Consider the following 72,089-nt stretch of genomic DNA (forward strand, 5'->3'; position numbering starts at 1 on the left):
ACGCACAATAATATAATAACTGTTCTCTACCCAAGGACCAGTTCCTTTATTAATTTTTCCCAACTGTTTATGTCTTTTTCATGGCTATTTTATGCAGAGCTACTCTTCAATATATATCTAGCTCTAGCCTGTATGTCTAGTTGTAAGAGATTAAGAGCATTTTGAAGTTTGCATAGATTGGGATCAAGTGGCTCCCTTGAACACAAGCACATCTTATTTAGGTGTTTCATTTCTGGTTACTTGAAAGATCACTGTGGAATGTGAAACATCTCTCTTATTTTATGTTTTCACTAAGGTGAGATCTGGTGTGTAGCTATGCCATGTATGAATGAATTCTAGGTGCAGATGATTCTTGACATTATATTGTTTCTTTTCCTCGTAAAACCCATTTTCCTGACCACATCACTACTCTCCCATGTACCTAGTCTGGTTGATGAGAACAGACAGTAGAACTTGGGTTTCTCACATTCCTTGTCCCCTCTGCTTGTTTTTCTTCAGGCTCAAAACCTGTTGGTTTACTTATAGATAGCAGTAGTTATATACTGTGTGCTTTCACTGAAAACCTTCCTAGAGTCAGAAACCCAATCTGAACAGATGCTATAATATGTTCTTGTGGCCATGAAAGGGCTAGTAACAATCTGTGCAATTTATAAACACTATGAGGCAAAAATAAGCTTTTCTGTTACCAGACAGATTTTGATACTGATCGAAGTAATCATGTTTAAATCTCACTGTAGCTGTGTAGTACTGAATCTGTCTGGAATGTGGTATCACATATTTCCATCTCATAGAAAGATGCCCAGAATCAAAGTTTCATCCATAATAATAGTATGTGATAAAATATTCATTTCTGCTTGCCCATAGTAAAACATTAGGCACTTCCAGAAGATGAAGACTTTTCTTTGGATCTGATCTAGTAACTTTTGTTTGAGAGAGAATATAGCACAGTATATCAAATTGAACTCTCACATTTACCAGAGATACATAAAAATAGAAATGTGGGACACCCTGCTCAATCTGAAGTGAACGTGCTGCAAGAGTAGCAAGCAAAAGCCCATTATAAGAAACCGAAACTCTATTTTTCAATATACTTGTGTCACATCATATAATATTTAACCAGAATCTCAAAAGTGAAGGAGGCTTTAATGTAGAATCATAAATCAGATTCTTGCACCTCATAGGGAAGCCTTGTAAAAATTGAATTGAACCACACAGTGGATAGTAACACATTACAGAATAGAAGAAATCAGCTTTGCCTTTTCTTTCCAAGGATGACGTTTTGAGAAGGTTCACAATATCATATTTGATAGGATGGAGAAGATAAAAGTCTGTAATTGCATCCTACATCTCTTAGTGACATAAACTATAAAAGAAGCCAATATAGAGTCTTATCTTCAACACTGATTTTTAACATGAAAAGTCAGACTTACAGACACAATCATGTTGTATTCTGAAGTACAAGTACAAGTGCCAGAACCTTATTCCAGGCAGTGAAGTTGTGTCCACTATGATATCTTTCTAAACTAAGAACTGCTGGTGCCATGTATGATTTTGTATTCTTTTGTAAATTCAAATGAGTTGCATATAGGTTAGAACAGTTATAAGTGAAATAATAAGATTATAATAGTAGCACTACCTACTTTGTATTGTATTTTTGCAAACGCTTTAGAAACAAAGCAAACGTTACTATTCCTACGTTACAAAAAAAAAAAGAGACACAGAGAAGACAATAAACTGTCCTAACCATATCCAGGAGTATACAACAGCAGCTTCAGTGTCGCAGTGTATTCTCTATCAATTTTTGTAGCAAGACAGAAGGTGTCTGGATTGGCGCAGGGATAATAGACTCGATTCTGTAAAGCGCTAAGTGACTTTGAGAGAGAACTGAACCATGCTTCGATCCTATTCTCATGGAATTAGATATAATCTCCTTTGGATAAGAGGAAGCTGAATTAAAAATATGTCAGAAAAGCCAAAAGGTAAAATTCTTAGTAGGGAGGAGCAGTCTTAGATGTTTTAAATATTGCAATTTATGAGAAGTGTATTGTTATAATATTGTTATAAAAGTGAAATTACTGTTGTTGTCTTTCTCTATATGACTATTATTTCTTACTCTGCCTGTATCTGGTAAAGGCTTCCAGCTTGTACATCAGGCTTCAGTCTACACTCTCTCACTTCATCTAACTCCCATTGGAGTACTGCATACAAAAGAGCTGAAAGATAACAGCAGTATATCACACTGTTTCAGAAGTACTTCTGCATCCATCACTTTGAGATTTCTTCTTTATATGAAGAAGATACTGCTATAAATTCTGCTGCAAGAAAATACATAAAGATAGACAGAAATGCAATGAAAAGCTCATCCTGAACTACTAGAGAGCTAAACTTTAAAGTAATAAAGATCAAAAGCTATCCACAAGAACACAATGACTAGTTGCACAGCAAGCAATTAGCAATGATAACGGATAGAAAATAGTTCAAGATAACAATGCTTAAAGTTGATATTTTTTCTTCCTGCAGTTTTTGAAAATGGATATATATTTTTTTCACATCACAATTAATACCAGGAAACAGCAAATTTCTTTAACAATCAAAAATTTTAGATATGCCTTTTTAAAAAAACAATATTTTAAATAGTTCAGGATGATGACATTCCAATTAAAAACAAACAAACAAACAAACAAAAAACAAACAAACAAAAAAACACACTTCTTGAAACCAAGATAAACCCTGATTCTTTCTTCAAGAAACTAATTTTCTTCAAGAAAATGAGAAAACCATTTGAAAACCATACCAATATTTAGCTAAAACCAGTGTCAATCTAAAGTCAATATATAATTGTACACATTTTACAATTTACAATGGATAATGTAAAAATGAATGACACATCTCCTGCAGAAAATGGTGTCCAATGGTTAATGTATAGCAAAGATTATTTCAAAGAGCAAGATCTCCAGGATGGGAGGACCAATGAACAGCAGTTTTTATGTAGGATTCTGCAAGAAAATGTAGCTAAGACAGGCTGGTCACTGTGACAAAATTTAACGTCTACTAAGATCTGTGGGGTAGTTTCAGAACAACTGAGCACTTCATACTACCAGAGATATGCAGATCCAAATCACAAACTTAAAATGTAATGGGGTAAGATTCTTATTTACCAAAGCGACTGCTCGTAACTACTGTAGTTGAAGCTATTTTATATACTTCATTAGATTTTTTTCCTGATTCATGAGTTATCTGACAGAATATTAATTTTTAACTTTCTTATGGGTTCCATAGAAAATCCTGGTCTGTTTCTTCATGAACAAACATTTGCTTTAACTGGTTTATTTGGATTTATCTAAACACTTTCAGAATGAAGTGATTTGCTGGCCTGAATGTTAGTGTTGTATATACTTGAAGCAGAAAATCTGCATTTAGTTCAGCAGTATCAATATGTAGGTACTGAAGCAGAAGGTAGAAGCAGCATGGGCACCCGTGGAGAATAGAGCACTTTTGCAAACAGTGTCACATTTTTTTGAAAAATACATCTGTTTTGCTCAATTGACACTCCATGATACTGCAATTATGAGCCATATGTGAGCGTGGTAATTTGGGAAGATAAATTAACATTTTAAAATCAAGACTTGGTGATGTTTATATCATTTTGAGACAGCTTCCATAAAGATGAAAGGGAATTCCCTTCCTTTTAGGATGGGATCTGTCCTAACTGTCATTAGATACTTTAAAAGAACTGTACTGTGTCTGTTGCTTCAACATAAATCCCCAGAAGGAGTCCTGGCAAATTCAGAGTTCTTGTTCATAGCATGGCTTCTGAGCTGGGTTTGATCATTCTTCTACAGCTATTGCAGCCACAGGTTAGGCACCCTCCTTACTTCTTTTTAAACGTTAAGGTACAGTCTTAGCCCCACATGCCAACAGGACACCTACTGCAAAGTCAAGTTGGACCTGACAAGTCAAATATTAAATGTTTGGAATAAATCGCATCATTAATTTATTTACTTATGTTGCTTCAATAAATATTGCATTTCTATATTAGGAATTTATTAATTCTTTAATAAAATGATGAAATGATCCAAAAGTAGGCTGCAATCAAAATTGTAATATGAAAATATGTAATATGTAATAAGAAAAGTGGAAAAAAGAAAATTTACTGGTGGTACGTTGTAGTCAAAACAAGTAGTTTAAATTTCAGACAAGTGGCAGATAATTGAGAGTATTTGCATGTGTGGATAGATGTTCAAAACTAAACTTTTGAACTCTCAAACAGAAGTCTGGTGCTTGCTAGGTGCAACCAATATGGGCTGGTTGTAAATTTTGGTAACAGCTAAGCAAACAGACTAAACAAAAGTGGCAAGTTCCAAATCTTCCAGCTAATGAAGAAACATAACAAAGAACCACCAATTTGGAGGCTGAGCATGCATTGTGCGTCTGCACATAGACTATTGAAATTGGGCAAAACAAGTTCTTAAGAGCTGGTGACTGAATAAAGAATTCGTGAAGAAAAGAAATCGTCTTAGAAGTTTAAGATCTTGTATGAAGGAAAGATCATGGAGATCGGAGATCTGCATGGATGCAGAGAGTAATGTCAAGGGATGCCCATGGACTTTGTCCGCAACACCTGAGACAGGCAACTCTGAGTAGCTGCACAGCAAAGATTGATGTGACTTTCTGCCTGATCTTGCTGAACTGGCAGTGGCCTCCCTGCTGGGAAGGAAAATTAAGATGTCATGAACGTAATGCTGGGGAGGGAATAGGAAGGGTGTGTGGGATAACCGGGTAGGCCAAAAGCTCTTAGTTATGTTGCTTCTTAAGTAAACCCTGGTATCCAGATCCACTACAGGATATCTTTTACTGTGTGTTTCACACATGACATGCTAACAGGTAACTGAGAAGGACAAGTTAATACTCTAAATACTCATTCCTTCCTGCATAAAAAAACAATTGTCATAACTTTCATGGTGCACTGAAAGTGCTTTGAGACAGTGATGATACAGAAAGTTTGTCAAAAGCTTTCATGATTATATTTAAGAAAATAACGATAACTTTTCATGAAACAGGATGGTTTTATCCAGCTCTACAACAGCCTCAACTGGGTCTAAACAACACAGGATGCAAAGTAATCCACGTAAGGACAGCAATGTTCCCTACAGTGTATAGAAGCTGAGCAGGTGTTTGAGTAGAGCTAGGAATGTAGCTATCCATCTTTGGTTGCTTTTTTATAACTCAATCTCTGTTTCAACTTTTGTAGTTTAAGCCAGGGTAAGTATGTGTTCATTTCAAGATAAATTAAATACATATTCAAAAACGTTTATTATGGGTAAAGGAATTAGAATACAAATTTGTTAAGAATACTGGTTCCTTGTCAGCCACAAACTATACTGTATTAGAGCACCATATAGTTTATTTTTACATGGTGATTGCTGCCTACATTAGTTTGATCTGTGAGATAGAAGTGATAGAAGTAGGTGTCCCCTGGGGCATGAATGGCATAGTCTTTGTCTATATGGAGGAGTGCTAATATGGGTCTGATGGGAATGGGGCCTGGTATATCATCACATGTTGTACTGTGAAAAAACTAAGGATTCAATTAAGAAAGCTTTGTTACTTTGCAAATAACCTTGCACTTTTGAATTCTAAATACAGAATAAATCAGGTGTTCCAATCCTGTTACCATACATGTAGAAGAAAAATAATATACTCTGTGATATAGGTCATCAGCATAGATATTTTTATCCAAGGTTGCATTTTAATTTAAATCCTGTTATTGTATTTAGTGTGGATCTTTCTCACAATAACAAGAAAATAAGTATGCATTATAAAGCAGTCAGAAAGAACATTTAAATTATCCTTAAAATATGTGGGGGATAAAACCATCATTACAGAAAAATGAGAGCAAATACAAACCTACAATTTATCATCAGTCATTTATAAGGATGTCATTATTCATTTTCAAAGAATTGATTGGAGATAATGCCAAAATATCATACGAATCATAGCAGCATCACAGGTTAAATTTACTTAATCAAACATTGTTAAAATGATGAAAAACATCTTAATCCAGGACTGTCTTTGCTACCTTTTCCAACACATTTTTCCAAGCTGGAGCTATCCTCTTGTGAGAGGGTCTTCAGAAAATTATTTCCCACTATAGTTTTCTGTTGCCTGTATAGGCAACATGTTCTGGATGTGACCAGAAGTCAGCTTGCATTCCATCCATTCCCTCACTGAAATACCATCCTCAAGTGCTATATGAATAGCATAATTTAAGCTGAAAGCATTTACAGCTGAGATTTCCTGAGGTTTAGGAATTCACAACCTGCAGCTCAAGAGCACTTGCTGCCTAATCTCTAGATGAAGCTGGAAGCCAAAGGGTCATCTTTCCCTCACAGTAACATAAGTAAGTAAAAGTAGCTGCTTTCTGAAGGAAGGCAAAGCGGAAGGACACGAAAGAGCCTTTCATTTGGAGCTCATTTGAAGGAGGATAATCTAATTTCCACTTTGACAAACTGATCCTGGAAATGATGTGGAAAAGAAAATGGAAAAGTTACACCTTTAAAATCAATATTAATTAATTGGGATAGTATCTAGCTAGCTGTTCGATTTTGTCTGCATAAAAAAGTAACATCACAACAAATATATGAGAACACCAGCACTAGAGTCTAAAAAAATGTTTCATTATTCCATTTGCTCTCTTTCAGATCATATTAGCCAGTAAATACATTCCTACCAGGTGACTATTCACAGTAGAGTAGGAGATTTTTCTTTCTGCTACTCCCCAAAGAGATTATTTGCTGCAATAATAACCTAATAGTTGTTTTGCCTTTTGCAGACATGGGTTAAAACTTCAAGGGGCAAGTGGAAGCTGGCTCCCAGCTGGACATTTCATTTTGATTGGGCTTAGGCCAAATGGGTTAATCTTGTAGTGATAATCAGAAAATACCTTTTGTTTTGTCCATGTTCTAGAGAGCCAACTGGCAGTCCTTCACACATTGAAATTTCAGTGGACTACTGGCAGTTGTTTCTCACTTACCCTTCAAAGGAGTGACAGTGTCTTACAGTGTCTTAGTTTATTTATTGCGTAATGAACAATATTGACAGGTATATTTGCAAATTCTTAAGCGCTGTGGAATCCCACTGACAAAACCTGTAGTTTACCATTTCAGTTTGAAAGACCTTATACAAGATAGTGATTTTATACCTACCAGCCTTAAGATGTAGAATAAGCAATCCAGTTATCTTTGTCATCTCCTTTAAAAAGTCAACATTTACCAGTAACAAGTGAACAGTGACCCTAATCATTCAGACTTCAATCACCACTTCACAAAGGATGATGAATTTTACCTAAATAATCAATAATTGCTTTTCAAATATTTTGATACTGAGTTCAGGAAAAGGATTCAGTGTTTCATGGCTATGGTACACAGTAAATATGAATTTGTTCACATGCTTCATATGGAAAAAATCAGTAATTTACCAACTCTTTTGTTACAAAGTCAAGATATTTGGAGCATCTTTTGACTGTTGAAATATAATAGCATATGTCTGTTCATGTCAGTTCTTCAAGTATGACTATATATATAAAAGAAAGAAATGTAAATGTTTATCAGCATGAACTTGATGTTCAGTCTGTACACACATCAAATATGAGATTTTTCTTTGTCATGTTGTTATGCATGTAAACTCCTTAATTGTGCAGTGGTCTGTGGCATGAACTGGACTGTAGAATTGTGGGTTGTTTCTCGTGGTTGTTTTTTTGTTTGTTTGTTTGTTTGTTTTTGTTTTTGTTTTTTTCACCTCATAGGTGAATACCATTTCATGCAGGCAGGGTTCTGTTGGAAGATAAAGAAAGCAAGTAATATATTTGTCTATTCCCTCACCTATCAAGGCTTCCAATACAGGTTTATTAATATTTCATTGTTTCTTTAGCAGAATTCTTTCCACACTTCTGTGTTCTGTCTTATTTACAACTAAGGAACATGGGCTCTTTCATGTTATTCATTAACAGACATTTATTTGACAAATGCTGTTTTTTGTTTGTTTGTTTGTTTGTTTTTTCAGGCAGAACTTCAGTGCTGCAAAGACTAATCTGGCTACTTGGTTGAAGGGCCTTAATGCAACAGGAGGAATACTTGAAAGAGTCTTCAATCTGCATCCAAGGCAAGTTTTTTAAATCAGAATCACGGTCTACTGAATGTATGCGTTATCTGGATGAAAAGAAGTGACCCTGGTCACAGGGATCTGTTGGTTTAATTATTCAGAGCAGTAGTAAATGCACTATAGGATATCCAAGATGATGTTCAAATAACAAGTGAATTACATAGTATGTATCTTATAGCAACTGAAGGAGCTAATTACTTCTGCAATATGACAATAATGACTTATGTTTGTTTTGTCATTGGCACTGAAAACTCTAAGTATAGCTGGCAGATCTTCACCACACACAAGTTTTGCAATGGAACTACTTCAAGAAAAAAAAAAAACAACTTAGAAAGCCCTCAAGAATCAAGTTTTAAATATTGGTTGGTGGGCATCAGTTGACATTTTTCATCATAGTTACATGCTATTTGCATTGCCTAGCTTTTTTGTTTTGTTTTGTTCAGTTTTACTGGCAACCAATACTTTTAATGGATGTTAACTTCTGTCATAAGGCAATGGTACAAGCCATGAGAATTGCAGAACTGATACATATGATTTTAATTTAATGACTTTTGTATATCAGTTTACATCAGTTTTGTATATGCATTTGGTTACTCTATTAATACCTAAAATAGTAATGTTTTAATGTTGGTGAAGAACATTGTATGCTTTTAAGCAAATCATACCTTCCTTGTGATACAGAGGGATACTCTTGACTCAGTTCTCAGCTCATCCCAATAGTGACCAGAAATAAAAGCTAACCCTAAACAAGCTTACTAATACGTTATAACTCAAAGGGCTGTGAGCTGAATACTCAGGTGAGACATGCAGACAAGCAGTGTGTGTGCTGCAGTGGGAAGCAAATGCCTTCTAGCAAATATTTTCCTAAGTAATCCAGTGATAATTCCATACACATGAGTCTTACTTAATCAAAACAAAACCCCCAACAACTCTGAACTATGTATTTCATAATCAACCAGCAGAACTCTACTGTATGTGTTCATCTTGTCTAAATGCTAAACTAAACGCAAAACTTCTGTTCTCTGACTTCCAGGAGCTAGGCTGAGCAGTGGGGGTTTCAATTAAAAACCACAGGAAAGGAAAGGAATATGTCAATAAAACCACAGACTTGTAAGTACTGCATACTAGTTTGCAAACAAACACAGCAAGCGTTCTCCGAGTATGAGTCTATTACTGTAAATTTAGACTGAATGCATGATGTTGAAGGTGACTGTCCCAGCATGATCTTCCTTCATTTCATGTATAGTGAAATGCTCTCTAGCTTTATGTTCAATAGCTTGATATAGTCAGTCTGTGATGAGACTATTACTAAAGGATGAAAATGCCATGAAGAGGAGAATGGCTTCAGCCAAATTATCAGTGTTTTGTTCTATTTCAAAAGAACATGAGAACTGTAGAGGAGAGAATAGAAAACAAAAAAGAGAAAGTTGTGGACTGATTCTAAGGCAATATCCTGTATGAGATTTGAAATGTAGACTCACTTGAATAGAAATGTAAATGCCATGATTTGCATTATAAAGCTTTGCTAAATAATAACTGTCACTAGAGCAGATTATGTTGATAATTAATTAGTTACAGACTGGGTACAGTCACTTTTGAAAGGGTTTCATTAGGGATCACATGTTCTATAGTGAAGAAATCTTGAGTAAGAGTAGCGAAGGTGAAAAAAATTATACACAATTTAAAATTCATAGAAAAATGTATACTCTAATGCATTTTTTAAAATACAGTGCACCCTATGGTGCTTTTATTACTTTCATATTAAAGAGAAGAACCACTAAGAGAAAAACAATGTAGTTTACCTAATTAAGTGAGCAAAACGCAACTTAAAGAAGGTTAATAACTAACATTAAAAATATTAGCTTCAAGTTATGTTTGAACTGTTAATAAAGTGAACTCACTGACTGTTCAACTATTACAGTTATGTCTCAGCTAATAAAGAAATGGAAAGGGAAGACCTAACAACAGAAAAAGTGCACAAATATTCAGCTGATTTTTATTTCACTTCAACAGTAATTTATTTCTGCAACTCTTTCCTAAACAGTAAAAACCCCACAAAGGATAGAAATGACGTCAGCTTTGAAATTTGATGCTGAGGTTCTTCAGCTATGTAGTCTCAGCTACTGATTTAGTAGAGGTTTTCAAAGGTGCTCAGGACTGACCTAATTCTGCTGCTTTAAAAATATATTGTTGTTTATTACCATTGTTTTCAACTGGAGGAAAGTCACACAAAAGCTGAACACTTTTTAAATGTCTGTGTTTCATCATACTCCCCCAAATGCAAAAGCAAATGGCTAATACTGATGTTACTGATACATGTGAGCCTCCTGTCAGAAAGTTGCAGTGAGGTCATGTTCTAATGACTGTTCACATGCTTTTTTTTTTTTTTTTTTTTTTTTTAATTGTGAGCTGTTCTGTCCAAATCAATGTGAAAGTCTTTGCAGGACATTTGAAATGTCAACACACCACATAAATATAAACAGGTGCCTGACAGTCACTAAAAATTAGAACCCTGCAATGTATGTGTTAAGATTATGTGGGATCAAGAATGTGGTGCCATAATCCAAGGAGTAGTTGCTATTTTATGACTGTGAAGCCTAAGTATTTGAAGAAATGATGCCAGTGATTCTGGGCTAAATCCTATTTAATCTGGGTTCTGAAGATGCTTCATGCCAGTAAAAGAGATCTCAGGCTGTAAGAATGGTAAACAGGAGAGATGGCAGAATATACATCTACACCATTGATAAAAGAAAAGTGCACACTGTACGTAAAGGTAGAGCTATGAATATGTCTCCGTGTGGATATCACAGTGTCAGTTCAGATCTCTGATGTTGAAGTCTGCCGTTAGCTGACTTAGCTGAAAATAGCCAGATCATTTAGTCTAAGATGTCAAAGATAACCACAAATGATGGTAACTGTATCACTCTCCTGTGTGCTCTTAGTTACAGGAAATTAATTTATTCTAAATATGTTAATACAAACAGTCATCCTGATTCAGCGGGAACGTGACAGTAGGAAAGGGTGCTGCAGAGCCTAAATTAACTCCTGTTAGTGACCATCCCCAGCACTTTGCCCTGAGAACTTTCTCTCCACATAACATCCACACAAAATTTATGGCTACTGCTAGTTTATGGCTACTCTTTTTTTTTTTTTTTTTTTTTTTTTTTTCCACTGAGCAAGTATAGAAAGAAGGACTGGAAAAAGGTCTGGAAAGGAGATCAGGAGCAATTTTAAAGGGGAGAGAGCAGGGATGAAAGGAAAAGAGGAAGAGAAAAGTTCTACAACCATAGATATTCTGAAAAATAAATTAGACTAATAGTTACAAGCATGTAAAGTTTATAAAACCTGCTTCATATAGGGAATTGTGACTCAACTATAGTTTAATGATTATTTTGAAGAGCATGGAGTCATATGTTCTTTCATTGTATATTTGTTTTCTACACATGGTAAATGTTTCTGGTATTATATACCATTGTGAAATCCTGGCTTTATACACAGAGGTGTATTAAAATATACTGCTTGCACTTTTAGAACTATCTCATTTGAACTTGTCACCCAGTACGATTAACTGCCAACAGAATCCCTAGCGGAGATGGGTGATGTATGATGGGTAGATTACAGGATAGTGTTTAGAATCTGCATTTGGCTCTGTTACTTGTAAAAGTTTTGGATAGGCAGATGTTTAACTGGCATAATTCTTAAGGGTGTAAAATGTTAATTAAGAGTTTTCCCATTAAACTCAGTGGAAAATCTCCCGTTGACTTAAATGAGAGTAGAATTAGGCCCTTTGAAATAATATGTAAAAATAACTACTTCTGCTCTTCATCATCCACTTTCTCTCTCAACTGGCAAAGGATCTTGGAAGGTATTGAGTATTCTGTGTAATTATTAAGTGTAATCAGCTTTCAATGAGTGCTAAGCTCCTCCAAGAATTTTCCATCTCCCTGCTGGATTAAAACTTAGTTTTGCCTCTTTCTCACCCTGAGAAAGAAGTGACAGAAAATAAAAACAACAGGAATTAACAAAGGAAACATAAAATGAAGGACTTTTACACAGTGGAAGGTAGATAAATTCCTAGTGTAATCAGCAAGATATATGAGAGAGACAAAAAAAGATGTAATATTCTGAACTTTACGTACCTAGTGTAGCATCACTCATTTCTTTTGCAAAGGCAAAAACCTATTTCAGAGACATGAGTATAACCCTGCAGAAGATGACTGGGAAAGATCATGCTAAACAAAGAATACAAGGTCAACTAATTAATTTTAATTTGATCAACTCACTTTTATGGATGCACTTCACTGTGATTATTCAACTGATTTTTGGATGACAGTTATGATGAGTGAATGATAATGAATATGTACCACTTCAGAATCTAAAGGACAAAACATTTTAGTATGTATTCTGCATTAATAACGGGAAAGAAAACCAGCATTCAAGAACTGGGATTCAATATGTCTTAGAGTTCAAAGGACTTTGTTTGTACCAGGCTATCAAATTGCATTTACATCATGTGGCTGTAAACTTGTAGGTCATTGCAGTTCTTACCTTTTCCTTTTCTTCCTTTTCTTCCTTTCATGTTCTCAAGGGACTCTGAAGTTATATACATGAATGAGCAAAATAAAGCATCATATTCCAGAGGGACTATGGACACATACTCAGCATGTGAACTAGCTGTCTGGCTGAAACTGTGTGGTTTATAGCAGTCCAAATTGTGCTAAAATTCACTGTTCTCACAGTTCCAATTGTATTTTGTGGTATTATGAAATGGCTATCCTTGCCTGTCTGGTGGAGTAAAATGAAGGCAAGTGCCACCAGGATTCTATCAGAAGTGCAACTCTCCTTTCATTTATCAGACATCAGTCCTGGTACTCCTTATCTTCTGAGACCCTATTCTGAAGTATGGACTGTCAAATTAAGACTTCCCTGACATACCAGGAGGGTAATCCCAAAGACTTACTGAATTCCAGGTTAGGAATCTAGAGCAAAGCAGACTTTTGTGTTGCATTCAAATGAAGACTCGTTTTGCTCTTTTTTTAACATTGAATCTCTTAAAACTAACATCTATTACCCTTGAAGTCAGGATGAGTAAATTACTCAAAGATTTTTTCTGCAGAATTTCCATGCCCTTTTTCCTGAGTGCAATTACAGTAATGATTAGAACAAATGCAGAGCTGTGGATAAGCAAATGTGTAATTCAAATTAACGTACCTGGTCAGAACTAGGATTTCTTATTCTTTCATTCTTTATAAATGGAACAGAGATTCTATCTTCTTAAGCCTTTTTGCTCTTCATATTTCACAAATGAAACATTTAATTTAAATAATACCAAAATGATGTAAGTTTTGAAAACTTTCATTTGGTATTTTTGGATTAACCTATTCTTTGGATAATTTCTGAGTTTTTTTCTAAATACCATTTACCACTATGTGGTAAAATCTACCTGGCTATATAATTTAGTGTTGTGTTGGTTTGTAAAGTATGTAAAATACTGTGAAGCTGTAAAATGTGAAAGTATGTAAAATTCTGTAAAATGTAATATAAGAGCTCATTGTTGTTCCTTTGTTTTAATTTCAGATCATTTTGCATTGGCTTCCAGTGACTTTGAATACCACTTCACTTTTTTCCCCGCTGTAATCATTCTGCAGAAGCAAAAGTGTGAGTAATAAGAAAAAAAGCAGTGTTTGACACTCTGCAGAGGTATTCCTAGTCCTGCAGACAAGTAAGTAGTAATCATCAGCCCATTTTTTGGATGTACATACAACCCAAACAGCCCTCTCTTATCCTTTTGAGAGGTCTAACTCTTCTAGATTAATCCTAAATTGGAGTGCATGTTAATTATACTGGCTAGTAGCAAGAAACTGTTTTTTTGTTTGTTTGTTTGTTTGTTTGTTTGTTTTTTGTTTGTTTGTTTTTTCTTTTTTTTCTTTTCTTCCAGAAACATTAAATCTATATCCATAATGTACTTTAGTGGTAGTTAATGATACTTGTTGTAATTACTGTAATCGCATTCTGAGATCAGTTAAAAGTATTCTAGGTTCCGAGGCTAAAGTATGAAAGAGTGCCTAATAGCTCTAAAAGTACAAAAAAAAAAGAGGAGGATGAAAATAATGCCTTGCAATGTTATATTTTCTGTGTATATCCATTAAAGTGTGTGGGTTTTTTTTGTTTTGTTTTGTTTTTTTTGTTTTTATGGAAGATTTTGTATGTAACCTGCTTTATCTATCTACCAGAATCACATTTGTTGTATTTTTAATACATGTATATTCCCCTTATTTACAAAAGCTACAGACTTCTTTTAGTCTGTGGAGCTTCATATCTTTAATTTGATGGATACCTTTTAATATTTATTTTTGGACCTAGGAAAGTCTGTAAGCCATTTTTATGTATCTTTTGAATCTCTCTTATTGGTGTTCTGTAGCTAGGAAAGCCAGCATGGAAGTTGTCCTCTCTAGGACCAGTGTCTGTGTTTGAGTGAAAGACAAAACAGTAATTGTGCTGAAAGCAAATCAGGAAAGAGATGTTGTCTGAAATCAGAACTTCAGAGCTATATACATATAAATAGTTTTACGTTCCACTTTAAATTTTAAGGTAAAATCAAGAAAACAAAAGTATTGTATACATTTACATTTTAAATTGTGTAATCATGTTATTATCTGAAACTAATACCATGCTGTTAAAATTTAGATAAAGTGTCCTGCAATGCATACAAAATGTTCATTTGTTGAAGGCCATTAAGTTAATTTCCTGGGAACAAGATTAAATGCAAGGCATTTACATAATCATTAGTTGTGAGGTGTAGAATAGATAATTAAATATTCCACCACATTAATTTATATTTAATTAACTGTGGTTCCATGATCCTTCTGTCTGAATATTAATACTGTGTAAATAAACAATTAGGATGCATCCTCACTTTGCAAAAGCTTTGTTGTAAAAAATGTGATCAAAGAAATTCTATGAAATTTACTTAAATTAATAAACACTTAAAGGTTTTGTAAAGCAGAGCTGTTGATCTTGAAAGTTTTGCTAAATTGCTGCAAGTACTATGGTTTTAACACTTTAATTCTTCAAGTGTTCAGTATATATGAGTTGTCATAACAAACTTTAAATTAGTGATAATATTTCCTATTATACATTCCACAGCTTATCATTTAAATTACTTAATATACTTTAAGCTACATAAAAAGCTAGTAAATAATGCAGAATGAACTCTACATTAAGTTTGGAAAACACAATAAAACAAAAGAAAATTAATGAATATTGTATTTTCTAGTAAAGAAATATAGTTCGAGAGCTCCCATTTTCATATTAAAGGGGCATAACGTGAAAATACTTGTCATACCTGACAACATCAGACAAAATGTTTGTGTTCTTTCCTTTGAAAAAAATACATTCTCACCAGAAGCATTTTCAGCTTTGGAAATAGATGAACAACCTACAGAAGACTGAACTAAAATTCAGAGTATTTTTTGTTTTGTGTAAATATAAGTTACTCATTTCTATTTGCCTATGGATCTTCATCTGATACTGTCTTCTGTTTCTAAGTCAATATCTCTAGGAATTACTGGCACTAGAACACAACTCATATATAGATGTATGAAGTGATGTTTTGATAAATGGCAAAGAAGTATCTTAACATATCTTAACAAGAGATACCTGTGAAAACATACCTGCCTGTACAGGGAACACAGTAAAAAAGGAGACTGTTATAACAGATTCTGGAATTTGGGAAGACAGTGTGTATTAAAGGAGTCTTGTGCAGACCTTTGAGTTTCTGTGGACTGTGCTATGAAACATGGCAAAAAGACTTGTTAGAAATTTTACATCTGAAACTGAAAAATCCTAAATCTTCATTAGTTTTGATTTGCAAGGTACTGGGACATCTGAAAGTGTCAAGCTGAGATGGCTTTATACTTCTGAATATAGGTCTATCCAGAAAGTATCTTTGGTATTCTTCAGAGAAAGGAAGTGGTTTGGTTCAGGTTCCCTCCTTTGTGAGTTTATGAAAAGCTCCAACTCATTATATATAAAAATACATAGTCATATATATAAATATATATAAAAACATAAGATCTATATGTGTGGACACACAGAAATGTCTGAACCAAGTAATTGCAAACCATGCGGTAGCTAGAACTGTCCTAAAGGGTAAGGTGGGATGTATTGATGGGATTGGAAGAGAACCAAGATACCTCTTTGGACAGCTACCTGCATTAGAATGGTTCCAATGCACTGTGAAACTATACCCCAATCTTAAATATTTTTTTTCTGTCTCTGTAAAATGGGATTTCACATTTTCTTCTTCAAGGTTTATTTCTAAGACCAGAAGGTTGTCCTGTTCTTTCAGTAACTAAAACACACTAACACTGCTTTGAAAGTGATTTTTTGCAAGTGCAAATGACATTTAAATATTCTGTCTATCAGATTTTCATTGCACCTTTTGAGGCCTATGATTTCAATTGTGTAAGGTGCCTATATCATCATTTTTCTTTCAAGATTAATTTTAAAATATGTTTGGGATAGACTATAAATCAGAATAACAGTTGGAAGTTTCAAGAATCATGGATAATATTATACAGAGGTTTACTGTGTAACACAAGACAAAATTGTCAGTTATAAAGACTGAAAATGTAGTAAAATGGTGTTTTCTATGTGATGGGAGAAAGAATAAGCATGTATCAAATCATGAAGGCTTAGTATTGCCACTTGAGGTTTTAAACAGTACACTCTCCGAAAATATCAAGTTGAACAGTTTCATGGATATTTGACACCCTTCCTTATTTTCTGCAGTAGCACAAATAGGGTCATGAAGGTCAGGAAGAAAAAGAATAAAGAATATCTCCAAATAAATAGAAAGTAGGCAGCTGACACAGAACAGGTGAAAGCTGCAGTAGAAATGGAGAGCATTGATTAATATAGGTATACCATGACATACATGCTGCTGGCTAGTTGAAATAAAAGTTAGGAAACAGTAGAAATTAGTTAAAACAAAGAGGGATAAAGCTGTGTTTCTAACAACCCATAATCAATCTATCTATCTATCTATCTATCTATCTATCTATCTATCTACATCTATCTATCTATATATATAAAGAAGGTGTAGTGAATATCGAATGTTGTTAATAAAACTAGAAAACCAGAAAAGCAATTAAAAGCTATGCAATTAAAAGAGCTAATGTGAAGGTGCACTAGCAGTTACCATTTGACAGTGTTGTCTAGTATGAGGGAACTAATACAAACAAGCTGGCCAGAGTTGCAGTAATTCAACAAATACCTGTAGGGTTGCCACAGTTGTCTGGAAATTCTAATTGATTTCAGTAAGTACTTGAAAAAGTAGCACTGTGTATTACGAGGATGTAGCTTTTGAGTAGGATCTTTTTGTTTTCATTTAAATGAATACTGGTTAGTATATTGTACTTCTTGGAGAAATTAACTAGTATTCATGCAGAAACTCATTATTAAACTAGGGAAAAAAAAAAAAAAAAAAAAAGGAAAGAAAGAAAGAAAGAAAGAAAGAAGAAGAAGCTTAGCTGTCCTTGGTGTAATTTGAAGTAATTCTTGAATTCTTGATAACTGAATGGATTCTTGATAACCTATAGAGTTAGTAATAAGAACAGCAGCGACTGGTCTATGTTATATTAATTTATCATTTATATTAAGTGATAAATTAATAAGTCTTTGTCTAGAAAAAGGAAGGTTTTGAGTATAATCTTGTATAGCTTAGCATATGGAGTATGTGCTTCTGAGAATATCAAAATGGACAAGGCCCTAGGATCAGAATTGCTAAATTTTAATTCCACCACTACTACTGTGTCATTGACTGTGAGAGTTTAGCACACTGATAAAAGCACTCAAAATCAGTAGGTCTTCTTTAACATCGTACATGAGGCTGTAGTGTTTGTGGGATTTTTTTACTGTGAGTGATTAGTGTTGCATTGCTTGACTGTCCTAATCCACCCATAAAAATGAGAGATCCTCTAGACTTGCCTAAGAATACTGCAGTGAGATTTAGTATTTATTGGAATAGCTTGTGGAATATCAACAAATAGAAACTGCTAATGCAAAGTAATGCTTGTGGAAACTCATCTAAGAGAAGCTTTAATACAAAGTATTATAACCTACAATGAAAGAATTGAAGACTATTTATTTGTAATTAATATACTATCAAAATTTCTGTTCATTCGGGTCCTCTTCACAGAATCACAGAATTTCACAGAATCACAGAATTTTCTAGGTTGGAAGAGACCTCAAGGTCATCGAGTCCAACCTCCAACCTAACGCTAACAGTCCCCACTAAACCATATCCCTAAGCGCTACATCTAAACGTCTTTTGAAGACTTCCAGGGATGGTGACTCCACCACTTCCCTGGGCAGCCTGTTCCAGTGCCTCACAACCCTTTCAGTGAAGAAGTTCTTCCTAACATCTAACCTAAAACTCCCCTGGCTCAACTTAAGCCCATTCCCCCTCGTCCTGTCACCAGGCACGTGGGAGAACAGGCCAACCCCCACCTCGCTACAGCCTCCCTTGAGGTACCTAAAAAGAGCGATAAGGTCACCCCTGAGCCTCCTCTTCTCCAGGCTGAACAAGCCCAGCTCCCTCAGCCGCTCCTCGTAGGACTTGTTCTCCAGGCCCCTCACCAGCTTCGTCGCCCTTCTCTGCACCCGCTCAAGCACCTCGATGTCCTTCTTGTAGCGAGGGGCCCAAAACTGAACACAGTACTCGAGGTGCGGCCTCACCAGAGCTGAGTACAGGGGGACGATCACCTCCCTAGCCCTGCTGGTCACGCTGTTCCTGATACAAGCCAGGATGCTGTTGGCCTTCTTGGCCACCTGAGCACACTGCTGGCTCATATTCAGCCGACTATCCACCATCACTCCCAGGTCCTTCTCTGCCTGGCAGCTCTCCAACCATTCCTCTCCCAGCCTGTAGCTCTGCTTGGGGTTATTGCGCCCCAGGTGCAGGACCCGGCACTTGGCCTTGTTAAACTTCATGCAGTTGACCTCAGCCCATCGGTGCAGCCTATCCAGATCCTCCTGCAGAGCTTTCCTACCCTCAAGCAGATCGACACACGCACCTAACTTGGTGTCATCTGCGAACTTACTGAGGGTGCACTCGATGCCCTCGTCCAGATCATCGATGAAGATATTAAAGAGGACCGGCCCCAGCACCGAGCCCTGGGGGACGCCACTAGTGACTGGCCTCCAACTGGACTTGGCTCCATTCACCACGACTCTTTAGGCCCGGCTATCCAGCCAGTTTCTAACCCAGCGAAGCGTGCGCCAGTCCAAGCCAAGAGCAGCCAGTTTCTTGAGGAGAATGCTGTGGGAGACGGTGTCAAAAGCCTTGCTGAAGTCAAGGTAGACCACATCCACAGCCTTTCCCTCATCCACCCAGCGCGTCACTCTGTCATAGAAGGAGATCAGGTTCGTCAGGCATGACCTGCCTTTCATAAAGCCATGCTGACTGGGCCTGATCGCCTGCTTCCCCTGCAAGTGCTAAACTTGCTCTTTTTAGCAAGTGCTAAACTTGCTCTTTCATAACCATTTTTGACCAGGATATTTTGCAAAGACATAAACAGATTGATTTCCACTTTTTGATAAACAGATTGATTTCCACTCCTATGCTGACAAATATCACATAATTTTGTGTAAGTTTTAAATTGAAGAACTATATGTTACTGCTTCTGAATATGTACCATCTTCTTGGGAGCTACTGATGCCTTGTAATGCAATTATCTTGAGACAATATGATTCTGCAGTGAGATTATGCCCTAAAAAGATTATCTTCAGACACAGTCATCCTCTGACAAGATTATCTGGAGAGATGATGTTGATAATTAGCTAGAGATGTGGAAGACTGATCTAGAAAATGTAACAAGAAGAGTACAAACTAGGCTGAGCATTTTGTTTAACCTCAGCTCTGAGACTATGGAATATATTAATCTGTTTATATCTCAACAAGGCTTCACACTGTCTTTCAAAGGTAGAGGCTGATGGGTAAAAAAAGCATGAGACATTTTTTTGCACATTTTAGAACTGGACATTTCTGCTTTATTTGGTCAATCTAGCATAAATTGTAGGATCTACTTAAAGAAAGGTTTATTAATATATTAAGCTTGAAATACATTGTATACAGCTGGGACATGAAATAATGCTTTACTTTTGTCTGACAATTGCTATTCATCAGTTTCCGGTTGCTGAAGCAATGTCATGTTTGGTGTTTTCTTGTAGGCGTGGGAAAAGACAGATGATGTCAACTTCCCTTATATGTTTGTGTACCAAATACACCGATTCTTGGTAATACATGAGGATTAGTAACATCAGGATCTTAATGCAATATCCTCATAGAGAGCAAAGAGACAAGTATTTTACTGCTTCCAAGGGAAGAAAACTTGAAAACATACTGGTTTATTTTAAGTTCTTGAAGCCTCTGCAAAGTTGAAGTAAACAGTGTTACTGCTGCCAAGAAGCTGTAAGCTTTAGATGAGAGTTAATGTGTTGGAGAGTGTCCAGGTATGAAATGATCAAAAGGATGTAGGTCTGGAGGTTTTAGCTATGCTGATGAGTTGAAGAATAAGAAGTTACAAAGTCAAACTTTGAGTTGACCTTAAATACTCACAGGCAACACTTATGTAAACAAACACCATGTTTTCTTCATGAAAATTATTATTTATTATTATTATTTTTTTTGGGGGGGGGGGCAGGTGTTGTTGTTATGTTTTTGGTTTTGATTGACCTCAGTGTGGATGTTGCACTTGGAGATAAGTTTATTAAAGGGCCATAAAACTGAATATATTTTTGATGACATCTATCGAGGTCACCCCAAATCAGCAGTTAGTCCAAGTATGTAAGCTGTTGCTTATACTATACACATATAAAACTTGTCTTTAGGGAAAGAATTCTCTGCTAGTATTGGCAGTCTTCAGAGTTAGGGAGTTAGGAGGGATGTTAGAATGTGTTGGGAGTGGAAGGTTTATTTTTATCCTTTCATTTTGTATCAGACTATAAACACAGATGATCTTGGTGAGCCAGCTTTGGAGTAGCCAAGCAAAAGGCTTAGAGATTCCCTTGAGCAATGGCATATCAACTGCCTGCTAAATCACAGAGCTATCATATATGTGACAAATATTCTCTCACTGTACAGTCTTCACTCAAAAGAAATCTGGGGTTAAAAGAACAAAAAGCATGAAATACTCTTGAAACAACTCCAGCGGGCTAGCCTGCTAGCTAGGATTGGCCTACAGCTTTCACACATGGAAGAGCACAACTCTTTTGATAGTTCTATTTACAGAATTCTTAGTCTGCCATCCTTCATTTTGTATTACATTCTTCATTTAAATTAAAAAAAAAAAAAAAGAAGAAATATTGTAAGTAATCTATAGACGTTAAATACTTCTTGATCACTCAGCCCTCTGTGAAGAAGACTCAGTAAAACCATCACGATAACATTGTATTCCCCTTTTGTTCCAAGATGAGCTTATGTCTCTGCATTAATTTATTTTCTTCTATTCCACAGATAATTAATAGAAGATACTGGGAAGTACTTAACTTTACTCCAGCCTATTTGAAGTTTATTACCCCTGTGACTCATACATCACAACCACCAAAAATGGATAAATTGTAAAATCTACAATACTAAATCTTCACTTCAAGGACTACTACTCCCAAATCTCCTAGCAGTACATTTTTAGACTGCCCTTTCTAATAACTTAGTTTCCCACTGAGCAAAAAGCTTTTAGTACATTGAAAATGGAGCAGTGTTATTCTTAGCTATTTGATTCTCAAACTTCCAGTTCTGCTATGGTTCAAGTGGCAGATCCTTCACATACTCATTCAGCAAACCATTTTTACGACATTAACATAAAATACTTCTTAGTGCCATGTAATAATCTCCTCAAAATATCATTTAATTGATGCAATAACAATATATTTGGCTACATCTAAATTTCTACATATCTTAAACACTGAATTAGACATTTTGAAAATGGCACTACCTTCAGAAAGCTCAAATTCTTTCCTGCTTCTTTAAGTTTAATAAACTCAGGTAACATAATCCTACATTATAATGCTACAAGTGGTGCTTATAATGCCCACATAGAAATTTTGAAGAAGAAAGAATGTGGAATTTTCCATGAGATTCAAAGGTAGTTAGGTATCTGTCAGAAATTACTGAAAAAATAGAAATACGAATGAATTTTAACATTAAAAACAAAGAATGTAAATAATTCTAAATGAAGGGAAATATATTCATAACACAAGATGAGAAAAACATTGTTTGAATGTGAGAGAGTAAAGAGAGCTTTAGGAATGGCTAAGTGAATTTTAAGTTACAAAGTAGAGAGAAGGTTAACCTGTATATAGCACACTTTTTGTCAATTACTTGTTTAAGGAGAAGAGACAACAGTTCAATCTCATGTCAATGCTTCCTACATAACATATGCAAATTCCCTTATTTGATGGGGAAAATATCTCTCTTAGACATAATTTTTAGGTCTTATTTTTTTATTACCTAATCTTGATTTTTGAATGAAACAAATCCTGGAAGTTCTAAGTAGATAGTAAACAGAACACAGAGAATGTATGTGAAAGCAAAAATATATCTGATATATAAGAAAAATCTGAGTTTACAACCCAGTGTATTTGAATGCTAATTTGATGTTCATACTTCAGTACTGTACGTAGGCTTATAGATAGTCCCTGCAAGTATATATTATATGGACAAATGATCCAAATATTTTCTGTATATCACAGTTCGATATTTCTTACTCCATATTGCATTCACTGCAAACTACACTTACATAGCCAATATATTGCTAAATGTGCTTTAAGTAGTTACAGAAAGGTTCTTCAACAACACTTTCACTTGCATTAGTTTGATTTGAAGGAAGTTTGTGAAATAACTAGAAGCATGATCAAACGATGAGGAAATGAAGAATCCGCAGCTAATTCATCTAATATCTTTCAGAAGCTTTTCTGAGTATAGAATGTAAATTGCAGAAACTTGTGGCAATCTTTGAGTTATGCAGTTTGTTCCATATGAGCAATTATTGTTTCTCACAAGAAAATACAAATACAGTATCCTAGTATAAAGTAAACTACACTCAGAACTGATGACTCTCTTGTGCCTAGCTTACTACTAGCAAAATAACTTGTGAGCAATTGTGACATTGGTATGAAATGAAAAAAAAAAACACTATTTTAACAATACTTTCCTAATAGCTTCCCTATAACATTCACACTTGCATCACTTTTATCCAAAGGGGTATATTGCTTTCAGGTAAAGAGTGAGATAAAAAATATAATATTGTCCAATATCCACAAGTTCCTTCTGGACCGTGTTGCATTAATTCTAGAATTAGATACTTATCCATGGAGTCTATGTCCCACACAGATATATATCCATATATACATATATATAGGTATATAAAGATACATATATATATATAAAAGTATATATATATTTTTTTCATTTTGTAGATTCTTAAGAAAATATATATATAAAAAAAAAGAAATAGTGGCAACAGAAGGTACTGAAGACTTCTAGAGTTCTGAATCACACTGTATTGTTATAGAACATACTTTATTGTACATAGAGAATTCGGGTTGAGTGGTCTTCCACTCAACCTCCCTGTTCTCAATAACACATAATTTATTAGAAATTATTTACACGATGATTTTTTTTTTCTGAGATTATATCAGCCCACAGCCAGACCTCTTTAAAGCAAAGAAATAGTTAAATAAAATGATAAAAGAGGAAGGATTCTGCACAAAATCAATTTGTAATTTTTCTGTAATATTTTTACTGTGAAAGTGAACTTTATTGTTCTTCTCCTCCTTCCATTCCATTAAAGTTATCATTCCAATTTCATTCTAACTCCAAACAGCTTACCAGAAAAACAGCAAGCTAGTTCTGACTGTTGTCCCTGAGGAAGGTAAGTTCGTGAAAGCAGTTTATGTCAAGATTTTACTTTTATAATTATTGAGCCATACCTTGCTGCACTAGTACTTTTGACTGATTTTATTCATGGATCAAAGTACTGCTCAACATGCACAAATGTCCAGGGACTGTTTATATAAAGATCAAAGATGTACATAAGCAGGGCAAACTTATCAAGTGTAATTGTATCAGGGTCCACAGTTTACTAAGACCCAGGAGGCAGATTCTGAAGATCAGGAAAGGCAGCCTCAGCACTAGCTGTCCTGTGTTCCATTGTTTGCACTAGGGCCAGTGCCAGTTGTTCTAAACTATGGCATGTAAACACAACTAAAAACAAAAATCTCAGTCTTTGCAGTATTTCTTCCCTTTGATGCCAGCCTATTAAATTATCTATAGATAATCCCATTATTTCCAGTATGACAGTGTTATATGCTGACAGTCAGAGTGTACATTCCAGTAAATTTTAAAAGTCATTCTCTTAGTATATCTGCAGTACTTAATTTATGCCAAAAGGCCTTCCATTTGAATTTTCTTCATATATTTCCTTTGCAAAATTATTACCATTTTCCTCTAATCGAGTTCATTTGACAAACAGAAATTTCACCTTGAGTTGAAGACATGATGTATGCTGAGAAGTAGTTCTCACTGCATGTATGTACAGGGAAGCAAGTAATCCAGGAAGAGAGCAATATCAGAAACTAGGAGTGCCTAAAACTCCACTGGACTCTGGGAAAACCTTGCTCCTGGGTTCCTGTGAATATGAGTACCAAATAGGAAATTCATTATGTGCTCGTTCTTTTCAAATAGAAGTAACATGCAAGTATCTTTTTCCATTTTTTTTTTTTCCTTAAATTGGAATGTTTTTTGATTCAGGAAGCAATATATCAGAGGAAATGAAATTAGTATTTTCACCCACATCTTTTTTATTATTATTATTTCTTTAATCCTCAACCATTCTTTATCATTTTTAAGCAGTTTTCCACTTTGAAAGTCATCTTTAGTAGACAGATAAACTGTCTACAAAAAAAAATCACTTTTGTCAATCAGTGTCAGGTTTCCAAAAATCTTTGTGTGTTCTCATAGTAAGAGTTGAAAATAAAAATTTGAGTAGGAAAAGGGAATCTTTCCCTGGAGTTAATGAAAAAATGTATTTCCAATAATTGAGCCTGATACTTGTGTATTTAGGCTTCTTCTCACAATGCTGAATGTTTCAGCCAGATGTGGAAGCAAGATACAAGGACAACAAGAAAATCGTTATACCTCTAGGCTTTCCAAGGAAATAAATAGTTCCTGTGTTTCCATTCCAAGTTCTCAGAGCATTTAATCTAGAATGAAATTGAAGAGTGGTGATGAGAAATTCAGAAATTTTTATAATTCAGTCTAGGACCCAGCGAAAGGAGAAAGTATAAATAGAAACAAAAAAGGCTTAGCTAGCTCATTTTGTGAGTTTCCACGTCAAAGTGTTACTCTAACTTAATTTATTGAGCTAAAAGGCAAAAAAGAATGTTATTATTAAAAAAATAAAGAGACAGAAACCTGTGATTTATTGTTCACTGTGAACTCAAGTGTGACATTCTTTTTGAAAAAAAAATATATAGATTATATTATGAAACAATATAAATTAGTTTCTGGAAATAGAATATCTTTTAAATAAAGTACAGGGATGTTTCATATCTTTACCATACTTCATAAAAGAATTTAAGTGTTTGAGAGCAGATCATGAGTTATGAGAAATGACATTTATTTATTTATTTATTTATTTATTTATTTATTTAACCAGTGGAAGCTTTAAGGCAAGTAATGGGAACATGAACAAATGTCTCATGTGGTCACCTATTCATATAGTTCTATCAAATCTTCAAACTAATTTGAATTCTTTCAAGCTTGAATTCATGGTCTGAAACACTGAAATCAATTTAATTTGTATTTATCTGATATCTGAAAAAAGGAAGCCTGATTAGGGTATGTACCCTGTGTACGGGTATGTCTCTGTTTAAAATCACTTGTGGCCATACACTGTGCTTAATATTAATCTGTGCACAAGGTTAATATCTTCATAGATATTAAGATAATAGATATTAAGATAATAAACATGGTGTTGGTATGAAGTGGATTATCCACCCTACAAAATTTCTTTGTAAATTCAAGCAAGTTCCTATTCTGCTTGAAGATAAAACCCAGTTCTATTTAAAAACTTAAGTAGAAATACAGTAGAGAGCAGTTAGATAATCTATAGTTCAGTGTAGTCTTAGCAAGTAAAAGGTTCAAGATTTTGCTATTCCTTATTCTGAGCAACCATTTGGATCCATGGCCATATCCTTTCTTTCCCCAAATGTGATAGAGAAGTCAATTAAAAGCAAGTTTTATAAAAGATTGTGGAATAGGTGGAATAGCAGTGGTGGGTCTTTATGGATTCTATCTTTGCAGTACTCAACCTATGATGAAAAGAAAAATGTTAAGTAGAAAAAGTACATAATGAGAAGTGAGAAGAGAATCGAAGGAAGTAGTGAAAGATAAACTGTGATAGTATGCTTAGCTATGCTATGCTATGTAACTCTCTTTGTGGCAAGAGAAGATGGGTGTGAGTTTCCTGGTTTTCTGTCTTCAGTGTAATATGAAGTGATAGACCTAGAGGCAAAAAACTAAGAACTAATGAACTCCAGAACAAGGAGAAGCCTAAAGCTGGATATAAGCTTTTAGAGAGTGTGTCTGAGTTTTCTGTTAGCCTGAGAGCAGAGAGCCTTTGTGTCATAGAGAAGAGGTCATGGGTGAGGAATTCTCAGCTAGATCAGACCTGATAAGCAGTATGACAGAAACTGAAATTCTTCTGACATACACAATGTAAACTCTGCTTAAAGACAAAACAGGTTCAGAAGGCAATGGCCAAGAAAAAGCTCATTTGTGTAGGCTTTTTGTTCTAAGTGTATTCTTCTAATAATTTCTTTGTGTAAAGGGAGTACAGCAGCTCCTTACCAGAAGCTGTAAATGAAACATAGTAGTTATATTTTCTTAAATGTGACTTTTTTAATCATGCTTTTTTTTAAGCTGAAGATGTATGTATTGAATTAGTGGCATATATAGGTACTCAGATTCCACGTTACTATTCTCTTACCAGTCTCCCTCTACAAGTGAGATTTACATCTCTGCTTTCACTATAAAGCATAATTGTATTCTGTGCTCAGCTCTGACTGAGTTTAAGAACAAATCTGATTTGTTTGTAATCACAGGTGCTTCTGCACTGAATCATGAATCAGCCCTTGAATTTTCAGGAATGTTTGAAATTTGTATTTGTTTTACTGATGAAAAGCTCTATTCCCTCCTACCGTGAATAATACTTTACATTAGCAAAAGAGTTGAAGATTCTGAAGCTTCCTGATTTGTTGTTGTTTGTTTGCTTGTTTGTTTTGTTTTATTTGTTTTGTTTTTTACCTCTTTTGGTGAATCTCATCTAGAACTACATTTAAAAAATCCCTGGTCTATGCTGCTGATGTTTAGATTTCAATCAGTAATCAAGCACATTAAATCAGCTGATTAAGCTTCATGATCCCCTTTAAATACAATTTCAGTATGTAAGTTCAGGGCAACTGCCCCTATTGCTCAATTTAGTAGCAGGATAGGATGAAATGGTGCTGAGGATTCCTTTTCAAAAAGCGTGGGAGAGATAATTCTTTGTATTGGTTTAGTTCTTAATAAAGTTTGAAACTCTGCTGGAAAAGCCTTCATAGTAAAACTAAAATAGTGTATGATAAGTTAGAAATTCAAGTAGTCACATCAGAACTCTGACCTATATTTCATCTGGAAAGAAGAGGTTAGCTAAATGAAGCATCTGGACAACTGAATGTGACTGGGGGCATCTTTATAGGTTTCCCATGCCTCTTGGGAACATCTAAGATAGTAAATTGCCAGTGTAGTAGCTGGATTTAGACACTTTAGAGAACGTTTAGGTGGAAAAAAAGCTTGAGGAAGCAGAAAACTTTCCTATAAAGAAAGAAGAAAGAAAGAGAAGTGTATTGAGAAGATAATTATTAAATCCTATCAGTTTAGATACATATTTAGAGAAAGTGTTTTATTGTATGCATATATAAAGCGTAGTCTAATCTGTCCTAGATATGATTCTAGCATTAAGAAGCCTACTGGTGGATGGAAACTCCTTTTTGTCAGGATAAAGGAGAGAAAAAAAGCAAGAATATTCACTCATATGTTTCAAACTTTCTTTTGAAGATATGTCCCAGATAATACAAAATAAGCTGATATGGCAAGATCTGGGAACCTAACATCTGTATTTGGATCCAAATCTGAATCTTTCAAAGTATAAGGAGAACTATCTGAACTTTTACTTTGTGAATAATGTACAGTGAATACTAAAATAAAGGAGGAGGGATGGAAAGAAAAAGATTATGCCTTTTCTGGGGAGGAGGAAGGTGTATGGAGCTCTTCCTGTATTACTTATTCAAGTTTACAATTACTGAGGTAGTGACAATTTTTTTGTAAGTAATTGTATACACATGTGTATTATGCTTTAATAGTACTATTTTCGAAAGTGTTACATTAGCTTAACAAAAAGTACCATAATATAGCAAACCCAGATCCCTAGACTGGATGTAGGAAGATTTTTTTTTTTTTTAATATCTTTTAAAAAATGTAAAAAAAAAAAAAAAGCAGGATAGCTGTATTATTTGGGAGAAAACATGTTACAGTTTCCCTTGCCTGAATTCAAAGCTAACTACCTCAGGGTTCAGTTTCATGGTCTGCTTAAGCTGATCTGGCTGGAGGGCTGTCACTGAAAAGAGCAATCTTGATCTCCTGGCTACATGTCCTCCCCACCTCCCATGTTTCCACTAGCCTGGGTGAAAGCTAACCCAGTGAGAGGTGGGAGGGAATTCAAGTAGCAGCCCTGCACAGTAATTAGGGCTGAAATAATGATGGCAGCTGAGGTGATTAGAAAGACTTCATTGTCAAGATTCCACAGATGAAAGAACTCTATTTAAACAAGAGTAACTTCCACAAATCTTATGTAGAAGTATCTGTTTGTACAGTATTTAAGGCCATATTATTCCTGTCCTCTTTATGGAATAAAATTAATATAAATTAGACCTTTACTCAGCTGATCTGTTTCCTTCAGTAAATTATCCAAAAGGTTCTATGTATGGAAGTATCTATTCCGAATAAAGCAAAACAGGAGATGTTTCCATCCTGTTTCAATCATAATATCCACAGCCAGGATCTGAATCTCCCAGCTTTCTATCTTTGTGCGTTTTTGCTTGTGGAAACTGTTTAAGTCATTATGAAATCTGTATGACAGTCCTTTGTATGTCAGTGCTTCATATCCAGTTGGAACACAGGTAAATGACTATAGAAATGTGTGTTAGGACAGAACTGCTCTATGTTAAGACAGAATACTAGCCCTTGAGCCAATACATCTCAACAAAAGGTGTCATCATTCTCTTGGGAGCAACACTTTTCATCCAGAGTGACTGGCTTTTACATATCAATTAGCATTAATGCACAAGAAAATACACTTAGAGATATTCAAAGTATTTGTTATCTTAATTCACGTTAGGATTATAATATAGCTTATACAGGCTATATTCTGTTCAATATGTCCTTCACTATATTTAGTAAATCCCTGTTACAGCATGTTTTTTTTTTCTTTTCTTTTTTTTTTTTTTTTACCTTTGCTTATGCCCATCACATGCAATGATAATTCTGTTTAATATACGAGGCTTATTCCTGTTTAATTTCACTGGAAAATCTTCTCCTTCACTGGAGGAGATACAGGCTTCCTTGGTGCATTCCATTTGACCAACAGTTTTTCAGTGATGTCTGGTCAGAGTACAAACTGTGATACTCTTTTCACAAAATGTTGATAGCATTAAAGAGGTTTCATTATATTTGAGAGACTGCAGTTAATAAGTGAAGTTATTCCCACAGTGCAGATAATATAAATTATAAAAGAAGGAAAAAGTCTCCCTGTATTTTAAAAGGGTAACACTTAAATTGTGATGATTCAGTTTTGGTCATGTCTCAGAACCTTAGAATGATGCTGTCTGAAGATGAAAAACTGATTCTTATTGAAGTAGTCTAATGAAAGTGTACTAAAACTGCTATGTTTTTTTATTAATGTTGGAATACAGTGGATTTGTATCTGTATTTATGCAGCATTTTCAAGTATTTAACAGCATGAACAAAATACTATTATTAAGAATTGAGAGGTAAACTCTAGAAAGTAAATGTCTGCCTCCTTTTCAAATGCAGTTAGAAGTCCTGTGCCTTACCTTGATATTTGCTGATTATGGCTAAAATATTTGTCTGATACCATTTGTGTATTTTTGCTATGCAGATTGTAAACTTGGAATCACAGTACTATGACAGCATATATATTACATTAATAAGTAAGAAATTTGGTAAATAGTAGGATGAAGTTTTTCTGTTGAAGCCTACTTTTTCAGTTTCATTTCTGAAAGAAATACAAAATACCTCCCACTTCTACAGTACCAGAGTTAATGGGAGCAGAATGTACGTACTATGTAACAGAAAATATTCTTCTGTATCCCAAGCTATTTTAACTTGCCTTTTAGCTCCGCTTCCTTGTTCTGAAGTTTAAGGCCAGCTACTATTTTCAATTTAGCTTCATGTGCACTCTAGCAATGCAAACTCTTGTTTTGTATTTCATAAAACTAGATCAGGGGAATGCAATACTGTTCCTTTGGAAACAATTATAAGAAAATGAAAAAATGGTGTTTTCATCCAGTGAAGTTACCTCCACCAAAAGTGATGGCTCAGTTGTAATTTAGGCCGCCAGCTTATAGACATGTAGGCTGGTAAGAAATTTAACATACCTGAATACTCCCTTTGAATTAAATCAGATTATTCAGTAGTGTAAAGTGTCTCAACTGCCTGAATGTCTGCAGGATCAGGGCCTCAGACTGCAAACATAAACACCAAAGTAATTTCCCTCTTGCTGTGCTGTTTAGCCCTGCTCTCCCATTCAATGCAATTGAACTAGTGGATGGGCTGTTTTCAACTCCAATGTTCTATTACCAAAGTCTATAGTGGGAGTAAAGGGGTACATAAACACATTTTTTAATTATAAAACATAGTAGTTGAAAACATTTCTATAGCAAGGAAAATCGTAGCATAAAAATAATAATAAGAAGAAAGGCAGCATCAAAGATGAGACTGGGGATTACCTCAGTCCTTATCATTAAATTCCTTCACAATTTCAATGACAAGATTTTTAAAGACATAGTATCACACAGTTTAGGATTGTGTTTAAATTGGTTGGCAAAAATGTTTCTGAACACAAAGACTTCCATTAGTAAAAGAAAATATCCTTGCAAACCAAATGAAATGCTTATCTTTGTTACAATCTTCTTGATAAATTTGTAATAGCAACTGTTTTTTCAGCTGTTAGGAGCTGATTGATAGAGTTTAAGTCCTAGTTACCTTTTTGAGTGTATATTTTGACATTCTAAATATCATCTTAATAAGATTTGCTGAGCCAATGAATTTTATGTCATCAAGACAGTCACAGCAGTAACTTAGACACAGACATATCTATGCTTAAGTTTCAGTTTTTAGCCTTTTTTGTTTGTTTGTTTTGTTGTTTGTTTTTTTTTTTCTACTCAGACAGATCTTGTAGCCCATGCTATTCATTCCACCATGATTAGCCTGAAGTTAGGTCTTTATTACAATAAAGATATATCCTCAGATATGACATAAAGTTTATCACTTTTATTTCATCTTCCTTCTTTCTGTACCAATCAGTAACTAATCTTGTATCTGCCTTGGAAAAATAAGGCTTTAAACTAGAAAACATCCCCTTAGAACTATGTATTCTGAATCTTTTCAGGCTTACTTATTTCTGAAGTTGTATCCCAATATATCTTTGATTACTATTTAGAAGCTTTTTGTCTCTCCTCTAACTACAGTAAAATATGAAAAAAAAAAAAAAAAAAAAAGTCTCACAAATATGGAATTTTCTTAAAAAGAATGATGGGAATATTAATAAGTTTCAGCCAGTTTTCCACTCAGCCTAAAATGGCTTTCAGTGAATGCATGAATTTCCTAAATACGCAAATTGTCTTTTAACACCATGGTATAAAAAAGTCTGTCTTTCTATAGACAAGTTATCGAAGTACATGAAGAAATCCTTCAATGATCTTATATTCAGAAAGAGCTGAAGCTGTGTACAGAGTAGTAATGAAACTGTTACTCATCAGTGTTAGATCTATGGATGGATCTTCACTGTGCATCTGTGTTACATAGAGGAAAACCTATAATGAAATGGGAATTCTGGCAAAACATAAAGATGTATCTGAAGGGTAGGAAGGTGCTTCTGTCCATGCTGACCTTCAGCATATATCTGGCCATGTGGATGCTAGAACAATTATTATGGATAGCGTGTGTAATCATGACACCCTCCTATAGATGACAATCCACTTTTGTGGTGCTCTCTTCAGAGCCCAGACTTGAGCTGGAGATAGGCTGAAACAGCTGAGCTGACTTAAAAGCCTTCTTTTCAGAGAAATAAGAATTCTAGGTCAGGGAGCTGCCGACACCGTTAAAAGGTGTCGAGATTCCAGGTGCACTAGGAGAAAAGTAAATGCAGTGTGGCTCAGGAATGTTCATCACATAAATAAATGCTTATGAGGGACAGAGGAAGAGGACAGAAGACAGTCAAGGGCAGTCAAGGGGTTGTATAGACCCCACTCTCAAAGACAGAGCATACTAAATCTGTAAATATAGATAATAAGCTGCAAAAGCTCTTCTACTTTCTCATTTTTAAACGTGATTAACTATCTTTTCAATTCTTTTTGAACTCTGGAAATTGGTGTGAAAAATTGGAATGGCATTTGTGTCTTTATAGGAACTGAAGCACTTCTAAAATGCAAATCATCAGTAAAGTTAAATTCTTTTATGGAATTTATGAAAAAAAGTCAAAAGTTGATTAAATGTTGAGTCTTGGGTGGTATTTAATTGGTGACCATTGGATTAGGAAATAGACTTACAATACTCTTGTACAGTACAAATGGGATACAGGCTGCAGACAATGAATATTAATAAAGCAACGGGCACTCAATGTATGGGCAATAGCAGTCTGTTTAGGGGAAGAGACAGGAAGCTAAAAGTTAAAAATAACTCTCTCTGTAAGAAATATGATTTCTTGTCTGCCCTTGTGCTGTGATCTGCATGGTACTCCCATGCAAAACTTTGGGTTTTGGTTTGTGCTAGATATAAAAGGGGTCACATTAACCTCCTCAAAACTGAGGTGGGGAAGCTGTATACTCCAGTGAAAGCAGGTGGGACAATACTATGGCCTCAGGTCATGGATAAAAAGTTTTTATAACACTGATGGCAAACTGATTCACAATCTGCTCTGTGTTACTGTAACTGCTTACCTTGCACTCAGTTGTCTTAAAAAAAATAAATCTTTGTGTGATTCTTCCCACAAATAAATCTAAACAAACAAACAAACAAACAAAACTGAATTAAAGAAGCAAGTTTAAAAATCCTACATAAAAAACAGATTACTCTTTAAATGGGAATGGGTTGTTTTTAACCCAGATTGTTTTTTTTTTTTTTTTTTTGTCTTGGTTTAGTTCTCTCTCTCTCTCTTTTTTTTTTTTTTTTTTTTTTTTTTTTTTTTTTTTAATTCTTATGTTCCAGTGATGAGTTCTACCAGGAATTGCAGGAGTGAGGAGTGAGAAGGACAGCATAGACAAGACAATTCATGACAACAACATGGTTTTGTGGAATCCTAGTCTCAGGTGTCTTTGAGCCCCAAGTGAGCATACATTGTAGTGGTCGTTCTTTTCACACATGACAGTGTGTTACTCCAGCTTGTCAGAATTTCAGCTTATGGCCAGAAGGCAAGTCAGTCCTTAGAGTTTCTCAAATCTCATTGCCCTGTAGGTCTGTTAGCTGAAATTACAGCATAATTAGTTCCAGGAAAGGCTCATACTCCATTTGTGCCTATTAAGCAAAATTTCAACCTTGCAAAAGTTGACAGGAATGCTAGCCTTGCTGTTAATGGAAATGAATTTTCATGCATTATATTAAAAAAAGTAGTGGAGAGGGAGTTGAAAACAGCAGTATAGGTAACAATGGTGGTGCAGACTGTCCAGATGAGCATAGGAGAAGCTGCGTGAAAGTTTATGTAGTGAAGGACAGAGGCCTTGACAGAAAAGAAGGGAACATTTCAAGCTGTTGTCTCTTTGTGTTGGAGAATACACTGCTCCTTCAGATCACTTCATTTCTAAAAACATACAGGTTGATGTAGAGCCAGCACTAATCTCAAAGAGAGTAAAATCTCTTTCCTGGGCTACTCTTTCTGCTTGTAGCAGCTCTTGGGCTTCTCATGGCTCAGTGTTAGACGTGAAAATAAGGAGAGATCCAGCTTTTAAAAAGAGGATGGTGAAGGGCAGTAAAGAGAAAAAGGGAGGGAGAAGGAATACATAGTATTTATCTGTTACAGCGACATTTCCAGTCTTTCCCTAGATAATTCATTTTTCTGTTAGTGAAAATGGTTATTCTGACTGGAAGAATAACTATAGACTGCTTTTTTAAGAAGCTCAAAAATAGGAAATGAGGAGGCAACACTTTAATAGAACTGAATCACTTCAAAGTGTACATTCAAAGCCTGCTGACAAATTTCTCGGGAGGCTGACTAAACATGGCAAAAAAAGCACATTTGTGGAGGTGTGGTTTAGTAGACCACTTCTCTGTACTAACTGATGTTTGTATGTTTGACACTTCAAAGGTGATGAATTAGAAATATCAAGCATCATTAAAATCAATGGGAATTTTCTCTTGACCTTACTGAGGCCAGAATTTTACCCATTATCACTGATCTCTTTGTTCTTCTATGTTGTCACTTTGGTCTGCAGCTGTGAAACTTTCACTAGCTTATGTTTTATCTCCTATGTAGAATTGTAATCAGAACAGGATTGGCTTCCAGGGGAGCTATTCTGTACTCACCATATTACTATCAGGCTAAATTACCCTTCATATGCTGACTTTACACTACTTTGAAAAGTCCTGTCACTAAGCATTTTCCCTACTATAGTAAATGTAGATGACAAAATTTCTTGATATACTTCTTACCAATCTTAAAATACAACTTTTGATGCTTCCACATATGTTGTCACCTGCAGATTTGACAAGTCTTCACACGATAGGATCAGTGTAAGCATTAAATAAGAATGTCTAAATGCTTCATTTGTTATAGAGCTGCAAGAATCCTGTGGACAAGGAGCTATTTTCATGGAACTGAAACATAAATGGATGATTTTTTTTAAAGACCTCTTGCATTATTCTGAATGAAATCAAGCTTTCTCTGGAAAGATGTTAGCTCTTGAAAGCGAACAACAACCAAATAAAACAACAACAAAAACACAAACAAACCCTACTGTCATTTCAGTCCAATGAACCTGAATCTCTATAGTTAACAAAGAAAAAACAAAATTCCCATCTCTTTTAGGACACAAAATCCGTTTCCTAAACAGGTCTCTTCCCACAAAGCACTTTCTTTCAGTTCACATTTCCTCTGGAAAACATCAGTAGATGTTCCCGCATCAGATGAACATCTATAGATATTTCCATATTTACTTGTAGCTTTCTTTTGGCCAGGAGGAAAACCATTAATATAGCATATTAGAGATGGAAGACATAATGCATAATTTGTTAATGGGAGAATATATTTTCATTACATGTGAGAAAATTCATTGATTATGTGCAATGATAAAGATGCAGAGTTTTTTAAGTCCTCTTTCTGTCTGTAGTGCTAAGTTCTGATTTAAGTAGGAACTGTAGTAGCTCAAAGTCTTCCCATATTAGCCTCTTAGTGAACCAATGCAATCAAACGTGAAATGGAAAATGAGAAAAGTAATTAATATTACCAATGGCATTTGTTTAAATGTTGCTTTTCAAAAGCACTTTAATTACAATATGCTTTTCATGTTGGTTGAGTTCATTTATATAGGGAATACAATCATTAATTATCATAATTAAGACACCTGAATTCATCCTGACTGGCATTCCTTCCACCCTGAGTTGTATCGTTGTTTTATCTCTGACAGTTAGGTTTTCAATCAGATGTTATCTACTTTCTCCTAATCATTAAGAAATGCTTTACTAATTAGCACATGAAATTCATCCTACATCAGACTGAATTGAATCAAGGTCTATTATCTTGAACAGTAAGACACTTCAGAATTCACAGTAATAGGGTATGAATATGTGATACAGTTCATACACATTTCATGAACCTCCACGTTATCGTTATTTTTTCAAGACTCTGCAATTAGTTATGCCATTTTCAGGTCACTTAATTCTTGCACACTGTGTAACAGTCTGTTAGATTACAATGCTCTAAAATCATGAGTTAATTCTTCCTATATGATTACTGAGATATTTCTGTTTCCAAAAGAAGCTCCATTTCTGAAATATTAATTCGTGCCCTGAGAAACAAGCTGCCATATACAAAACTCCTTCTGTGAATATTAATTTCCTAGAAAAAGAAGGCTTATTTTCAATTATTATACCAATTTTAATTCCTTAAAATGAATAATGAATAGTAGCCACAGTAAACAGAAGTTCTTCCCTTATCCACAGGACATACAGCAATCGTGCTGAAAATTTAGCCATGCTTACTAACCTACCACTGAAGATACTGTCAGCACAGACAGAATGGGAGTTGTTCTGTGTCCATACTCAACAGATGAGCCTTTACTAAGAATAAAAAACAGGTACTTTGCAACATCATGTCTTCTATCTTTATTTTAGCAATTGCACACAGTAGTTCTAGCATTTATTTGCTCTGGAGAAAGTTCGACAGTAACTTTTTCTCTTTTTAACCGGTTAGCAACCAATTTAAACCTGTTGAAGAAGTTCTAATCCTATTGCTAGTCAGCTGTCCTCCATGCAAGGAGGACTTCTCTGTTCTCCACAGCACAGTTCTGTAGTCATGTACAGTTTTATTTTGCCTCAATTAAGTAAATAAAAAGATGTTAGTTTTTATTCATACTGCAAAACTGTCAGAACGGATGGAGTTGTATGTTGTGAAGCCCAGGCTATATTACTGCACAGAGAGGTTAAAATGATACTGTACAATACTAAGACTTCTCATTTATGTAATAAATCTTACAGGATTACAGTCTTTATATTTGTATACTTGTCACAATTAAAAAAAAAAAAACACAAAACTCTTGCATGTGGATTTATTTTAAATACATAAGCTTCTGTCAGCTTGCAAACATACACTTTCGTGGTTCTAAAAAGTGCAAATTTCTCATGTATGCAAAAGAAAAACTGAGAAATTTTTTGATCACTAAAAAGTAGGATGATTTGTTATAAATACTTTATATTAAGACATTCTCACAAGGCCTTGTTTAGATATACAAACTATAACAGCAGCTGGAAACCCTGACCTTGATTGGACTTCTTATGCAACTGCTGAAGCACAATGGATGTAGGAGCCAATTTCTGTTATAGTGAGGGATCCCCACAGATAATTATTGTGGTATTATACTAAGGAAAATACCAAGGGTCCAAGATCTAAACTGTATCCTTTTTAGACAGGAGTGCACTTCTGTTTTGTGCATCTTAAGACTACTCATCTGTACATTATATCAAATAAATTATCTTAAAGTTGTGTTGACATTGGAGCAATGTATTTCTGACTCCTATGGGCTACTGGAGAAAAAAAAACATCTCTTTTTCTATGTAATTTTACTGCAGGTTTATGAATGAAAGGGCTTAAACCTCTGAGTTAAACAGGAAGTAGTTGGTAACAGAACACTACCCCAGGGGAACTCCTAGCTTTAGAAGCCATTTCCCAGCTTGCTGTCTTGGACCCTGAATTTCTTGACCTTAAGGATAAACTGTAATGGGCTTCTGTTTTCCCAGGATAGAACTATCAAGCTTTAGTGCTTCAAGAATTCAGTTAAATTTAAAAGCTGAATAAGTGGCCAGAGTTATATATATGTTGACTCTTTAAAACTTCATTATCTGCAAGATAATTCATCAATGAATTGCTCAGAATATCAGTGTCCCTGTGATTGCCAATATACAGTATGTACCGGCCCTAGTTATATCCTTGATTTTTTAATACATACATATATATATATATATATATATATATATATATATATATATATATATATATTTAAGTTCAGTGAAATGCCTCTCATTAGGTCTTGTTAGCACTGGTAGGATTGTTCCTATGAAGATGAGTTTGCAGAATAATTTCCTTAGCTTTTGTCCTGTAATTTCAGATAAGTAGTTGTTATAGTTGCTTAGAATGTGTTCTTTTGGGTTTTCCTTAAATAAATGGTAGTTCATGCTGTATTTTATATTAAACATTCTGTTAGAAGTGTGTCAACTATCCAGATAAGAAATTACCTCTTCCTTATTTTCTGTTTTTAACACAGAGGGTTTGTGTACCAGCTTATATGAAGCATATTCAGTGAAGAGTAGGCAAAATACCTCGATGAAAATAGCCATACTGCTGAAAATGAATGATTACTCCAGGGGAAAGAATATAGGGAGGGAGAAGAGCCAAATCATACAATTCAATAGAAAATAATGTTAGTAGGGAAGCAGGAGAGTAGCATACGATTTCCTTCAACATCCACACTGAGCAAGTATATTTTTGTAGTTCATCATTTTTCTTTGGTTGGTGTGTTCAGCTACGGCTCATCTCCCTGAGGGATTTTTATTAGTAATGGAGGAGACTTCAACTGAAAATGGAGTAGCCTGAAATTTGACAAGTAAGAAAAATACTTATATTTTTATCTGAATTAAAAAAAAAAAAAAAAAAAAAAAAAGGTAAACATGTATTTCAGCAGTCTCAAAAGCTTACTATTATGCCATTTATGGAAAACAGTGCAATGATGACACATAATTAATTAGTTAATTACAGAGCTATTTATTATTTTCATTTGGGAAATAATACCATAAATAGTCCACGAATGTATTTTTACTGATAGATTCTGAAAGGAGATAAACAATGTTCTTTCAATTCATGATCATATATAGTATGAAAGAAAGCATGGCCATGGTGTTGCACTGCAACTAGAAATCAGGAAATCTGGCTTTTTAAGAGCCTGGTTGTATGCCTTTGTGGCTGAAGACTAATGGCCCTAGAAGTCAAACATAAAATTTATAGGTAATTATGTATGAAGTTGAGACACTAAAATACACTTGATCTTCAACCAAGTACTCTGTGACTCACAAGCACTTTCACACAAAGGCTGTGTATAAAATTCATTCATTCATTTCTGCCATTCAGTATTTCCAAGAGTGTAACTGGTTTTAGAGTTTTCCCAGCAACAAGAATGTTACTAGAGTTGCTAATATTTCTAAAAAGCAAATAGTTGTTGTGTTAGTATGTGCTATTCCTTTTACCATTGCCTATGCACCTTTGTTTCATCTTCCAGTTGCCTGTTATTTGCAGTTAGCCTTTTGCTTTCTGTGATTGGTCTGCCTGCCAGCTCACACCAAAATTCTCATTTTGCAAAAGAGTGTCTTATAAACTTGTGTATTTTGCTTTTAGAGCTGAATGTTGGAAACTAATATATTCCAAATGACAACCAAGTAGAAATATGTCTTCCAGAATACTACAGGTTCCCACACAGGAAGGGAGATAGAAGTGCATTGTGCAATATGCAGCACAAAGAATGTGTTTGACAGTGAAGAATGATAGCATCTGGCTTCTGAACTGCAATACCATGCGCAAAATTGGCATTGTTTCCAAGTCAAAACTTTCTATGGGAGGAGAATTTTTTTTGTGTGTGTGTGTGTTTTTTTTTTTCTTTTCCTGTAATCTTTACTACATAACAACAGCTCTGCCTCGGCAGCACCGAAAATTGGTAACATATGACAAATGGTTTTACAGGGACTAGATAAGCTAGAAAGTGAGAAGAAAGGCAGAGATTACACTATCATTTTCCATAGCATTCTTATATTTCTCTCCTTCCCAGGAGCATATGCAACCCCAGTGTTGATTCAGGGGGATGAACACACCTCATCGTGTCACATCATGTTTCCGTATCTCATGGATGTAGGCTGGGAGAACCATGCACTGTCTGGGGGCCTGTATCTGCCACACATAGTCAGGAAAACAGAGGACTTGCAGCACTGGACTGGTTACATGTGATATTCTTATTACAGCAAAGGGAGTGGGAATTGAAAGTAAAGTGCTGGTTTGACACTCTGCTGAATCCACACTGTGACTTCAACCCCTCTTCAGGGAGCAGCTCAGACAGGAGCTGACCTGGAATAGCAGTTGGAGATTGGCCGTACTATAGGTGGCTTATCTGTGGTCAGTCGTAACTTTTACTATTTCTCCTTGCTAACAATTCCCATAAGACAGATCTTTCAGTTTGTGATCATAACTCAATTCCTGCAGGATAGTCTATCGTGAGTTTCCCCATTGTGATCTTTCCAAGAGAGGATGAAGCATCAGACCACTAGTGTCTTCTACCATTGGAAGCCGATGTCTTAGAACTGTGGCACTGCGTTTGTGCAATCAGTCTATAAGATTGATCTTCGTACTGCCCATCATCTCTTGGTGAATGCATGATTTAATTTTCTGGTCTGTCTTTCAGACTTCATGAGCTAAAGTTCATTTTAAGAGAAGCGAAATACAGAAAAACATTAAATGGCCTTGTCTAGGAACACATAGACCTTTGATATAGAACTTGGAGGATAGATGACTAAAACTTCAAATATAACAGATCCTAAATTAAAGTTACTTTGTTCTACAATCACAAGATGCTTATGTCTGAAAACAGTCTTCCAAGAAGAAGACATGGAAAAAGTAAATTGCTGATGCCCCTGTATTTCACTGGTTTCTTTCTCAGCATTTTTGTTTCCATCGAAGTTTCAAATGTATACTATCTTCATTTTCTTGCAAGTAGTACTTTGTTTTGTTTTTCAAAAATAAATAAATAAATAAAAAGAGGGTTGTATAAAGGGTAATTTTAATGCATTCTCTCTCTCTCTGTCTTTATTTTCCAGCAGTCTGTCTCTCTCAAAATCTCTGCTAGTTGTGTTTATAAAGCAACCCACACATTTTCCAATTTCCACTCTCCAGGATAACATTTTTTTGACCAATACATTGTAATATTAAAGAGTAAGAAAACATCTAAGAATTCATCTTATTTTCACCTTTTGATGTTCTCAACTGCCTTTTTTTTTTTCTGAAATCTGATGGGTTGCAAGACAAGATTTTAAGTATTTACAACCACCTCTAATAAACTGCTTCATGGATATTTATGAGGAGCTGTTTTAGCGGCCTGTATTATAATATTAATCAAAATCAAGGCTGCTGCTTGGAAACACTCCAGGAGTTAGATCTTTACTGAAATCTTTCCAGGTATCTGTATTTTCCCCACTCCTTTTGTTTTTTGTGTGTTTTTTTGTTGTTGTTGTTGTTGTTAATTTCCAGTTAAGTCATTTATCAGATGATATTTGAATACATATGAATGCGGTTTTGACAGAAAGTCAGAGAATCCTAAAATTAATCCTTGTTTTAATGTTTATTCAACACTTTTGTATTTGTTTTCTGTTTATGTTTAAAGGAAAGTAGTAATGTTAGCAGGAAAGGATACAAGGTACCCTGCTGTGCCAGTAAAATTGCATTGTACAAGTTTATGGCTCACAACTAGAAATGTCTAGCATGTTCTGAAGGCTTGTGTATGAAGCTTTGATATAATGTTCCTGTCCATAACTTAGAGGTCTAAGTAAATCCAGGAGGACAACATGTATATTTTCAGGTACCCGCTTTGGGTTGGGGATTGTTTTTTTCTGGATGCTCAACTTGAGATCCTTAAGTCTTAATTTTCAGGAACATGTAAGTTAGGAAGTCAGTGTGCTGAATGATTCAAACCTCCAAGATAGTAAATAAGATTGAGTGGGCATTCTTTATATTTAGTGTTCAACTATTTTATCAAGTTCACGGAGGTAGGGTTTGCAGGCCAAACAGCCATTAAGCACACAAGAAACTGGATGTCCTTGATAACGTATGTATTATTTCTATGCTAAACACATTGCATCCTTCATTTCTGGCATGTTCATTCTGATATGTTCAAACAGGTTGAAGACCAGAGGTGATTTCTATTGCATGTATGTCTGGTTTGGGATTCAGTATTCAGGCAACACATGCCTATCATTTTATATATTTCCAAGAATTATTGCAGAATTGCTGGAGACAAGACTAAACCAATTCTTAGTTCCCCACCTTAATGCTATTATTTGCCACAAAATAATTGTCGTTATTGTATAAACCAACCATAAAAGCTCCATAATAAAATAAAAATAAGCAGTGATGTTGCATGAAAGACCAGTGATGTATGAAATACACAAAACAGATCAAAACAAAGTATACTCAAAGAATAAAAGAAAATTATGAAATATTTCCTTTCAAAATATTATTTCAACTATAGTGATCTGAGATATTACCTGTAGCATGTCATTTGAAACCTATATAATTTTTACTGCTTTTCCCATTGCACTTATACTGCAGTCATTGTGTTAAGTGAAGCTATAGTTAGTAGAGATTATTGAGAGTTAGTGCTAATCATTTCTAATTAAAACATCTCTTGTATGTTTTAATGTTATATAGTATTATTAGTGAGCTTTGTTGTAGCAAAGATACTTTGCTACTCAAGTGTGAAATTCACTGAATTTGTGTGGATGAGTGTAGATTCATAAAATACCAAGATTAAACCTCTATGCATCATGTTAGAACCATCTGCTTGCTCCATCCAATAAGCTGTAACAGCTGATCTATCTGATCACACAGAGACTTCCTCTATTCTTACTGCAATGTTTTCTTAGAATCTAATACCGTAACATTTGGTCAATACCTTTAGGGAATATCATGGCAAATGTATCTGAGGGGAGATGACAAAGTCTGAGAAATAATAAATGTTGATGTTCAGACAGACTTACAAGAGTGTTAGGAGTTGTCATAGTCACTCTCCATCTCTTATAAAGCTTCACTTAGTTCTTCCATATTGAATTTAACTTGAAGGGCCCAATTCTCCATTGCACTGTTTTGATGCCAGCATAATTCCATTGACTCTCATAGAAATACATGTTTCAAATTCATAAAATAAAATGATCATCATGCCTGAACTCATAAGAGCAATGCTTAATCCACCATTGCTCTATTTGTTAGCTATTCTGGAGAGCAGTATCGTTTTGGGAAAAGTCACTTAACAGGCCATCAGTCCCTTCTGCAGCAACATCCTGAAGCTGTGGGCTATAACAGAGCAAGTTGTTAAAAATCAGATATAAGAAGGGGACTCTAAAAGACCAGATAGAGACTGGACGAAAGCTCAGTAGGGAAATAAAACAAAACAAACAAACAACAACAAAACAAATCAAAACAAAAAAACATGTATTTATTCATCAAAACATCAAAGGGTTTTTATTGTTGAAATCAACAGTAACACTGTGGCAGTGTAAAATCAAGTCTGACTCAATCTAGGGGTTGAGGAAGTGGTTATGGAAGTTGCCTTTATGAGACTGTGGAAGCAAACAGGATACACTTCAGTGCAGGAAGGAGGAATGTGCAGGGGCATGTATTTTACATCAGCAGCCTAAGTTCCCAGGAATGTGAGCTTTAGACCATTACACTTACATGGAAACATCAGGCATAGATCTCTTGGACAGTGGTGCTCCATTTTGTGTTCTAGATCATCTGTACTAGAATGACATGATTATTTGAGAGGCAGGCAAAACTGTGGCAGAAATTGTCTGGAAAGGTTTTTAGTTTTGTCCAGTCAAATCCTTCTCTACATATAATGCTTCACCTCTGTGATACTGAAATGGGACAGGCATTCTTGTACAGATCTCTGCAGTGATCTGAATTTCATCCTAATAGAAAGAGTGAATAATTAAACTTTTTATTTTTATTTTTATTTTTCCCCCCTGTGCCTACATTTTCCATGCCACGAGTTTGCAGAGAGAGTGCAAATACAATATTGTAAGGAAGGCTATGTGCAGGAAGGAATCTGCTCTGATTGACTGCGAGAGTATCAGCCTTGATGTATTCTTGCAATATTTTTCAGCAACAGAGAAAAAGAGAAGTATGTATTACATCAGTCAAATTAACAGGGCAAAAAGACAAATACATTAGAAATGTCAGTTCATTCTGCAGACACAATTCTTGCCCTAGTCAAAAGGAGGGAGGCCATTATACCCATTATTGGTTTGCAATACTTGTGCTGTTTTGAGACGGTTTTGCTGTTTTGCTATGCTCAACTGCTGTGTTCAGTTCCAGTGGTATACAGTTCTAGCTGGCGTGCTGTAGGGAGCAAGCAGAGAAAAGGCTGTATGCCTGAATTAAAACAGCAGCCAGTAAAATCTATTGTATTTCATACCTTTAAATAATTCTGATTTGTAATTATGGCATTTCTTTCATCCAGTGTACCAAAGTGCTTTGAGAACAGTTAACACAGCTTTTACCACTTTATGAAGCAACTACAAAGCATAGGTATTACTTATGTAATATGATATTGGATCTTGAAATTTGATATTGGACCTTGAGCTCAGGTACACTTAAGCTGACAGCCTAGCAGTCAATGCCAAAGTGGTACATAGCCTGTGTTCACATTTCCCTGATGCCAAGGAGATGAGGCAGTGCTGGGTGAACTAAGCCCAGCTGCACTTTGAGACTTCTGTGTAAACTTGGTGAGAAATCCCAAGCATAAGCTACATATTCATACTGCTTTCTCTTCTTGCATGTACAAATGATAGAAAGTATCTGATTCCATTCCAGGGATATCCAGATTGATACTCACCTCTTTGTGATAGGATGAGTGGTACTGCAATTTATGTCCCCTGTGGACCTGCCTGCCCTGCAGGATGTAGCCTGGACATCACAAAAAACAGCTAGATTTTTAAGCAGAGACATTGCGATCTCAGGCTGCCTCTCACTAATCACAGCATGAAACACTCTAAAAGCAAAATCCTGGTAAAGTACAGTTCAGGCAACAGGGGGTTGCTTCTTAACCTCCTCCCTGCTCTTCTGACCCAGAAGGATGTTTAATGGGAGAAGGCTTTGGGGGGGATCTCCTGCTGAAGATGAAGCTGCTCATGCACTTCTCAAGCTAATTTACCCTTCACTTTTGACTGAGATACCAGTAGTCTAAAGATTGCACTAACTTGTGTTAATGTGCAGAGCACATTCACCCTACATTCAGAAGCTAGCTGCCATGGCCTATTCTCTCTAGAAGCCATTTGGAAATTCAGTCTTTTTCTTAAACACACTGCAACAATATCAACCTTCTGTGCAGTATTGGCCTGCTGATGCTAAAGGGGTGCTCTTTATCTTTGATGAGCCTTTAAAAACAGGTGCTCACCCCAGGAGTTTAAGATACCCGAAGGGTTAGATTTAAGTCCAACAGAGTTAAGAAACGTCAAAGGAGGATCTGCATCTTTAAAGTAGACCCATTGTGTCTCAACATTGTAGATAAGCTTCAGTCAGTATAAGAACAGGGGAAGTTTCACTCCAGTAATAGCAATACAATTTGAAATGTTGGCAGCCGATAAGTGCAGGTGAGGATAAAGGCATGTCTGCATCATTCACTTGAGTTACATTTTGAATATATTTTTCTTTGTTGGAAAATCCTGCAAATATATGCACCCTTCTGCTTTGCAATCACATTATGTTACTGCTAGCATGCTTAATTATATCCTTTCCATAAAATCCTCAGTTTTAGTATTCTTTAGAAGCATATTTCACCCCTTCTTACAAAAAATAAAATAAAAATAAAATAAAATAAAATAAAATAAAATAAAATAAAATAAAATAAAATCCTAAATATCTGTCCAGACCTCTAGATACCTGTGTACTCTGAAAATGCAAATGAAAATGTTTTCAATGAAGACACCTCCATACACCAAGACTATGCAAAATATTGTCCTTATGTTATGATAACTGTATCTTCTGCTTTCTGAAAAATTGTTCCTACACAATTCAGTCAAGAAGCCTTTCTATAATTCAGTCAAAACAAACGCTGTGGTTGAGAGAGAGATCTACATGAGGAGCAATCTCACACCTTCCTATATACTGTTCATGTCTCAGTCATGCAGGGAGAAAATAATGTGACCAGCTTTCATTTATACAACCTGAGATCCCTTCCAGCCTGCATTATTCTAGGATTAAGTGGCACTATGTGTCTTTAAGGTCAGTTATTTGAACTGAGTTTGGTTTAACTCTTTGATAATGGGTCTCTGTTCAAACACAGCAGTTTTGTCTGTTTTGAGTTTGAAGGTGTAAGTAATATCCAAGTTTCAGTTGAACACATTTGATTACACACTTTCATAAAGCTGGTGTTGTCCTATATTAAAGTCAAATAATTACATTGATTTTCACTAGGCATCTAGGGACTAACTCTTAAGGAATATATGTGGTAATTGATTTGTATGCTAGAGTTGCTGAAGGATTTATTTTCAAAATGAGATTTTGGGGTAGATTATTTTTTGTTAATTAAATGTATTTAAAAGGATTTATTTTATCTTCTTGTTCATATAAACTGAATTTTCAAGGACTTCTATTAAAAAAATATTGTGGATCCTCTGCCATAAACAACCCTTCATGTGAGATTATATAGGATTCTGCTCCCCTTCTTCACAGCATTGCTTGGTCATTGTCGTTTACCACTTCTTGCCCCTTCTGCAGTCCAGGCAGCAAGCTATGGCTAATCGCCCGTTCTGAGAGGTATGTGTGTCAGGTGTAGCTGATTTGTCTGATGACCAGCTGCATCTACCATGTGTACTCCAGAGTTTCAGAAAGGCTGCAGCTGATTGAGTGCTTGTCTTTGCCCAGCTCCATCCTTGCTTTTGGCATGTGTCCCAGTGAGAGGGAAGGGAGGAAGCTCTCTGGGGTCAAGTAGAAATTGCAGATGTGTAACCAAACAGCCTGCTCATTCACAGTAGAGCTGTACTGGGCATCCTTGGGCTGAATGCTAAAATAAAATCTAATCATGGGGGACACGATTTTCAGAGAAATTTGTTTCTAGTTAGTGATCTGTCAGGTGGTTTGGATTTATTTTTAAGTGATGAGGTCATAAAGACTCACAGTGCAAAAAATTACCCTGTTTTTCATGGGCAGGTTTAAGAACCCAAATATGTAAGCCTTGAAAATATTGCAAAGCATCTGAGAAATATAACAGCATCGTAAAATTCTTAATATTGCTCTAATACTTAGTTCTGGTGGATATCAGTTGTGTGTAAATATGGCTATCAGAACTGTAGCTCCATACTTTCTGTGATGGCCTTCCTATACTTATCACATACTTTTGCGGTGGTTTCAGGAGATGACAGCACAGGAAAGGAATGATATCTAATACTGCTTTGTAAACTGGGAAATTGTTTGAAATATCTGAGTTCCTGCCCCTAATTTAGCAGACTGTAAGACTTTGCAGTGGTAATTCAATCTTGAATCTTGTTGAGCTTCTGTCAGTCTCGTACAGTGGAAGCAAACAGCACTTATCTGTCTTGGAGGGTGCTAGGAGGATACATATGAAAAGCAGTAATAGTAAAAGAATAAACCAGGTAATACAAATACATAATGGGGAAAGAAAAAAAGGCACTCACCTGGTTTTGAACTGGATTTGCATGGGGCCAACAAGCACTGACATATTTAGGAATCTCTTCAGGGAGTGACTTTAAAGATTGTCACCTTCAACTGATATACACTAAGTAGGGATGTGTTACAAGGATACTTGACATTTATTGAGACAATTATTTAGTCATCAAAACATCTACATACTTCTGCAAGGTAATCAACCCTTACCTTACTCAGGGGACTGTACAGACATACACATCACTTGCCTCTGGCCTCAAAGAGAATCAGTGACAAATCCCAATTTACAGTCCACAAGAGGGTTCCTGGCCCCCCATGCTGTTTAGACTATTGATGACATCAATCATAGTGAAAGCACAGTGCAGTTGTCAACCCCCCTATGTATTGCTGCTTTTTAAAGATAGCCAGCACCAAGTCACAAGTACTTGAGTTTCTTTGCAGGAAGAAAGAGGTGTAGTCTGTATTCTGTCACTGGTGAAGAAAAATGCAGTGCATTTATCACAGGAAAAAGGTGTAGACTTAAGATTTAGGCTTCCCACCATGTATAAAGAGTTGATGTATGTTATTGGAAACTACTCTTCTAGGCTGTATTTCATTTAAGCTTTTAGAGCCATCTAAATCAACTTCTTTAGCTTTAGGAAGATAAAGATTGTAAAACAAATTATCTGAGCATCAGGAGACCCACCACGTTGATTTATAACTGCTACATACAGTAAGTATATAATTCACTTATAAATCACCATGCTGATGCATATTTTCAGAATTATCTGGGTATTTGATTAGTGTAAGTTCAAATAAAATAATACGAGCATGTGTTTACCTTTTGTAAGGCAGGAAAGAACCACAGGCAAACAAAAGCATTAAAAAATGATTAAAGGTGCTAGGAATGCAAGGCTGTTTTTCTCATGTTGTCAGTGTTTAGAAAGTAAGCATGCGCCTGCTGAAACATTGTTCATAATAATATTACCTGTATAGATCAGGATGTCTTAACTGAGAACTGAATACATTTGCTTTACCTTTATAAGGTTGCGTTTGAGAATCAGATGGTTCTCAAGCTGACTGTAACTGGACATCTGGAATGAATTTCCTGACAACTCATTTTAGATGCATTAACATGCATGAGAAGTGTTTCTTTGGAAATATTCTTCTGGTTATAAGCAGGAGCTATGGAGAGAGATAAAATTACTATTTGCATTGGTTATTTAAATAGAAAAGTTGCCTGAATTTTGGCTTTACTTTAGGTACTATACAGAATCCCTTGCTATGCTAATAAAAGATCAAAGGTCTGTCTCTAGGTGTAGAGGTCAGCTGGGCTAGAAATACCAACTTCTGTAGCCAGCAGAATGGCAGAAGATGATGGTAGAATCACAGCTTGGTTCCCATAACATAAAGACAGCTTTTTACAGCTGATCAGGGGATGTTTCTTGACTTCACTGCTCTGTTTTCAATACTCAGAAGTTTTGGTGATCCTAATCCTCTTAAAAAAAAAAAAAGTAGGGAAAGGAAGAGTTCCTTCTGATTGTATTTAATCTTTCTTTCTAAAATAAATTTGTAGAAGTAGAGGAGAAGAGAGAAAACATATTAATTTTTGACCATGAAGAATTAGGTGATAGACTAAGCTGAAGTTAAATGAAGTTAATGAAGTTGACTCAATAACTACTATTTACATCGTCTGTGGAGCTGTTTGTCGATTTTCTTATAGTTCTCTATTCATAGGGAAATGATGTATATGTGTGATATTTTCATATGGCTGACTGTCATGGTGTTTGCAACGCTCTTGAAATAAGCCCTAACCATTGTCTTCATTACTAAGCTATTGTGCTAGGCGGCTGAAAGAGTAACTGCTGTGCCAAGAGCTCTTCTTTTAAACCAAAATATATATGAACTATCTAATAAAGAAGGGTAAAGCTGTGCTTTAAGAGTTAACATCTGAGTATAGTAGGGTCTTCATATTGCCATGGCAACAGCTTAACATGATCAGTAAGTTGAGTGGACTATTTTGCTATGAGGTATCATTAAAAGAAAAATCATGCTGGGAAACACACATGTATCATAGAATAAAATCTCTTCTCCACAGTTCTGAAAACAGCCAATTTCTTTGTTGTTCCATATTGATACATTGTTTTAAAATTGCCATTACATTAGAAATGGAAACAGTAATTTACATGGCTTTTAATTACAGTTTTTTATGATTGCAGTGATGTAAATTTAAAGAACAGCAACTTTACAAAGGAGGTGATCTGACAGCTGCCACTAAACCTCTTATTTACAATATGTATCACCAAATACACTCATTTTTTTTGCAGTAGTTTTTTGTTGCTGCTGTGTTGCCTAGCTCTCTGTGGTAGTAGGGATGGGCTCAGCTGCCGTTTCAGTCATTTCTATTAAGAATATATTGATAGCAAGTGCACCAGCAGTGTCCAGCCTTTTCTGCCAAATCTATCATTTTTAAAAGGTCAAAGGACTACAATGAATGGGATGGGACAGATTTTCTGTTCCTCTTTGCTCCATATGTGTCACTCATAGAGTGTCATGGGAACATAAGGCATCTATAGTTTTTATTTTTTTATTTATTTTTTTATTTTTCTGGAGGTTCTTCTTAATAATTATTATCTAACTCCTATTGCACATTTTGGAAGCAAGGAGGGGGATTTTCTAGAGTGTGCTAACCTGCAGTTTTTCCTCTTTGGCATGCCACTCATTTGAACATGGCCTGGGTAGAGAGAACATCTGAAAGTTCTGGCCTATGTTCTACTGTCAACTTCTATCCAAGTCCGTCCTGTCAGAGTAGGGGATAAGAGAGGAATATTTACTCTTGGAGATGTTCAGAAATTGACTGTACAAGGATCTGAGCAACCTGATCTAGTTGGCCCTGCTGAGGGAGACTGGATTTGAGACCTCCAGAGGTCCTTTTCAACAGAAATTCTTCTATAGCTGTGTTCAATTATCCCATTCATTCCTAGTTATTTTCCATACATTTCAGTTAAAAAATAAAGATGTATTACAAGATGGCTTGGGCTAATTAAAAATCATATAAGGAAATAGAATCTGGAAGCATGCTCTTTTGGTCATAAGAAAACATACCCAATTGTGTTTTTGCCAGGCTAGGGCATGTGTTAGTGCCAAGCTGTGCTGCACTGGCTAGAATAAATGTCATGAGGCTGCAAGAGAGATAAATCAGTGCTGATACACAGGGCGGGAAGATGAAGACAGCAAGACTGGTTACAGCTTAAACCCTGCACGTCAGTCATGATGAAAGATTCTTCCAAATTTATTTGAGCAGATGAAGAAATCATGCATGAAGATGTCAGTGTCTTTTACTGTAGAACATGAAAATCCATTTGTTTTAACCACCCTTTGCCTCACTTGAGCATTTCAACAACAAACGCTTCTTGGTAGACATATTTTATTATGCATGTCACAGAGAAGACCTAACTGGACTTTCTAGGCACTAATGTCATATAAATAGTATTATAATGGAGCCAATTTAATACAAGACCCAGAATGTGGTAAATGTGGGAAGCTGTATTTGACAGAAATAAATAGTACTATTTCCACTGCCAGGAAGGAAATAGTGTGTCAATGGAATCCATAAATCAGATTATGTCATTCTCACTTAATCAAATTTACCTTGACATGATTTTACTAAGTGTAACCTGTGTGTTACCTACTGTCAGTAGCTATTTGCATCCTTTTGCATAATAGTAATGTAGATGATATATAGGAGTGTTGCATCTTAGAGTAAAAATATATTTGTCACATATTATCACTGTCATATAGTACTTAATATCAGACGTATTTAAGTGCAAATCTTGATAAAAATGATGTTAAGATAAAGTTATCTCCTTTCTTTTCAGTCATATCATAGAGGAATGAACAAGGAATTTGCTGTCTCTTTGTATAATACAACTGTTTTTGAAATAATGGCAAATCCAGTGGTGTTGGACATAGTCAGAGGATAGCATTGTCCAGTAAACAGAACATTGACCCAAACAGAATTCAGGTAATCTCAGTATTGGCCTAAATTCTGCCGTTGTCATAATACATACACACATAAAAATGTGTGATAATAATATAAGCAACTTCATTACCCTAAAGTCATGTATCCCTTTCTGTAATGTATTTGTTTTATCCAGTTAGATTATAGCTTCAAAGGGACAGAAACTTTCCTGTGAGTTTGTACAGTGACAAGGACAGTAGCTGAGACTTAGTATAAAGTGAAGCTATTATACAAATAATAAGTCTAGAAGTATATAGACAGGCTTTGATACTCACCAGTCCATCTTGTCAGCAAGTATACAGGGTCTTTGCTTAGTTCTTCAAAAGTAAAAATGTTAGATAACTATATTTTATTTGGCATAAGGCTGTCTGAACCTCCAAGACTGTGCTTTGTTGATTTGAGCTGATTTTCTTTTCTAAATAGGGACTGATTATTTTTCCCTTATTAAAAATCCAGTGCATGTCATAAATATTTCAGTTTCCAAGCTAAATTTTAATGTATTTAAAAAAAATGTACACTGACCTCAGGTCTATAAAAATGTTTTATGTAGACTGTCATCTAAGGGACACATTGCTTCTTGTAAGAAAATAAAAAAAAAAGGAGGAGGCAATAAGTTGCAAATCCCAAAGCAGCTAAGTGAGAGTGGAAGAAAGTGCCTTGGGTTTGCAGAAACTGTAAATTGTGGTTTAGTGATCCCACTGGAGCCTAAGGGAAATGAAAAGAAAAATTGGTGTTAAAAATAATCAGAGAAAAAGAATACAAATAGTTGAGGGGACTGGATTAAGGGTTACAAGGTGGCAAATTTTGGAAGGTCTGCATTCTGGAAATACATGTCCATCGCCAAAAGGGTTCTCTGCACCTATGTAAAATATTATCAAACCCTTACTGGGAGAGGTCCTGAAACAGTGGGAACAGTGATAGGAGAACAGAAAAAATGGAGGCAACAAAATGACAAGGTGGCAGAATGCAAACCACAAGGATGCCCCTCCTTCAGGACATGGATCAAAAGCAAATACAGATGTGACCACATTAAAAAACAAACAAACAAACAAAAAAAAACACTATAGGTTTCTGCCAACTCACCAGGGGGAACGCAGGAATACATTCTAGTATTCCTAGCTAGTAGCTAGTGCTGGGATGCAAAGTATTGTTTTGCCTTGACTGGCCATGAGAAGGTCTCCAAGAATTCTTGAAGCAGCATTGTTCCTTACTGTAGACAATCCCTATGGTTCCAGAAGGGAATCCAAGATAAGGCAGTTCTAGCAGCATGCTAACAAAGACTGTCTGATATACAGCTTGCATCCGCAATCCTGATTTGGATTCCAAACCTGTTTTAGTTCTCATTTTGTATGTTATGGCATTTTGTTGTACTTTATTTTTGTTTGCTGCTTCTTAAAGAGTGTTTCAATAATGCTGCCTTTGAAAGTGGTGTTTGCTTGAAATAGCAATTACAGAATATTCAGTTTTTCTGTTCTACAATTCTGCTGAATTTTCTTCTAAAATGAATTTTGTATAGTGTTATTTTTCTTTCTTGATTGGGAGATATGGCCTCTAAATCATATTCTCAAAACTTCTAATCATCTGACGATCCTGAAATTTATAATTTGTGAAAACAGGTGTCCTTTCAATAAAAAAAAAAAAAAAAAAAGAGAGAGAGACAAAAAGAAGACATCTATGCAAATATTTCTTCTAAAAATTATTTTGCTGTCTATTCATAAAAATGCAAGGAAACTTTATCTCTACAGTTTCCTTGTTCCAATTCATTTCACAAATGAATTTAAGACAGCTAGCAAACAGAGAAAAAATTATCCTTGTTGAGGTTTTATTTCATTCAGTTTTAAATATTAATGTGTGATGTTGCATCGTTATGTAGTACTCTTCACAGAAATGATATAAACCGTTTGTTAAAGAAAATATGAAGCCTCTGAAATGTCTGCTCATAAATGTTTACAAGAGAGATCATAGGTAGAATTATAGGCACAAAAAATAAAGAATAGATGAGCCTCAGGAATACTGGGATCAGAGATGGTTAGCAAGCATCCCAAATTGCCTTTCTTGATGGTGACCTTGTCCTGCTTGATGTCATAATGTGTCTTGTGTCCAGGCCACGAGATCAAAAAGCCTGTATCTTGATTCTGTATATCAAGAGGATATGCACGGTAAAATTCATAAAATCAGTAATGAAATTGATGGAATTTTTCTGTGCTTTTACTGTGATTCATAAGATGAAGAAGTCCTAAAAACCTAAACTCCTGCCATGGTTTGCCTGGTGTAGGCATAGAACACAGTACTAGAACAGAGTAAGGATTTGTAAAAATAGAGCAGAGAATGGGAAAGACAGACAGAGGATCTCATCACACAGTTATGATTTTGGGTTTTTCAAAGAATCTCTGCATACTTTCTGGTTTATTTTGAGGGCCCTTCAGCTCCCAGACTTGGGACTTAATGTTGACTTAACATTGTCTTTCTTCCACAGCTGCAAATCTCATTTTAAGCACATATGCTTCTGGCCTAGGATGCAAAGCTAAGGCAGATTTTTTTCAAAAACTGAATAAAAAGGTAATGAAATGAAACTTCCTATGAGACTCACTGTGGTAGAAATAAGCAAATCTTAATGGATTTTCTTATATGTTCTCTGGGGAATTGTTAGATAACCCCACATACACATTTTTTATGTTTCTGTTTGCACACTACTCCACTAATTTCACTCTGGTCTATGCAAATAACTTCTTGCTAACATAGTCCATTGTTACCAAATAAAGATTTTATTGAGTTCTCTTAACTAGATTTGGACTTTATTATCTATTTGCCAAACGACAGGCAATATTAATGCTACTGTTTTCTGCCAACATGCAAATTATACAAATGTATTTAATTTCATTACAGCGGTTGAATTAATTGTGTTATAATATGATGCTGAAGACTGTGCTACACAGGAGGAAAAGCAAATTAAGGTAGCAATAAGCATAACTGAAATCCTTTACTCGTTTAACAATTATTTTTTGCATTCTCTTTTTATTTGTTCTTCATAGTTTTGGTTGTCCTATTGTTAATTCCAGCAAACACAAGTCTTCAAGATTTGTAGCTGTTTTGACATGCCACCGTTAGCTCACTGAAATGTGACAAGTAGAGAAGAGAACTTCTGATTGGATTCTGTTGCAGTATTATGCTATGCCTACCAGTAAAAAATGCAGAGAAAATTGAATCCTAAAATTATCTGCCTCTCTTCCATTTACTCTCCAAGCCATTTCTTCTATTTTTCAATTATCATCTGGTAATAAATGTGTCATAGTGCAAGATGAGACCTCAATAGAATACAGTAACACTGAAGACAGAATGGAAAATTCAAGAATATTCAAACTTGTTTGGATGCAAATTTGGTCATTATATTGAGCTAAAAGTTACGTGCTGTAGAGAAGGAAAGTAGTAAAGCTCTAGAAATATCCTGTGCTAATGAAACAGTCCTCTGCCATATCTGCTGCCAGACACCAAAACATCCTTTTTTCCAAATGAATTTCCTGTTCTGAGACAAACTATGAGGTTTATGAAGCATTTGAGTGTTTATCTGGGAATTGGGTGTGTTACAGACATTGGATAAAAGCCATGTCCTTTGGAATCAATGATTAAATTTATATCTGCTCCTATACACTGCCAGGATTTCTGTCCTTGTATTGATTCTCTAAATGTACGAATCTCACTCTCCATTGTTAAATTATCCTTACCTGTCTCCTTGTTTGTCCCCAGGAACAGAAGTGACTTTCTCATCCTGCTGTTAGTCTCACACTCTTCAAAGGCATTAGAATTTCTGAGGAGGGAAATCTGGAGGGAAGAAAACTGTTTTCAAATTTTCAATTTATCTGTAGCCTACAAGGAAAATGACTGTAAATTCTGGAGCTTCTGCAACTATCTCTAGAGGGAACAGTTTGCCAGCATTTGAATCACTAGGAACCAGCTTGTTGGGACTCTAGACATCATTTAACCTAACTGTGCAGAACTCTCAAAACTCTCAAGAGCACCCTCATATATTTTCAATATGCTAGTCAAGGCTCAATGGCAGTTATCTGTTCCAAATGTGTTTCTACCTAAAAATGCATCCATTTACCAGAGTAATAGTATGTAACTTCTGGAATGCTAGTTTACAGTCTCTCCATTACTTTACTACTGGAGCTAGATAACTGTACCTTATAGAAGTGATTAGTAACTTACATTATGTAGCTACAGTTGTGCATATGACACATCTGCTCACTTGCTGATCTCATTGTGCCCTTTCCTCTCATTCTTTGTTAACTTTCTAGTTACTCAGCTCAGGGAAAGAGAAGCAGGCCTCAACTTTGAAAGGTCAGTTCATTTCTTGGATCTTTTGCTAAATCTACTAATTTTCTGGTTATAAGCCAGATTAAATAATGGTTGAGCATACGTTTTTTCTGATTAGCTTTGGCAAGAAGAGATGCTGAGATAATCATGGCCTCTCCATTCCAATGGTAGGGAGGTTCCCTGGCTTATTTATTGTTTTAAAGCAAAAGATCATGTTGTACAGCATCATCTGTAAGTTCATTGTCTGAATGGGGGAGGGATGAGCAGCATATAAACTGCTCATAGACAGCTAACCTGTAGACATTGTTATATGTTATCCTGTGGCCATGAATAAGATGGATGGAATTAAAAAGAAAACTTCTCCATTAGAATCAGGGTCATTGGTAGCCTTAGGAATGGAGGTCTTCAAACTAATTGAAGATGGACCTTGATGCGTCTGTGAGAGCAACAGTCTGGAAGGTGGGTGCATTAGGAAGTTCTTTGTATGTCTAATCTCCAAACAGTATCTACATGCTGATTATCTATATGCAGGGACAGTGAGACTATATGCAGGAGAACATAAGGACCTCATCTGACAGTACAAACTATGTCCTTGACTGGGCAGCTGAATCGATACAAATAGGAAATAGTGGTCATACAGAACAGCATGACATAGAAATGCAGATTTCCTGGATAAAACCAGAATCTAGAATCTTTACACAGCATTAGATTTTGAGCTGTATAAAGCTGTTTAGCAGAAAAAATTGCTAACAACTTCTTTAGTGTGCTGTGCATGAGGAAAACACGGGAAAGGAATAAAATCCATTTTTGTTTTTGCTTGTACTTCTGCTTAAATTTTCCATCATATACGTTCAAGATAAATCAAATTAAGATTGTAATGTGAAAATAGTACCATACTGGCCCACTGATTTCAACATAGGTATTTCTGATTCACACCATGTCACTGAGAGGAGAATTAATCTAAGACATTTTATAGAATTCATGTGTAAATTTTGAGAGGCTTCAGGGCAAACCATTTGAAGTCCAGTATTCCCAAGAGTGGAAACTTAGTTTCTTTAATCCTTTCAGCAGCAGAGAGAGTGAGTGAGCACAGAATGAGCCTCTAGAGGAATCTATCATTTCCTATGAATTGCACTCTTATTGATCTAAAATAAAAATAAAAATAATTTGAATAATACTTTTTACCTCTCTTTCCAGAGGAGAACAGTTGTTAGATCTGACATTTCTAGATATGTATATACTGTCTCTGCATCTGATTAGTTATTGTTTTCTTCCTCCAGAGATCCTTAGGTCTCTTTTTCACTGCTCCATTACTGAATTTTAGAATCCTCAGCTAAATCCTTAGAAATTTTGTTGGACAAGAAATAGTGATGAGAATAAGTAGCGTACAAAATGACCCATGCTTCTTGCCCCCTGCTAGTCATCTCAGTTTTACAGAGATGCAAGAAAGGGATGCATTCACTTTAGCCAGAGGAGACCACATGGAGAGCTGAGAAAATAATTCAGGCTACATGTCACTGCCACCTTCTGCTGTGACTGTTAGATGTGGTTCTCTGTCTTGTAACCTGGATAAAGTTAGTTCTCCCTCAATCAGGCTATTTCTTCATTTAGCCTAGTAAGAGACAAGTTAAAAGGAGGCAACCCAACAAAGTCCGTGCCCAATCCTATTATCTGTAAAGGCTCATTGTAAAGGCTGATTTTTATTTCATTTAAAGCTTCCAGCAGGAAAACTTCACACAGCAAGGTTGGAAAGACAGCCCCCTCACTATTGTTCTCCACTTTTGATTTGCTGTGAAAGGATGCTCTATTTTAAGAATCATGATTGTCTTCTTTTAAGGGCAATTTTAGGACTGTTCTCTTCAAGCACAAGTAGATGGAGGTGGAGATAATAAATCCAGCAAAGTACATTATAAAGGCCTAATAAATGCTAGGGCCGCAGTATGTACTTTAGCCTAAAGGGTTCAAGACTATTCTCTCTGTGTCTCTCTTACAAGCACATGCATTCTCCGGTCATAACAAGATTAAATACAGATTTTATTGTATTTATATGACAATCCTAGTTTAGATCAAAACCAAGGAAATTGAAAAAATAGGTATCTAAACTAAAATAAGATTTTTAAACGCTTTAGCAAAGCATTTTTATTTATTTTTTTATAATCTGACACCTTTAAGGCACTGCGTCAGCAAAATGGATCTTGAGAAGGGAGTAGTTTACAGAATTTGCTACTACAGACATCTAATCTAGTTTAAACTAGATTTGACTAACTACTTTTCAGGCTGAAAATAACAGGGTTGCTCATAGGCTTATAATTCTAAACATACCTGCTTTACTTTGTAAAGTGGTTGGGAATAAAAAACTTATGGGAATGCAGTTAATGTGTTATAGACTTCAGTAGCATTTCCAGGAACTTCCTGTGAGCCATGATGGTTCCCCAGCTTTGTTTACTCCATTTTTTTTTTAATTGGCATATTACTAGAGAATTTCAAAATTACATAAATGAAAAAGTAAACACCTTTTTATTTAACTGTGACCAAAATCCACCATTTATTGCTCCCTAATATCTTAATGTCATGAGGCATGAGGAATGCTTACTCTCCAGGCCTAACTGCAAAGTCTCTTAACATTGACAGTACTCACTAGGGCTTTCCCATAAGGGAAGTTCCCAATTTTTTCACAGTTTAATGATGTACATAAACAGTAACTCCTATTCATGACTTGAGTAAAATTCTGAAGAGAACTAGTATAGCACAGCAACAGTTTAAACATTTAAATGATAGCCTCACTAATGCATTTACAGAGGAAAAATTTGTTAGAAAGTCAGTGTCTCAGAGACTCTCCCATTTACTCCAAGCTTTAAAAACAAAAACAACAACTTTTCTTTTCCAGAAAAAAAAAATCAGAAATATTTTGGTTACTTTAAGATAGCTTGAAATGTATGAAACAAAAGCACTTTGGCTCAGTAGCAAGCTGTGTAAAGGCCTGCACTCTTGGAAGGCTTCTTGCTGTTTGCACTTTTAGTTGTGTGAAAGATACCCATAAGGATAGAATTTATGAATATTTCTAGAATGTCTCCATAAGGTCTTGTCTTAAAATGCACTAAAAATATAACTTTTTATCGATTTCTAGGATGAGTTTATTAGATGTTCTGTCTTTCACAGAACAATCACAATTTTTTATTCATTTGTTTTGCAAGACAGCCTTACTGTGGATCCATACTGCAGAAAGGAATGATGGAATCTGTGTGAATGTCTCACCTGAGTGAGTAGACGAGCAGGGATACAAAAGGTTCTTCCTCTAAAGAGTCTTCACAAGTTGTAAATTACAGAATCCAGAATATATAGGACCTGTCTCTGATGTCTTCTTCACCACTCTATTCAGCAGCTTATGAATGAGGATATAAAAGTACCAAAAAGACAACAGATACTGAGATCCAGATAGATCTATGCTACCACAGAGTTTTCATGTTTGTGTTGTGCTAGAAAATGGCCAGAGACCATTTTATCTATGACATTTAATTGTAAGTCATCTCTATATCACACTGTAGATGTCCATTGAGGAAGCAGAATATGTTATGCTAACAGAATATGTTAGAAAATTAGTGCAGTGCAAGTGACAAGAAAACCTTAAGGTGACATCAGCTGTCCCTCCCAAAGGGAGGATTAAGTACAGATGAAATGAGGTATCAAAGTCCACTAAGGTTACACAACATTTTATTTTCAGTATCTTTGATTACTTTCCAGCTGATGCTCTTTTACTAAAGCTTCCCTTGAATTCTTCACCATTTGTCCTTATCTTTGTATATCAGAGCTTTGTTATATTAGCAGTGTAAAACACAACTCTAAAAGTGTTATTCAAATTTGCTTTTGTGTGTCAAGAACATTATGTCTCTCTCTTTTTTTTTTCTTTTTTTTATTTTTTTTTTCTGTGATTTTGCTGTGGAGTCAGACCATTAATCAGTCATTCATTACTATTACTGTTGTTAAGCAGGCATATCTCTAGAGGATGACCCTTTCTTAGATAGAATTTTGATCACCGCACAAAACTTGATCTTGTAAATAATGATAGCATAACCTCTTTTTCCTTTAGAAATCTACAATTCAGCAATAAGTGGCTTGGGGCCTACCATTAATCATTTACGAATATCAAAAAGCATATTCAATTAGCAATGTGCTCTGGGACACTTGAGTATTACTAAATATGACAAGTTTCTGGTGACTTTAAATAGTATACAAGTAACACATTCAACTTCAGGAAATTTAACAACAAATAATGCAAACTGATATAAATTGGTTAAACTGGATACAGATTTTAAATACCTCTAAGTTATTTTATATTTCAAAAATGTTGGGATGTTGTTTGAAAATACTACTAAGAGATTAAGAAGGCTTTTTTTTTTCTGTTTTCTTTTCTTTTCTTTTCTTTTTTTTTTTTTTTTTTACTGTTTGCCTTGTGTGTAAAAACTCAGGTGATTCCCAAGCGAAAACTCAAGCAACTGGATGCTATTCCGATACCCGGATATTACTGTTGGAATACCTATGGATATCTAATTACATTTGTGATTCTACCTTAATTTGATTTGATGTTGGAGAAGGGTTGGAGGCTTTACACTTAAGATACCTTTTTTACCTTACATCATATCTTACTCCTACACTTGCCAGATTCTTCTTTTCCATCCACCTCAAATTCATGCCCTAGTTGTGCTCAGGCTTACAGCGCAAGCAGTGCCAACCCATCACTATCTTAAAGTAAGAATAAAGAAAACTCAGACATTGAGATAGTTTTTGAGGTATTGTTCTACTTGAAAGAATTTTCCCTCAGTGGATAAAATAACCATCTAATTACCATACTTGTGATATAATAAGTTTTCTTGAAGAGTACTGTCTTAAATAGTTTTATTTTGAAGAGAGAGAACTTCATCTCTGAAAATATGTATCCTTATTAGGATTTTTTAGGAAGTTTAAGATCCAACTATTGAAAACATTTGCATAGTGGTAAATAACTCAATTATACTTCACTGTTCAGTGTGCATAGGAAATAAATCAAATACTGTATCTCTAAAATTAAAATGGGAAAATTCAATTTTATCTGCATTTGCATTTTGTTAAAGGCAGCAAGAAGCGTTACAGTAAGACTTTTTAATACTATGACATTGTGATGCCCTATAAAACATTTTAGAGAATGTTAACGTGCACATTATGAGAAGCAAATTGATCACTTACTCTTAATAATTGGGAGGAAAAAAAAAAAAAGAGAAATATGAGGCATTCACAACTGTTTCTTCTTTGAGCTCATGTACTCAATAAATCTATCTCTATCTTCCTAATGCTCTGAGAAGTCAAATTAGTATGAGATTGCCCTGGAAGTGAAAGATGGATAGGTGTGTGTATAATTCAGGGAAGGAGGAGAGAAAGGGAGTATTAATGTTGGGCAGGAGCAATCTGCAGCAGGCCCCGTCAGTCTTTTGATCTAAACAATTGATCATTAAAAGTGTCTGAGACATTCAAATCATATTTGCTGTAGTAAACTCCTTCCACCAGTACAGATTAAAGGCTCTTAAAATTTTAACATTTATTTTAGGACAGTGGCTGAAAATTCTGAATTGATATTGAAAATCAAATTTTATTTTGAATGAGGACAAAACACAAATCACATTATTTGTAAGAGAACTCTTTTGAAATATTTTATTCCAGGTATTTGAAACATTGCTTTAAAGGCAACTCATTTGTTGCAGTAATATTGAATACGAATTTTTCCAAATTAACGTTATTGTAGAAATGTAAAAACTAAATGCCTTGCTCAGATTAAAAACAAGCCATTTCACTTATTTTCTTTTTAGAATGGTACTGTCATTTCAGTTCCATGAAGTATTTTGTTTCTCAACTTGGCATTTACTGATGGAGGTACATTCCTCCACTGTACAGATAAACTTTGAATCACTCCCTTGCTTTTCAGTTAGAAAGGAATATGTGGAAGAATGTGCAAAGCATTCCAGATAAGACCAGAGATCCATAATTCCAAAGGTTTGCTGCAAATACATTATTCCAATTTGTACTGTATTTATATATACAATAGAGTACTGGATATATCTTGACAAAATTTCATTTTGAACCAGAGTATAAACATCAGAACTATACTTTATGATTACATTTTCTTAAAAAAAAAAAAGGGGGGGGAGGAGGAGGGGAGCAAAGGAGAAGGATAGAACTAGTTTAGAATTTAAGGCCCTGTCTTTAAGCAAAAATACAGAGACATACACTTCATCTTTCTAGGTAATATGTGGGGATACTAAGATGACCCCTAAAGATGGTGCAAATGCCCCCCACAGTCTCTGTAAAAACTGTCCAGCTTGTTACAAAACTTGCTTCTGGCATGATCCTAGGAACTCCAGACTGATGATGTCCTCATCAATATAAAATATGGGCACACCACATTTACCATGATATTTTAGAAGAAAATTGTCAGTATTGCTTTTTGAGGAGCCTTATGTTGTATGTAAATGCTCAGTGAGTTCTAGAGGAGCTCTTGGATTGATTTCACTGTGGGACTTCAGCCAAAAAAAAGTGTATTTTTTTATTCTGATTGGGCTTATACAAGATTGAGGTCAAGTTCCACACTGAAATCACAGCAGTTCTGGGCATTCAAAGAAAGAAATTAAAATTCAGAAGGAAATGGACATGGAGAAAATCAGGAGATGCACGTGGATAAATGAGGCACTTCCAGGATTAAGTAACAGCTGAATGAAAATTTCCTGTCTTTAAATTTTACATTTAGATGCATCAGTTCTGCCCATGTCCAATTTCAGAACTGATTCTGAGACTCCAGCTATTAGAGAACCCAAATATTCCAGAAATTAAATAAAAAGAACCCAAAATTTATTACTTTGTAAAGCATCATCCAGTCAGTCTCATGATTTCTTGGAGCTTGTGTTATCCTTTTAAGCCAATGCATAGACCATCTGACCTGCAGGAAATCCCTCTGAAGCTTATATAGAATCATTTTTATGGTTGTCATTCATCCCATCCATCTAACTTCTCTTTCTCCCTTGAAAGTAAGCCAATGGGAGGGATATATGATGCTGAGAGGAATTTTCATTTTGAAGGATGCAAGATCCAGCACACTGCCTGCACTAATAGTCATTCAGCCTGTCACATATCATAATACTGCTCTGTGTGCGTAGAACAATACAGACTGCATTTATCATAAAACTTGCCCCCAGGCAACTTTCTGAGCATACAGATAAAGGGAATTCATTTGTGCCCTGATCATTATGACGATGTTCTTCAACAGGTAGAAAGGCTGATTTTGTCTTGACAGTGATGGTCTGTTCATGTTGATGGCAAAATGTTTGTTTTTAATGATGCCCATAAATGCCCGTGAAACATTTTTTTTCCCTGTCTCTTAAGGTCTTTAGAAGTATAAACATTCCCTCATTTTCTTTTGTTTTAAAAGATACAGATAAAGTTTGGATTCCTGACAAGTACTCAACCTGTGATTGCAAGTGGAGAGAGTGACAAGATAGTAGCTGCTAGATATAAGAAGTGGTATGTTACTTACATCAAAATATCACCTGATGTTTTTAGAAATGGCTTGCATTTGCACAATTATGGTTTCATTTCTGCACTTGAAATTTGGATCACAAATTCCCTTAATTTTGGAATCTGTCTAATTTGAGAGTTATTTATCAGTAATACTGCAAAAATTGTTCTTCTGTTTTAAAAATTAATCTGTGTTAATCCAAGAAAATATCAGTTAAGTGGTCATCTCTGGCTCTGTGTTATGCTTCTAGCTTCTCTTCCTTTCTGGCAGGATGGCAATGTTAGAATTAAATCATGTCTTTGGCCAGCAGTTTGCCTAGCTGTAGCTCTCTGAATGCAAACCCAAATCTTTTTTGTATCTCAATGTTCCAGATTTTTTCCAGTTCTCATGATTTTCCCATATACATGAAATTCAAAACATGAAAAGAAGTAAGTTGGTGAGTAGCAATTAGATTATCATCAGAGCATGATAGAAAATATAAGTTTTGTAAAAAATAAGAGTAATGGTGCCTGATTGTATCTAGCATTTCATTGCCAGCTTGGGGTGTTTCCCTTTTTGTTTTGGCAGATACTGAGTAGCATCAGGTCATACTAGCATGAGGGATCACCTGTCTTATTTAAATGAATCAGAGATCTGGTCCTAGCAGGTTTACTTCCTCTTCTGACCTCGTGCCGTTTCTCACAAATAAGGCACTCTTTGTGAGAATTGGAAATCCTGTCTCATGTCTTTGTACATCACCATTTCTGGCAAAAGAAAACACAGTCAAAGGGTAAAGGCATAATATTTTAAGAGTTTTTATTACAGACCACATACTGTTAAAGGCAGGTCATTCCCCAGTCTTCTCTTCCCCTCAGAGTTATATGCAGCATGTGAAGAATAGGGTCATACCAACTGCAGTATTCATAAAAAGGTTAATCGCTTCTAAATAGCTAAGAGTACAATGTCTTACCTTGCAATCTGAAGGCCAATGAGAGTGTTCTCATTATATAGCACCTCTTACTTTCCTGGGCTTCATTGTGTGTGTCACTGCTAAAATTCCTGCTGAGAGAATTGCATGGTTAGCAATTTTTAAGGCAGGGCATTCTTCCTTGTATTTATTTGGTAGCTGAATTTAGTTCTTATTAAAAGACAGTTGTTACATTTCCAGCAGAGCTTAAAAAATGCTTTTACTCCAAGCACAGTAGAAAATACTCTATTTTTGTCAGTGAAATTAAGGATGTAACCAGAACTTGGGACCTGAAAAAATGGGGAATATGGTGAACAGACCAAAAAGCAAGAATAGAATTTTGGACTAGCAGTGTTTTCAAGTTGTTGGTCAGCATCCTGTGGGAGTCTGAAGACAACTGCTAAAGCGATGACAAAAAAGAATTAAAAATTTGAAACTGTTTTTCAGGAGATTTTCACTTTTATATGAAGGTGTGAAATTCCATCAGAGATTTGCAGTTAAAAAATGCTGCATCAGAAACCAGTAGCTAATGACAAAAGAATTTTCTTTCTTTTTTTTCCCCATGATGTACTCTGAGGACTGACCATCCCCTGAAAGAGTATTTAAACAAAACCTAGAAGCTGAAATATGAAAAGAAAGTTATCTAACAGTGGACTAAATCAGATGAGCTTATTACTGTAATGAATTTAATTACATGGGGCATTTATAATTATTTTACATTGCTTAAAAAAAAATCAAGTGTTGAAAACTCCAGGGAGCAAACAGTCTCAAAAACGAACTGCTGGTAATGTTTAATATGTGCACCAGAAAAATGATTATCCCCTTAAAGTTTTATAAAAAAGTGGTGAAAGACAGAAACAGGGAAATACTACCTGTTACATCAAAACACAGTTGTATGCTTAACTGTAATTATCGTAAAGGTATTGAAAATTGTTTGCTACAACTTTCTGCACTTTTAAGCACATTCTGAATAGTTTTCAGCTGCATTGTCTTGTCTATGAACACAAAGACATATATCAGCCTTTATGTGTGAATAAAGATGAGTGAATTAATAGCTCTTGTCTTAAGCTAAAGCTCTTCTACTGTCTGAATCTAAGCAAGTGTTAAAACTCAAGGGGCCAGATTCTAATCTGTTATGCCAGTGTAAATTAAGAGTGATTCAAAAGAAATGAAAGTGGTGAATCCTAATTTCACGAAGTGTAACTTAGATTTGAATTTGGCCTTAGGTTCTACAGGTTACATCATGAGTGGCTGCAGAGGTTTTATGTGTTAGGCAAGAAAGTGTTCCCTCTGAGTGACTGTGGCAGAGTTAGCCCCTAGGTGTTTGGTTACACAAATTTGAAGTATTAACCTCTCTCATTTTCAAAGTTTCTTATTTTGTATCTGCCCATGGATAAGGCAGCTGCTCCACTGACTTTATGATAATCATGGGGAAGAAGAGCTATGCATTCGCTTGCTGCAAGTTAACTGTGAACTTAAAAAATCTATTCCCTATGCCCTTCCTCTTAAAAACAGATACTGCAGATTTGTATTCACTCTTTCCCTTCCCAAGTTCTGCATAGGCGTTATGAGCTTTCCGACGATATCCTTGGGGTTTTACATTCATCCTAACATATGGCATGTATGTGAGGCTGTACTCAAATTTATTGGAGTTTATGTGTGATTGGGAGCAGTTATCTGGCTGAATTGCTGAATCATGGAACAATTACAGCAGAAACTCTCTGGCTTTGTGTTTTTTTACAAATGATATTGTACAAAGTTATGTTCACTTTGGTTCTTGGCAGGACTGCTGAAAAGTAAGTTACAGCTGTTTCCATCTGGTAACTTTAGAAACAATTTCCCTAGCATGTTCTTGTTGCTTAATAATTTTTCATTTATTCTATGAGGGTCACTAGATCTTCTGTCTCATCACAAATATGGTTACTCTTCTTCTTCTTTTACCACTGTGTTGAAGACTAGATTCTCACAATGCAGCTTCGTCTGACTTGGGGACAAGGTGTAACTGGCTCCTCCATGAAGAAATAGCTTTCTGTACTGTTCTCCTCAGTCCCAGAGGGACTGTTTAGATCAAAAGACTGCTCAGCTGTGCTACCCATCAAAAAGTTGAGGTTGATGCTCTACTCTTGCTTTCTCCTTGTCAGACAACTGTCCCAGTCACTGGTACTGGGTGGGAAATTCAGCTTGCAGAGGAAAGTTAATACTTTACATGGATGTTAAAAACAATCATTTGAAGTTGAAAGATATCTGGGAAAGTATTGCTATGTGCTTACTCTGCCAGCTGCTTTAGGAGATCAGACGCTGGGTTAGAAAGACCTTTGGATTGTCCCAGTGTAGTTCCTATTATGTTCATACATTGAAAATCAACTTCAGAAATTGAACTAGAAAAAAAAAAAAAAAGAGAGAAAATTAAAGAAGAGTCATCTACTCATCTCTATATTTAAACAGGCAAGGTTAATTGACAATTGACATGCATTTACAGTGCTTAAGCTGAGCAGGAACAATACTTGAGAATTGCATTTCTATCCTACATCCTTTTAACTTTCCTATTTTTTCACTCATCTAATGTCAGATGGGATTTCAGTTTCTTTATACAACTGGTAAGAGTTTGTCTCTCTCTCTCTCTTCCTTTAACTCTGAATTTAACTCAAAATTCTTTAAGCACCTGTGCAGTAATGTCTCATTGAATAATGTGCCAGAAAAACATCTCACTGGTGCAGCTAAGACAAAGCTGCAATCATGAAAAATAGGCTGCTGTTTTGTGGAGTTGAGGATTGGAGCACAACAGGCAATCTTTCTCACTGTGACAGTTTGCACATTGAAAATTCTGTCCTCCCAAATTCACCTAAAGACACCCAGAAATAATATCTCCTCAATTAAGATCTGGCAAATTTGTCTGTTAATTGGAGTCATGTTCAACAAGTTTTGTGTACCTTAAGAGACTTTAGATATGGGAGGTTTAAGAGTAATTAACAAGCACATTTGCCATTAGTCTCTGACATTCTCTTTGCAAAGCTGCACTTAGCTAGGAAAACAGGAGGAGACAAATGGACAAAACAGAAGTGAAAAATGGGCAGGGTAAAGAGTTCACCAGTATAAAAGACTATTTCAAAAACTGTCTGGGAGATGGTTAAAGCAAATAACTCACCTTCCAAAATCCTCAAGTAGCCAGATTTATCAATCCAAAAGGTGAACTTTGAGGTTAAAATAATCTCATCTAAATTACATGGAAGATAGATAGCTGGTTGGGAAGGAAACTTTGGTTGAAATAACTTTAACTGACAAGCTGTTATGCCTCATCTTATCCCCCTATATTAGGATTGGTCTTGCATAATATCCTTGTTTATCTTCCTACCTCCAGCCTGTGAGCACTGCTTCCTAGTTTCTATCACATTCATTTGATGCAATTTTATAATGGCATTTTCTCTTCTCAGCATTATAGTGTGATATCTTATTAGTGACTTCACTGTTTTGTTAACCTGAATAAATCCTACTATAATAACAGGTGTTATAAGCGTTACAATACAATTTACATTAGAAATATCCAAACTAATGTGAGCACAGAATGGCAACCCCAGTGCTAAGCCATGGAAACTCCATCTATGCTCATTGTATTTCTTTAGGATCTTAAATTAGTTCCAGAAAGGATGACAGGTAAGCATCTATTTCAAGGACTGCTGCTGTAAGGAACAGTGTCTTCCTTAAATCTTTCACAATTCAAATATTAACTTTAATACAGTGAATGGAGTATAAACAACAGTTTTGTTTGGTTGTCTGAGACATTGAAATTTCTTATTCCTTAGGGATAAACCAATTTTGAAGTGAATAGAGGAGGGAGAAGGCGCCATTCTGTATAAGGAGCCCTAGTCAAGAGTCTCATGTCTGAGTCACAGTGCCTCTCTGAAGTCTCAAGGGTATTTTTTTTAAATTCAGGTTTAAATTTGCATGATTAATTCAGCTATAGTGGATGGCAAATGCTGGTTTATTTATCTCCTGTATCCCATTTATCCACTCACCTGTTTCACTATGGTGAAGTTAGTTGTACAACCTTATTTATCCCTGCACATCTTGAAGAACTTGTACAAGGCAGCAGCAAAGTGTCATCCTCCTTCATGTTCCTTTGTAGTGGCATATCAGCCAGCCCAGTCACCATTAGTTCTCATAACAGCCAGAGTACAGCAAAGAAAACTGCTGCTAAAGGGATAATAGCAGAGTACAATTAAAATGAATAAAATTAAGGCAATTTTTCCTATCAGGTTTTCCTAATGAATAATGCATTTACTAATAAACAAAAGGGCTGCCAAGGACATGACAGATTGGGGATATAGCACTTGAGTTATTGAAAGTGGCAGACAGGTCACAACTTTTATTTATGTTAATAGCTAACCACCTGTCAGATAAATTGGTAAGTAGATACCTCCACAGCAATGCCAGCAGGCGCCTTTCAGAACTGTGAGAAAGGACCAAGAGGACAGACAGCCTAGCTAGCTATGGTGCTGGCAGCTGAGAAATGTCAGTTCTTCCCTCTTCTAGTTACAACTATGCCTTAATATTCACTGTTTAGGAAAGGGCTGAATACATTATTACTGGTTTTAGTAACTGCTTTCCCAAGCAGCTCTTACCTGCTTGTGACAGACATAAATTTTAACTTCCTTTTGGCAAATAGGTCATCATCTGCAGTGTTGAATACTGACATTCAGACCTCTGGCACAAACTAGAAACTCACTAGTACTTATTAAACAGTTGGGACCCCAAGCATTATCCTCAGTAAACCTTATTGTTTAAGTGAATGTTATTAGTGATAAAACAACTTATTGTATTGTCTTAGATTGTTTGGAGGATGACACTGTGTGGAACTTCTCTTTTTAAATTTGCAAACTTGTGCGGACCTTAAAAAATTATAAAGCATTTTTCCATAGTTAAAAGGAAATCAAGAACCTACTGGGATTCACAAAGAAAATAGTTTTCCCCTTTCTTGAAGTGATCCCATAGATGTTTTCAGAAAAGGAAATACAACATACCATAGTTCTCCACTTAATTTACGTGATCAGGTAACTGATTGGTTTCTGGCAGTTCTAATTTCAGTTTCCTCCTCTGTCTGACGACATTTGAACCTGTCCTACCATTAAGGACTTACAGGATTGATTTTCATCCTGCTCTCCACTCTGTTGAAGCTGTTTCACTTTACATAGAATAATTAAATACTTAGTAAGCCACAGAGAAAGAGAGCAGGAGTGCATATTGCCCTGCAGCCCAATGATTAGTGCATTCTGATACAAGCTGTCATCACAGATACTATTGCCTACTGTTCTGATTAAAGAAAGGCCTTTAATCCAGGATTTTCACTTGCAGGTGATACTTTAAACCCTAGAGTAATGCCATAGTCACTAGCTATCATATTAATTCACATCCTGGGATTTTTTTTATAAGACCTTGTTTCTGAAGTTATTTCAAGAACAAAGTTCTAGATTAATCCCAACCTTTCATAAGTACCTTAGGTGTTTAAGTCAGAACACTAGTTTACAGAACCTCTTCCTGTACACAAGGGAAAGAGTCAGACTTCTTCAAAATGTAGTTCAGGTCTTACACATACCCACTGCTCTCTGAAGTGTTTTTCTTTTTTCAATGACTATACAAGGGGTAGTTTCTGTCCTTTGTAATCCATTAAAATATGATATGAATCTATGCTTTTTTTGATTTTTTCTCGAATTCATTTAAAGTGCACAAAATCCAATTGCATCCGCAGTACCTTCTTTAACTGAGAAAGGTACTGGGAAAATAAAATCTTTTCATATGGATAGATTGATTTTACATTAACAGTAACACTGGAACTTCATTCATGGATGATTTTCTTATTCCACAGAAAAGATATTCTCTACAGCAGCAATTAGTACCTGAGCATAAATGTTTAAATATGTGCAAAGGAAAACCTGCCCCATTATGTTGTTATGGCTGTTTTTCAGCTGGGATGCTGATATTTTATGAATGTTACAACTTAGCCAGATGATCAACATATTCCCAATGACACCATTTGCCAGTAAAATAACTACTGCTGCCTACAGAAGTGTTAAAACCCTCACTGTACATAAAATCTCAGCATTTTTGTTTGCTGTTTCTGTGATTGATAGTAATAAACTCCACTTTCATGAATGAGAGGCTTCTGTGTAAACACTTGCAGTGTATTATAAAAATGAACATGAAAATGTGCATTCTTCACAGAAGCTTTTCCCATTTTTTTTGAAATGCGTCCTTATGCCTGCTTGTCTCTGGCATATTCAGAAATTCAGATACCATATGTCCTTATGATCATCTTCAAAACTTCCAAATCCAGGCTCTCTCTCTTCAACAAGCTTCTTTTATTGATAAGTGCTGCTGCTGTGGCTGCATCTGCTAAGAGCAACTGTGCACAGCTCCAGTGAGTAATCTCATTTAGGTTAATGGTATCTGCAAGGTCACTTGGGAAGGATATGAAGACCCTATTATCCACCTGGATGCTACTGTACAGGTATAGATGAAGCAAGTACATACATAGTTGGAGAGAGAGAAAGCTGTCATGAATCTCGCAGATTTCTAGATTACTCTGATCTTTAGAACTGCAGAAATTTTCGCTAAAATCAGAGATTTAAAAGAAAGCAAAAAGTATTTACACAATTCAATTATTCCTAGAAATTCTTGAGTGCAGAATTTCACTATTTCTGAAGAGTTTGTTCAGCTGCTAAGTATATTTGTTTGAGCTGGAGCGAAAAAATATACAAGATTTTCTTCCACCATGCAGCTATGCCTATATATATTGTGTTTATGAAGAAAGAAGGATGTCAGGTGAAGCTTCTTTCTCCCTCTCCTTCTATTTCCCTCTCTCTCCCCCCCCCCAGTATTCTATGCAGGCAATAGGTTTTGTTCATGTATCTGGGTAGCACAAGAGCAGAATACCTGAATCAGCTGATGGTGTTGATGCAAAACATTGCTCCTTTCTATCCCATCTGGAATAACAGAAAATCCAAAAAATATCTCGAGTCCTTTCTGGAGCTCCTCCCAGGGAAATAATACTTTGCTCAAGGCTATGAGTGAATTCTCATATCCTTAACGATTTCTAATTATTTAGCAGATGGGATTTGTAGATTTGGACTACTTTGATAAAAGTGCCCTAAAATAAATAGAACTCCCATATTTTAGCTGAAGAAAATGAGCAAATTAATGTATTGCTGAGTGACTATCATTTGCTGTATATTGCAAAATACAGATGGAAACAGCACAATCTCCATTGTTGTTAATTGCTGTTGTTAATACTTTTTAGTAAGTACATGAATTTCAGTGTAAATAGCGCTTTCTTTTGCTGCAAGCTTCACAGAAGATTTGCATACAGCCATTAATTCCTTACTCATAAAATATATATATATATTAAAAACAATGGAAGATAATATGATGATAATACATCAGAGGCTTTTGCTAACTATAGAGGAGAGTACAAAGCAGAGATGGCAAATATCCTTCTGCCTAGTCATCTGTGTTTCCATACTCTCACTTCCACTTTAGCGTCGACTTTCAACAAAATACATTGCCTTCAGAGCAATTACTCTAGGTACAGGAATAATC

This window comes from Netta rufina (assembly GCF_964035555.1).
Source record: "Netta rufina genome assembly, chromosome: 13".
Taxonomy (NCBI): domain Eukaryota; kingdom Metazoa; phylum Chordata; class Aves; order Anseriformes; family Anatidae; genus Netta; species Netta rufina.